This window comes from Lampetra fluviatilis, chromosome 28, assembly GCF_964198595.1.
Source record: "Lampetra fluviatilis chromosome 28, kcLamFluv1.1, whole genome shotgun sequence".
Lineage (NCBI taxonomy): Eukaryota > Metazoa > Chordata > Hyperoartia > Petromyzontiformes > Petromyzontidae > Lampetra > Lampetra fluviatilis.
The window spans coordinates 5,176,997-5,249,085 of NC_136302.1; the positions used below are offsets into that span (position 1 = coordinate 5,176,997).

Genomic DNA, 72,089 nt, shown 5'->3' on the forward strand with positions numbered 1-72,089 from the left:
GCCAACATCACTCATCACAACCTCCCCCATCACCAAACTCACAGAGCCAACATCACTCATCACAACCTCCCCCATCACCAAACTCACAGAGCCAACATCACTCATCACAACCTCCCCCATCACTAAACTCACAGAGCCAACATCACTCATCACAACCTCCCCCATCACCAAACTCACAGAGCCAACATCACTCATCACAACCTCCCCCATCACCAAACTCACAGAGCCAACATCACTCATCACAACCTCCCCCATCACCAAACTCACAGAGCCAACATCACTCATCACAACCTCCCCCATCACCAAACTCACAGAGCCAACATCACTCATCACAGCGTCTCCATCACCAACATCACAGAGCCAACATCACTCATCACAACCTCCCCCATCACCAAACTCACAGAGCCAACATCACTCATCACAACCTCCCCCATCACCAAACTCACAGAGCCAACATCACTCATCACAACCTCCCCCATCACCAAACTCACAGAGCCAACATCACTCATCACAACCTCCCCCATCACCAAACTCACAGAGCCAACATTACTCATCACAACCTCCCCCATCACCAACATCACAGAGCCAACATCACTCAGCACGACCTCCCCCATCACCAAACTCACAGAGCCAACATCACTCATCACAGCGTCTCCATCACCAACATCACAGAGCCAACATCACTCATCACAACCTCCCCCATCACCAAACTCACAGACCCAACATCACTCATCACAACCTCCCCCATCACCAAACTCACAAAGCCAACATCACTCATCACAACTTCCCCCATCACCAAACTCAGAGCCAACATCACTCATCACAACCTCCCCCATCACCAAACTCACAGAGCCAACATCACTCATCACAACCTCCCCCATCACCAAACTCACAGAGCCAACATCACTCATCACAACCTCCCCCATCACCAAACTCACAGAGCCAACATCACTCATCACAACCTCCCCCATCACCAAACTCACAGAGCCAACATCACTCATCACAACCTCCCCCATCACCAAACTCACAGAGCCAACATCACTCATCACAGCGTCTCCATCACCAAACTCACAGAGCCAACATCACTCATCACAACCTCCCCCATCACCAAACTCACAGAGCCAACATCACTCATCACAACCTCCCCCATCACCAAACTCACAGAGCCAACATCACTCATCACAACTTCCCCCATCACCAAACTCACAGAGCCAACATCACTCATCACAACCTCCCCCATCACCAAACTCACAGAGCCAACATCACTCATCACAACTTCCCCCATCACCAAACTCACAGAGCCAACATCACTCATCACAACCTCCCCCATCACCAAACTCACAGAGCCAACATCACTCATCACAACCTCCCCCATCACCAAACTCACAGAGCCAACATCACTCATCACAACCTCCCCCATCACCAAACTCACAGAGCCAACATCACTCATCACAACCTCCCCCATCACTAAACTCACAGAGCCAACATCACTCATCACAACCTCCCCCATCACCAAACTCACAAAGCCAACATCACTCATCACAACCTCCCCCATCACCAAACTCACAGAGCCAACATCACTCATCACAACCTCCCCCATCACCAAACTCACAGAGCCAACATCACTCATCACAACCTCCCCCATCACCAAACTCACAGAGCCAACATCACTCATCACAGCGTCTCCATCACCAACATCACAGAGCCAACATCACTCATCACAACCTCCCCCATCACCAAACTCACAGAGCCAACATCACTCATCACAACCTCCCCCATCACCAAACTCACAGAGCCAACATCACTCATCACAGCGTCTCCATCACCAACATCACAGAGCCAACATCACTCATCACAACCTCCCCCATCACCAAACTCACAGAGCCAACATCACTCATCACAACCTCCCCCATCACCAAACTCACAGAGCCAACATCACTCATCACAGCGTCTCCATCACCAAACTCACAGAGCCAACATCACTCATCACAACCTCCCCCATCACCAAACTCACAGAGCCAACATCACTCATCACAACCTCCCCCATCACCAAACTCACAGAGCCAACATCACTCATCACAACTTCCCCCATCACCAAACTCACAGAGCCAACATCACTCATCACAACCTCCCCCATCACCAAACTCACAGAGCCAACATCACTCATCACAATTTCCCCCATCACCAAACTCACAGAGCCAACATCACTCATCACAACCTCCCCCATCACCAAACTCACAGAGCCAACATCACTCATCACAACCTCCCCCATCACCAAACTCACAGAGCCAACATCACTCATCACAACCTCCCCCATCACCAAACTCACAGAGCCAACATCACTCATCACAACCTCCCCCATCACTAAACTCACAGAGCCAACATCACTCATCACAACCTCCCCCATCACCAAACTCACAGAGCCAACATCACTCATCACAACCTCCCCCATCACCAAACTCACAGAGCCAACATCACTCATCACAACCTCCCCCATCACCAAACTCACAGAGCCAACATCACTCATCACAACCTCCCCCATCACCAAACTCACAGAGCCAACATCACTCATCACAGCGTCTCCATCACCAACATCACAGAGCCAACATCACTCATCACAACCTCCCCCATCACCAAACTCACAGAGCCAACATCACTCATCACAACCTCCCCCATCACCAAACTCACAGAGCCAACATCACTCATCACAACCTCCCCCATCACCAAACTCACAGAGCCAACATCACTCATCACAACCTCCCCCATCACCAAACTCACAGAGCCAACATTACTCATCACAACCTCCCCCATCACCAACATCACAGAGCCAACATCACTCAGCACGACCTCCCCCATCACCAAACTCACAGAGCCAACATCACTCATCACAGCGTCTCCATCACCAACATCACAGAGCCAACATCACTCATCACAACCTCCCCCATCACCAAACTCACAGACCCAACATCACTCATCACAACCTCCCCCATCACCAAACTCACAAAGCCAACATCACTCATCACAACTTCCCCCATCACCAAACTCAGAGCCAACATCACTCATCACAACCTCCCCCATCACCAAACTCACAGAGCCAACATCACTCATCACAACCTCCCCCATCACCAAACTCACAGAGCCAACATCACTCATCACAACCTCCCCCATCACCAAACTCACAGAGCCAACATCACTCATCACAACCTCCCCCATCACCAAACTCACAGAGCCAACATCACTCATCACAACCTCCCCCATCACCAAACTCACAGAGCCAACATCACTCATCACAGCGTCTCCATCACCAAACTCACAGAGCCAACATCACTCATCACAACCTCCCCCATCACCAAACTCACAGAGCCAACATCACTCATCACAACCTCCCCCATCACCAAACTCACAGAGCCAACATCACTCATCACAACTTCCCCCATCACCAAACTCACAGAGCCAACATCACTCATCACAACCTCCCCCATCACCAAACTCACAGAGCCAACATCACTCATCACAACTTCCCCCATCACCAAACTCACAGAGCCAACATCACTCATCACAACCTCCCCCATCACCAAACTCACAGAGCCAACATCACTCATCACAACCTCCCCCATCACCAAACTCACAGAGCCAACATCACTCATCACAACCTCCCCCATCACCAAACTCACAGAGCCAACATCACTCATCACAACCTCCCCCATCACTAAACTCACAGAGCCAACATCACTCATCACAACCTCCCCCATCACCAAACTCACAAAGCCAACATCACTCATCACAACCTCCCCCATCACCAAACTCACAGAGCCAACATCACTCATCACAACCTCCCCCATCACCAAACTCACAGAGCCAACATCACTCATCACAACCTCCCCCATCACCAAACTCACAGAGCCAACATCACTCATCACAGCGTCTCCATCACCAACATCACAGAGCCAACATCACTCATCACAACCTCCCCCATCACCAAACTCACAGAGCCAACATCACTCATCACAACCTCCCCCATCACCAAACTCACAGAGCCAACATCACTCATCACAGCGTCTCCATCACCAACATCACAGAGCCAACATCACTCATCACAACCTCCCCCATCACCAAACTCACAGAGCCAACATCACTCATCACAACCTCCCCCATCACCAAACTCACAGAGCCAACATCACTCATCACAACCTCCCCCATCACCAAACTCACAGAGCCAACATCACTCATCACAGCGTCTCCATCACCAACATCACAGAGCCAACATCACTCATCACAACCTCCCCCATCACCAAACTCACAGAGCCAACATCACTCATCACAACCTCCCCCATCACCAAACTCACAGAGCCAACATCACTCATCACAACCTCCCCCATCACCAACATCACAGAGCCAACATCACTCATCACAACCTCCCCCATCACCAAACTCACAGAGCCAACATCACTCATCACAACCTCCCCCATCACCAAACTCACAGAGCCAACATCACTCATCACAACCTCCCCCATCACCAACATCACAGAGCCAACATCACTCAGCACGACCTCCTTCATCACCAAACTCACAGAGCCAACATCACACATCACATCTTCAACACCACTAAACTCACACTAACAGCCAACAATCACAACCTCCTCATTACCAAACTCACACGAACAGCTAACATCACACATCACAGCCTCCCAATCAGTAGCATGCACAACTGTAAGTGTGACGAGTGACAGATCGAACAGAAACCCATTTGAATGGTGTTAGGTTTGTTCTACCTCGTTTAACTCGCCTACTCACGATCGTAACAATATGAATTCATTTCCATAAAGCCCAGTAACCAAGTACAGAACCTGCATAACGAGTGAATTAATGAACTGTGGGTGACTAAAAGTTGCGTAAGTCACACCAGAGAATGTTTAGCATCATTAACGTTCAGTGTTAATGCCAGTGGCTCCACTGCGCCAAAACTAAAGCGAAAGATGCTTCCCAAGGGTAGCGGAAGAAATATCCCAATCCGTCCTAGCTAGTTGACTCGCCACCTCGTGGTAGTGTATATAGTACTAGCCACGCATCGGAGTAGAACAAGTGGCGTGGCAAAGACATTTTTCAACATTGAATATCAAGAGGCTGATAATGTGGGCAAAACTATTTTTTAATATACCTCCAAAAATAGCGCAGCACGTCCTTCTGGTATTGTCCATTATCTGCCGGGGTGGCTGAAACGAAATAATGTTGGATGCTTTGAAAGAATGTGGCCACCAAATTTGTGGGAGCATTTGTGTCCAGTTAATTATGTGTTCATCCGAACTTTTGTTGGATAAATGTTTGTCCGATCGGATTAATCTGATGGTGTGCATAAAATGCTTAATAATGGCCTAACCCAACAATGCATTCTTTCAGATGCATGTTTTTGTGCTAACACGACAAGCGTGTGGCACGCACAATGAGACCTTTAAACAGTGCACTTGTCACACTTCCAGTTATGCATTCCACTGTCGCAGTGCTATGAGCACAGATTGCACAAACCTGTCTGAGTCTAACCCTTTTGAAATCATGGACGTCGACAAAATGAGCACACTTGTTTTGCTGCCGTAACAAATGCAAACCTACGGATGTCACAAACTGTGACCTAATGTGATAACTGCGAAATAAGCTGAATATTGTGTGGTGTGTATGTTAATATATCAATTGTCAAATGATAGTATTTTATGCTGAATGCAGATCAGTAGTGAATATGATCCATTAGCATTGGCAACGGCTGTTCACTGTACGTTTAAGATCGTATTATTATGAAACATAACCGTTCTAAAACACACGCATAACGAATGAATAAAACATACATGAATGCACGATCACCTAAGTCGTGATGTAATCGAACGTAAATGGTTTGGTAGATTGTTTTAGCTCTTAATTGTGAAACGTGGCCCGTGGCTTTGAGAGACAATCATCTGCCAGGCGATAACAGAATGTGGAGTCTCATTGTAAAAGTGTGTTATTCTACGCTCTATAACCTACCTAGTGTTTGTTTCAAGGCCGTAATTATAATATATATTGGGGGGGGGGCACATCCCCACACATCCCCCCCAATATTCAAATATGCTCAAAATGTCCCCCCCAATATATTGCTATAAAATAGATTTCTGTTTATATGATTGTGGTTATGGTTGTACTTTATAAATCCATAATCTCTGCCAATACATACAATGAAACAAGCAAAGGTAATAAAAAAACAGATCAAAGGAATACAATACACTATTAGACATTATTGTTAAAAATAAATAAAAAGTCAATCTTATGTGTTCGTGAATTTTTTAATATTTTAGGCAAGAAATGGCAGGAAATTTGTTTTCAAATTCAGATATATTTTTTTCTGGGGGGGGGGACACCCCCAGACCCTCTGGAAGATTTGGTCCCCCCCAATGCTGACTCCATGGCTACGGCCTTGGTTTGTTTTATCAATAGCGTTACGTATCAACACAGAAACAGAATACTACTTTCTTGTTGTGTACGAAGCCTCTTGCACACAAGGTGGCACTCACGCGTCTGTTTCTTATTCCACATGGGCGTTGCAGTGATTAAATAAAAAAGCCACTGGTCTTTTTGGAAAAAGAACATCACGCTAGACTGCACATGTATGCCTAGGGTGTGTCTGCCATTCCTTCACACTAAAGTCGAGTCGTGTAATTCTACCTAGCTTGCCTTAAAACATGCCTCCCAGACACTGCTTGCACACGCGGATTTTGAAAGGTGAATTGCAATTCATACTCTCAATAGCCTTCGTTGCCATGGCTTGGCATATTGCCTGGCTCAAGTGATGACACAGACAGACTATTTATAAAAAAACCCCGACAGATGTCTGAAATTTTAGATAGCAGCTGCCTGTACCCAATGCATAACCTCAGATGCCCATTACAGAAATGAGGTGTTCTGGCAACTGTAAAGTTGGCTAAGGTGCCAGTTAAGGTAAATCAACTGCAGGCAAGACATTGAATAATCAAATTCATTAAAAGGCCGTGCAATAGAATTGCAAGTGCTCGCTTGGCTCAATATGAGTAAAAGCCGTTTGTGTAAAGGGCATGTCTACTGCTTTGCTACAAGCGACAGCAGCGTAATGAGATTTTCACGGTTGTCTACAGGAGGTAAGGTTTACACAAGGAATAAAGACAATGCATTTGCACGAGTTATATGACACTTCCCAACATTCGTTTGTTCTCAGGAATATATATTTATTTTTTCAATGCGTACTACCTGCTGACATAGATCAGAAACGTGGACTTCATCTAATAAAATGGAATTAAAAACGGAAAATTGCACAAAAATAAGCATGTGGAGGCGCATGCTTGGCATCACACGAAGAGACAGAAAGAAGAACACATGGGTTCGTGAACATTTGCAGGATAGAGACAACATATGGACTTTTAAGAAAAGTAAGCGGGCTTCGGCAGAACACGTCGCTATGGATTGAATGATGGCCGGTGGTCAAGACTAATGATGGAGTGGCTGTCAAGGGAGGGAATGTATCCAAGAGAACGTCCACAGTGGAACGCGGCAATAAAATGTTGGATTGTCATATTGCGGTACTGTGGAGGATGGTGGCAGCTTGCAGAGGTCCTCATCCAGCAGTTGATTGATCACGGATGATGTTGATGATGATGAATATAACCTTATTGTCCAAACCGCAAAAGTTGTCACTTGCCACACGACTTGATGTTGCTAGATGTGACGTCACAGGTACAGATGTCATCGGGAGGCACTCACATGTTGTGTGACATCATCGCCTCGGCCGACAAGTCTTTAAAAACATTTTTTAATCTAGAACTATGTTTTATTATCACCAAGTTTTGGACAATAAGCTGCAACTTAACATCTGATAAAATTGTCATAAGAGAGCGCCATCTCCTGCATTATTGTGGGGGTTAAAGTTACATATCATACAGTCCACGTATTATCGATAGTCGGGATTCTATCTGGGGGGAAGGTGAAGGGGCGGATCCAGCTGAGAAGTCTCTGGAACGATCTCGAAGGTTCCAGGAGGGGCGCGGCCAGAGGCAGGGTTTAGACTCCGGTGAGCGAATATAAGCAGGGGGCACAGGAACGTTAGGGGTCAGTGTTTGAAGATCGAAGAGGAGCTCTCTGTCGCTACTGCCCCGCCATCTTCATCTGCCACGTGGCGGCTCGACCTCCAGCCGCTCAGCCGCTCCCTAGTGCCACCAGCCAGCGGTGCGTTAGCGAGCGGGGTGAGCGGCACGTGGCACGGGGCAGCGCGGCCACGAGAGCGGGGCGACATCCGCGGGAAGAGACGTGGCTGTCTGAAGATTTAATAAATAATACCTTGAAGTTACTTACCGTGTCGGAGCCACTTATTATAAAATTATGAGCAGCTACCCAAATGCGTTCCCAGGTTGTGTTTTGACAGATATCGGCCTTTGTGAGCCAGCTGGTTACCTCCATATTCAAACATTGATTAAGACCCCTTGTGCAAGTTCTTCTCATTTTATGTAAAGTAATCTGATAGTACAACGGTTGTCCTGCGGAGTTTCTGTCTTCCACCATAGAATTGTGCACTTTTCACCATTTGCTCAGGGCTGCTGCGACAGCTCCTGCTTCATGCTTCCTTGATAAGAGAGGCACTTGCACGTCCGCTTCTCCTGGTGAGGGTCGCGGTGGCAGCATGTTAAGTAGGGCGGTCCAGACCTCCCTTTCCCTGGCGAAAGACTCTAGCTCTTCATGGGGAATTCGCACGCGAGTGACATAGTCCCACCAGCGTGTCCTTGAGTTCTCGGGGGAGTCTACCGGGGGGCATCCTTACCAGGTGCCCGAACCATCTCAAACTGGCTCCTGTCGATCCGGAGGAGCAGCGATTCGACTTTGAGGCTCTCCCGGATTACTGAGCTCCGGTCACGGAGAGTGAACCCGGCAACCCTGCGGAGTAACCTCCACAGGGCTGTTATTTGTTTATTATACTCGCCACTGAGGAGTCTCGCGTCGGCACAACATATGAGGTCAGCTACAGAGTCAGAGGAGTCAAAGGGTCAGCGAGTGAGAGAGAAGTCCACTCCTCGTAGACGTCCAGGAGCAAGCACTGGCGATACCAACTGAAGTGGCTGCCTTTCAGTTGGGTGACCTAGTTCAAATCCCTCTAAGTTCAAGTCACAGCAGTACTGTATACAACAATTAATATGCCATTGATACTAACAAGAATGTAATTGTATAATGATTTTAATATGGGGGCCGTCCATAAATGACGTCACGCACCTGGGGAGGGGGGGGGTCAGACATTTGTGACTTTGTTTGACGAGGGGGGGGTTTGAGAAATGTGACGTCACATCAAAATGCGCAACTTTAAATAAATATAGAAAACACGTTCTACTTATTTATATAGACTTTTTAATAAATGTTTTCTCCTATAACATCAGTGCAGCGCCACATTAAATACGCACTACAATGATAATAGTTTAAAGCGATTTGAAGCATGTTTTTTTTGGGGGGGGGGAGGCAGAGCTTTGTGACGTCATTTATGGACGGCCCCATGCAATCGCAATGCGTTGCAAGATTGTATTTCCCCCAAATTACGTGTGTAAAGTTATTACGAGTATCTAACTTGAACCTAATGCGAGAAGTTTAAACAGTTTGGATTTTCACCCAGAAGTGTTATTCACTTATTTTTGTGATGCATGCAATGAGTTGAGATATCTTTCCCATTTGTAGCACATTCATACATTACTGTACTGTATTTTTTATATGTCAAATTATATTTCATCGGATATAATTTCAATAGAAGTTTGAATCTTCAAAAAGTAGTTGTTTCAGTTCACATAAAATTTTTTGGTTGTTTAAATTTTGGCTAACTTTCACAATTTTTTGTTATTTAAAATTGTTTACATTCACACTGGCAGTTGCAGTTCCAGAACGTATGAAAAATGTACCTTCACTCTAATATTTTCCAAATATTCTGATAACCACCAACTTAATTTCTCTCAATAAAATTTAGTTTTTAAAACCGCATTTTCGTTACGCAAATTCTATTCACGTATTTCATCATGTAAATGCGTGCGCTCAATTAATTTTAAGTATGCCAATGTGACTCTTTTGCCAAATTCGAGTTGTCCATAAACTTGGTGGCCATCAAAGCTGTCCTTCAAATGGAGTGCTGGGATACATTAGTCCAGGGTACCAAGGTGTTAGTGAACCATAGTAAGATTACATCATGGCTAGATATTGCTATTTATTTTGAAATACATTGAAGTTTTGATTTTGGCTGTTGCAAGACCACACGGTAGCACACTGTTGAAAACTGTGTTGCAGGGAATTTAACATCCAAATTTAGCAATGTTGTGAAGGGATTGTAGATATGGAATAGCTGAGTCAGTGTTGATCCACTGTGCATGCCATGGCTCAAATTTGTTGCAATGGTGGGCCATTCTGTGGCAGTGACATGGTAGGAATCGTCAACAAGCCATGATCTCTCCGCTGCTAGATATAGGCCTCCCAAATCGGTCACTATCTGTCACAGTTTCATGATGCAACGCTCCATCTTGTTCATGCACACGGAGCTGATTCATAGCTCTGAAGACCATAGCTTGGACTGCCCTCATGTGCATGGTTTCATGTCACCTGCCATCAATTAAGTGCACTACATGTAAAACTTACGGACGATTACCATTTTTTTGCATGTGTGTGCTTTCTTCACAGAAAGTAATATAGCAACGATATTGGAATTACAGGGGGTCTAAAATGCTTCATTTTTTTGAAGTGATTGGCAAGCAAGCTATAAACCTTGCGATGAGCTATGTTTAATATGAGCCAAAAATGTGTTACCAAAAACACATTTTGAAACGTATGACTGAAATTACACATATCGACCTCCTCTTATCCGTGGTGACGGCGAGCCAAAATCACCGATTCGCGATTTCCTCCACTGGTCTTCGGGGTTATAATTGTGGATAATCGGATACATTTGCCATGCGGCTCCATTGATTTGTGAAAAATATACAAAGCAGGATGGAAAAACTTGCGGATAATCGTGGCTAATAAGAGTAGGGGTGTGGACAATAGGTTTTGCGGACCCTATAGCTCTCATGGAAAATAGCAGCTGTGAGTAAGAGGGTTGCGGATTAAAATAAATTCTGTAGAGCTTTATAAAAATGTCTGAGAGTAGATACGATATACTTTGAGAGACGTAACGATGGGCATCTACTTGAAGAGCAAAACGTGTAGTTGACTTAATATATCTTTGTTCATGTGCTTTCTGCTGGTATTACGCACCACTATGCCTAAGCTTTTGTTGAATATGAAAGGACGCTTGAGTCAGTGGAAAATTATATCAGCCTTCCGTGGTCTCACAAAGCAAGGCCTTATTGGTGCAAATACCACGTTGAGTTTCATCAACATATTAAGGGGTCTCCTTCATTGCGCCAGCTATCCAGGTCAAATCCATTGCATCTCCAGCTGAAGCCGTCGCTTGCATCATCACCATCGCTGTTATACAACCAAAAACTCAATGCATTTATTGAAAAAAGCCCCTGAACCCAACCCTACACACACACACATGCACGCACTTACACACACACACCGCATACATAATCCCCCCCCTCCACTCCTTACGGGGGGGGGGGCATGCTGAACAATCGTTGCACGCGGCCCGCGGAGAGACGTCACTCGACCTCGGGCCAATCGCAGCGCGGCGTGGGCAAGGCTTGTGTGGGGCGAGGGGGGGGGCTTGTGGCCGGGGGGGGCCTATGGGGGGGAATTTGTGAGTGGGGGGTGGGAATTGTGGGGTAGGGCTTGTGGGCGGCGGGGGGGGCTTGTGACCAGGGGGGGGGGGGGAAGTTTGTGGGGGGGGGGGGGTAGGTGGGCGGGGCTAGTGGGGAGGGGCGTTTCCCGCCAATTTGCCTTTAAAAGGAAGCGGAGCGTTCTGAGTGTCCCGCCAGCCCCCTCGCTCTTCCACAGCGCAGCAGTAGCCGCAGCAACTTCACAAGCCTCTCCCTCAACGCCTCAGGTGAGAGGATGATGATACGCCGTCTGTAGAAATAGAGACTCTTAGAATAATAATATTACCGTGATAATAACCGCAGGTTGCAACGGAGACGTGGCATGTCATGTTCGCTCGCTGCGTTTGAATCGATGTACGTGCGCGCTATGCACGTACGCACACTGCCATTGCACGGGTTATACCGCGGGAGATGTTGGAAGGAGAGTCACAGGAGATGGGTGCATCAGCGGCGTCGCTACACCTGTAAAGATCGACGTTGTTACGACTTTTAAGTTGTGTAATAGATGGTGAACTTCTTTTGCACCGTACGTAGCCAACCGTGCGAATCAAAGGTGTGTTTTTTGCATTTATGTATGTATATTTGCATACACACATACATGTAAATATGTCTATATATACATGTATATATACATGCAAATATGTCTACATGCATACATGTTAACATGGTTACATGCAGATATGTATGTATGCATGCTTGTGTGCATACATGTAAATATGTATGCATACATATATGCATGTGCACTTAAAAAAAGAAAATGCATATTTATACGAGAGTGTCGTCACTTTGGACTCGGCACTTGACAGCTCTGAGTCGTGGGTAAAAATGCAAAACTCATCGTTGACTAAGGTTCATCCATGACTCCTTGTTAAAAAAGGTATCAGTTTTGTTGCCAGATTAAAGGGTAAAAAAACAATTATCATATTTTGCTACTGGCAAAGGAGATTCCAATGGTGTAAATGCTTACCCCGAGCTCTCATACTCTGATGGTGCATTGTATCTGAGTTGTGCGCCTTTTGGTGTCATCTGGTCCAACACCATGTGAGACGAGGCTCTAAGGAAAGCTGTCTCAGGTGTGGACCAATCAACTTCAAGGACAATGCATATCATTTTCAGAGTTGTGTTTTTTGTTTGCATTCTGACTGCAGGTATTGTGGTCTATGCCAACATGGCTCCTTGTAAAAAAAAAATCAGTTTTGTTGCCAGATAGAAGGGTAAAAAAACTTATCATATTTTTCTACTGGCAAATGAGGTTCCAATGGTAGGTTCATCTACTCTTTATATATAATTCGCTGTGAAATAAATGGTGAGGAGGGGGAGACGGGACGTAACATTGCTTCAGTTTGGTTCATTAGTTGTTGTTGGGGGGGGGGGATATAAAATGAGGTAGGGAATGTTTGATACCAACTCGTGATGCACCTGCCCCCAGCAACTCGGTTGCAGAGGTAGTAAATCAAGTCCGTAAGTAACTTGACACGGTGGTGCATGCTTCGAGAATGTTCTAATTTCTCTGCAAGAAGCAACTCGTGTGGGCGTTAAGTGTTTCCCGTAATTCCAAATGGTGCGTTTGAGGCAAATGTCCACCCAGTTTGTGTTAATCTTCAACGCTGTTGGCAGTAGCAGCGGCAATGTTAACTTGAGCACGGCTTTTAAGGCACGAGTAATGTGCTTGAAAGCTGCAGAACGTATTGGTGTTTTTAAAAAGTAAGACGCAACATCGATACGTTGATGCTCTTGTCAATTGCACCGCTGTGTATATATGGAGCTCGCAATGGCACGCAGCAAGAATTTTTTTCCGTTAAGAAATAATAAATGAATGGGTGGCACACCTTGATTCCAACAAGTGCAAAACCAACACGTTATTAACTGTGTCAGTTAATAATAACTAATGAAAGAGCAATGATGACAGACCAAGCAAGACTTTGCACTGTCCAGGATGTAGACTGAACTTTGAACTGTGTGAGCTAGTTTGTAGCAACGGGTGGCTGATTGGAATGCTAAACACACCCACAGACCATGCACAGCAATACGATTATATTATCTCTCTCGTAGTAAACCTTCACCCGAGCACACTCACGGCTAAAAGAAAAAGCCTGCACTGCCGCACTCACAAGCACAACATTGCCTTTGGCTTCCTACCAAGATTGTGTGGTGTGTGCCGGTCTGCACGTAGTAATAATGGTGTACAGTGCACGAGAAGTGTCCCTTCAGTGCAGTGAATGGTGTCATTGGAGTGACCTTGTGGGTACAACGCATGGCGAGCCGAGCCCATTACACACAGTCGAGGGAAGGACGGCTGGCTGGTGGTGTGTAATTCAATACTGCATTGTCATTCATCCTCTGAGCTCACGCACACACACACGTGTCCGTTTGCGTTTGGGTAATGTATGGCTTAGCCCCATGCAAAAATTGCAATGCGGTTTCTTAATATTTTCGTGGTAAACAGGATAGCGTGTTTATGGGTTTTACCCCAAATGCAAAAAAACACAACCGGGATTTTTTTTCCAGCATCCTAATTAGACTCCTGGAAAGGAGTGTTACCTCCCATGTAACCTTTTCCGGACTAAAGGGCATAATTTTAATAACTCACACCTTTTTCGTGGCATACACGATACAAAAAATGTTCCCGTGTAATTAATACCAGAGTCTGTGTACCAATAAAAGCATTTGGACCACAGTAGGTACTCCTGTAAAATTGTGCTTTTATAATTTGACCACTATAAATATACTGTGTTACAGCACTGTAATAATTTTCTTTAGGAAATGGGCGTGCAGTGCCGAGAAATAGGAAGTTTAATGGCGCACTGCAGTTTTTGTGTGCTGCATACAAATGTGCAACATGTTATCCACTGCATGAAGCTTGCTGCTCGCTCAAACAGGTCATCACCTGTATTCCAAGTTCACAAATGAAGTGGTTCCCAATTCATCCCAGTTCACGTTCACACTGTATATCGTTCATCACGTGGCATTAGGTTTCGCCGTTCTATTTTAAAACTGTGGGGGGGTGTGGGGCACATTGGAAAGAGCCATCGTGCGGTGAGTGTTGCGAGCCGTGCATGAGGACGTGCGAGCCGGAAGGCACGTACTCGTGACGTGGGCAGCGTGAGTCATGCTCCCCAGTGGAGATTTTGAGCACGAGGGGGTTGGGTTTTTTTGGTGGCTGCTGTTGCTGCTAAAGACAGCTCCCTTGTGCTCCCCGCCCCCTCAGTGCCCCTTAGCCTCAGGATTTTGTGGGTGGGCATGAACTTTGAGAGACTGTCACTTGAGTGGACCTGTCACGACACTTACAGCCGCAATGTGGTCCTTTATAAAAGGCCAGGGCTGGCTCGGTCGTCCCTCTGCGGCCTTGCCTGAGGTGACCTCATTGTAATCATGGTCTCTTATTAACTACTGCACTGTGAAATTGCTTGATTATGCCTTGCGAGCAATTTCCACGTCAACCCGCTGAGCTGTGTCGCCTAGCTGCAGGGAATATAGAGTGGGTTTATTGATTAATTTAAACATTCACGGGGGGGCCTAGATGGGTAAGCAATGGCTCATTTGACCAAAAAACAAGATCTACCCTTCGTTTAGAAATGCTAATGCATATGGTGACCGGCAGATAACAAAAATTGCGAATTATAAAAAAAAATCCTTCCCCTAAATATGAACCTGACAACGATGCAATAATTTATGGGCAGTGAATTGCAGTACAGTGGCTTCTGCAGTGCCTGATTTAAATATAGGCTACACTTGACCAGAATAAACCATTTGCCTGGACTAATGGCTTTGGTTTTCAGCAAATGAAGAATCTCACAAACCACACGATGTAGAGAATATATGGGAATAGAGTACTACATACTGTATAGTATGGCATTTCCATTCTTGTGTTGCATTAGTCTAATCCCACAATCATTCACACCTTTCGTGCTGCTAAGTGTTTCAAATGCAAGTACGTGATAACATTTTATATGAACCGTGATCGTTTGAGTTTCTATTCAAAATAACATTGGCCACTCTTGCGAGTAATAATCACAGGGTCTGTTATGTCCATATAATTTTACTGTTTGCTTTAAAGTGAGCACAGTTTTATTTGTATTGATACGCTGCTCAAGGATTTAATAATTATCCCAGAGATGAATTGCTACTTATAATATTTGTTGGGTGCTTCTACTGTATATGCAGCACATATTTTGAATGGTTTGAGTAAAGAGGACCTTAAATTGGCGTTTTGAGGTCGTATACTTTTAAAGCCAAAAATCTTATTTCTTTGGCACCAGTCTACGGTGCAGTTTGATGTAATCATCAGCCATGGTCACGCTACTGCTGGATGAAGTCCTGCCCAACCCTCTGCTACCACCTCACGATCCTGCGATGCAAAACTCCACCAAACCTGTGCACGCGCTGACGTTTTTATGTACTGTAATAAAGAACCGCATTTGGAAAAAAAATGTGTCCTTTGTGTCCGGTAGGGTATACTCCCTGAGCTGGAAACTGGTTGAGCAACATCGATTTCTACGGACGTTTTGTGTGAATAATACTTTTTTTGCAATGTCGTATCATTCAAACCGCCGCATGGCAATGTGTAGACTGGAAGCAAAAAAAAGTGTTTTTAGATTTTTATTGCACCATGGACACCATTTGGAACCATTTTATTACTACAATTCTCAAGGATTATTTTACATATAAAAATATATATTTAACCTTACCTTACAAGCTCGTCCTCCATGCACTTGCAAAGGACAACCCTTTGCTTGTTTGTCGATCAGATTTCAGCTCTCAATTTCAGCTCTCAATTTCAGTTCTCATATGTCCCGTTCCTAGTCGATGATTTCAACTGCATTGTTTTCATAGCGATCAACTGTGGAACATGTGTTTTGCTGTTTCTCTGTTGTGTAAGTCTTCTGTCGATGAGCGTTGCACAGTTGTTTTCACCCTACACAATGACCTGTTTGTGTAAACATCTGTAGATGGGTTCAGATAACCCTGGAATTTGGGTCACATTGATTTTTATGGTTATGGCAAAACAGCATCAGCGCTTCAGCAATTAAAAGGTTTCGAAGGTTTTGTTGATGGTTAATTTAATTGGTCTTGTGTAATGGTCCGTGGGTGAGACAAAATAATGACGTTCTTTTGACATTCAAAGGTTCTAAGTTTACAAATGCCTGTGAACATGTACACAGTCCTTGGTCAATCTACTGCTGAATGAGGGCCACCCCCCATAAATCCCTGTGCTCGTCATTGCAGGCTGGTGAAGCTATGAATGCCGATGTGTGTCCAACAACAATTTGTGATGAATCTTAACATATTTATCTTGTATTAAAACAAAAAAAAATCTACTTGTCAGGCGTATTAGTATTGAATGTCACTTAATTCAACAATCTACGTCCTTATTGCAAATTTCATTAACTTCTCTGTGTGTTGTGCATTTAGTTAAATTGTCGTTAGTTGCAGTGTAAATGCAAATGTGTACAGTTGGACATGCAAATACCCTTTTTGGAATGGGTGCAAAGTTGCATTTTTTACTTGGCCTTTTCACTTGGGATTTACTGTCGCCTGAACGCTACCTGGTGTAAAAAAAAAAGTTCGACTGACTCTCTCAGACAGAAACTGTACGCCAGTTGGCACACTCTTCCGATGACCTTTTTTGGTCGGTAAATTTGGCTCGTGGTCCCATTGCAAGGAGACGCAATTCGATCCTGGATTGACCCCAGTAGAATGTGTCTGAAGTTAGGGGGTGGGGGGGGTGGTCCGTGTATTTTTAGTTGGGCATCCAGCAAAAGGGGTGGCTGGTAGGTGGGGGTTGCCGGGGATGCTGGGTCGATTCCAAGGTTACAAACGTGACGGTAATTTTTTACATGCAAAGTGTTTCACGTTTCATTTGGCACAGTGGCCTCAGAGTTATGTGCCTCTGCTAATGAACAACAAATAAAGCCATATTCCGCTCTTGCAAAGAATGTATGCGAATGCAGACTCGTTCTTGGTCAAGTCCCGTGACCTTGTAAAACCAATCCTCTGCTGCGATAAAGCAGATCGGTCCCTTTCTGTCTGGCTTATTGCCTTACCTGTGCCCAGAGTACATTTTGAGCAATCGATCTGCAAAGCAATTGTGCATATGTTTAAGTGCATTCCAAAGCGCCAATTTCATGTTCTCGTTGTTGGCCATTACCTGGGATTTTGAGGTTTTGTTGAAGACGGGGAGTTTTGGCAACAAATAATGAAATAAAGCCCCGTGCATTCTTTGATGGCACACCCTGTAAGAGGAGAACCGGCCATGAAAAGCAACCTGTTCTTTTATAACTTATTTTGTCACGTGAGCACACTGATTCCGTTAATTCACACGTACGTGTATTTGCATTCATTACGTATTCACTACATTGCAGTAATGTTTCTTAGCAAGGTTTAATAGTAATTTGCCCTGGAGCATTTATCACGCTTACAGACGTTTTTGTTGGGTCAAGCTGGCATGCAAAAGCGAAATTACTTTTTACACCGCATCAGAGGTGATGTGGGGGGTGGTGAACAAAGCGGATATTATTTTCTTTGATGGTTCTTTTTCAATCTATAGCACTCGTCCATTAAATAATTCTGTAGCTACGAGGAAGTAATTCCACAATGCTGCAACGTTGGGGATAACCTACGGTTTCGGTTAAGGACTGTGTCCCTGAATTATCCTTTGAAAGTCTCCTTAATGTATAAACCTGGCAGGGCATGTAGTCTGCATTGCAGCTGCTGCTTCTTTCAAATGCACCACCGTGCATTAGAGAGCACTCTACGGCAGGGTAATACCGCTTGCCGATTTTAACGATGTTAAATCTTGTCCTTCGCAGAGCCACCATGTCGATCAGCAAGATCCACGCTCGGGAAATCCTGGACTCCCGTGGGAACCCCACGGTCGAAGTTGACCTCTACACCGGCAAGGGTAAGCGCCATGTTGCTGCGCCTCGCTCGCAGACGTAGCTTGGGGTGGGTGGGGAGGAGAAGGGGTAGAAGCAGGTGGGGGTGGGTCAGCCTGTGGGTGGGGTTCTATTCGGGAGTGGTAATGCACAAGGGTGAGCATGCTGTGCTACGAACCCGGCGCCTCGAGTTCAGATTCCCACTCAGGACCACCCAACAGCAGTGACGATTTTATCCGAATCGGTTCTGGCCCTTGCCTTGGTCGACTGCTTCAAATTAGTAGCTGGGGCGATGTGTGAACATTGCTACTGGGGAGACAAAGGCGGCTGAGCGTGATGCTGGCCACCCACCCCCTCGTGTTGTGCCGGCCTTCATGGGTGCTACTTAGCAAACAGCACTTGCCACAACATTCTCTAAAGGCTATACGGGAGATCTTTGTCTTTGGAGTTCTTGTCTCCTGCTCCGCCCTCTCCCACCCCCCTTTATCCTCTGTCGTCAATCTGTCTGTCCTGGCAACCTATCGTGTGCATGTGTGCGTGCTGCGGTTTTGTTACCACAGTAATGTTAACGGTATCCATGACCGCAGTTACGCTGCGTTACTGTATGCGGACGTGACCAAATTTGAAAGGGGGAAAAAAATGCACATGGTCTACCTGTATTTATATGCTGCACCATATGTACAGTAAGAGTGTGTTATCTTACGCGTGTAAAATTATGATTTCAATACCATGGTTAATATTACAAATAAATAAGACTCCCATACTTTTGAATAAACCCTGTAATGCAGTATACAGTGTCCGTGCACACAAGACATTTCCAGTGTGCACATACTGTACATAATACATTAATTTGCAGCACTGTAATGTATGTTTCTTCGTTGGAACACATTTTTGTATGCATTGACACGGGGAGGCACTTTTCACAGATCCTGTTATTCAGAAAAATAACTCTTCCACATTGGCCCAATGTAGATTATTTAAATTATCAATCCGCAGACAATAGAAATATTTGCAGACCAGCTTGGGGCCCATGTGTAATAGAGGACTCTGATAAGAAAAGTTCTATTGTAATTGCAGTCTTGTTCTATATAACGCGGTCGTTGCGTTCCTGAGGAACACCGCGTTATGGAAAAATCGCGTTCTAATAAGTAATATATCGGGTAAAGCACAGTCCGCGACAAAACACGTGATGCTTATACAGGCTGAATAGACTGAGGCATGTGGGAAGCATCCAGCAGTATCCAGCCTTGTGCGGTGCGATGCGATGCCGAGGCGGTTGTACAACCGCTTATTCTTACGCGCGTGACGCAGTTTTCTTCACGCATCCACGTTATAGAAAACGTTTTTCCCCGATTATATTAATCGCGTTATATCAAATTAGCGTTTTAAAAACACGTGTTTTATAGAACATACTATGAGTGTACTTTCTCATCTTTATAACTGTTTATTTTAATTTCATTTTATTTATTTGAATTTTATTTTATTTCTACATACGTGACTCTACCGAAAAAACCAATGAGTATAATTTCAGCAGTTACGAAAGGTTCAATCCTAAACTATTCAGTAATCTAAATCGCAGCGAGTCATGCCTAGGAACTTTAAGGAAGGGGCATCTCACTCTTTGTCAGTGGATTTTATGTTTCACGTAGGAAAAACAGCCATTGCGGTTAAACCATATTAATCACCCCTCCATCTGTGCTGTGGAAAACCCAGTAGATTCCTCATGTATTTCAGCAAAGAGTTATTTATGAAAAAATAAAATTGAATAATCCTTGGTAGGCTGTGTCACTCTTTCAACTATAAATGTAGCATGGACGACATACACTTATTAAATTACATATTGCTATTGTTCCTAGTCTAATTTGGTATATTCACTTACCCGGTTTAAAGAAAATTTCAAAAATGTCTAAAAACTACTTTTTATGCTCTCTTTGTATCTGCCAAAGAGAGTTATTGGCTCGAGTTTAAGTCCCTGCTATCTGATCTTGCATCTTCCCTTCTCCATTCTTAAAATTGCCAAGCAGGGGCTTCCTTTTCCTATCAAATAACCTTTCTTCCAGACGACGAGTCTTTCGCAACTGAAGGGTTGGCAACTCCCCGCAAATTACCCTTTTGGTGATTACCAATCTTATCTATTCTTATACAATTTAAGCCACTGCAAGCAGCTAACCCCCCAACCCCTTGTCATGGAAAGCTGTACGATGATGAGTCGCAAGAACTGGGGTTGAGAGACCCTGCCTTGGAGATTCAGAATGTCAAAACCTTTACCTTTAATCATTCTTGTCATGATATGAAACCCATCAAATAGTAAAACGGAAAACAAATGCATAACTTTCAATAGAGATTTCAGCTGTGTTAGTACCATCCACTTGCGCTGCATTACTGCCTCTGGCATCAGATTGGAATTCAAATGAGAAAAACAAAATTGTTATTAAAAAAGTGTGTAATTTTCTCCATAAAGCTTTGTGCACCCATACCTGGATCTTGAATACCCACCTACAAAAACAGTATTACATTCGACCTCCTATCACCAAAACAGTCCTCCATAAATCTGTCTGTGGTTTCCATATTAATATGTAATGCAGTGATGGTGGCCAATTTCATATGACTTGCAGACGTCTCTTGCGTTTGCCAAGGAAGCTTATTTGTAACACGTGCAGCCCAGCTTTGAAGAATGGATGCAAGTTTATTGTGCTTGCTATGTTTGTCTTTATGCAGCTTACATTTCATATATGCCATTGAAAGCACATGGCTTCTGGGCTACGCCACGCAAAAGCAAAGCCTGAGCCTTGTGATGTAATAATGCATGCTGTGGTCTTGAGCTTCAGAGTGAACACCAAGCGAATGAATATTAGCGGCAGTGCTGCCAATCCAATTGCAGTATCTGGGTCACTGGGCTTTGCCTAGGATAGACGGGAGGCTAAAGCTCGGCTCGGGAGATGGATCCTTATTTGAAAGTGCGCTTAACATCGAGCATGGTGTATTGTAATTTTTTTGTTAGCATGAATCCAATCAAATAATGCTTAACGTTTGTAGTTTATAAATAAGAGTTATATGATCATGCAAATAATAACACTTATACTAGGTGTTACTGAGTAGAATTCATATAAAAGAACAATTATAGGAATAGTTGGAGCATAATCAGAATTGGTGTACTTTGTCGAGGGGAGAAAAACATGGACTCAAAAATACCACGATTTTGAGTCCACTTTTTTTTAAATGACACAATACCACGATGTCTGGCTGTAATAATATTGGGTGGTGTTCTGACACCCACAGTGGGCTGCGCCCCTGGTTGTGAGACTAGGCGAGGTGAGTGACCTTGCCACGCTTTCCTCTTGTCCTGCAGGTCGTTTCCGTGCTGCCGTGCCCAGCGGTGCCTCCACTGGCATCTATGAGGCCCTGGAGCTGCGCGATGGGGACAAGTCCCGTTACCTGGGAAAGGGTGCGTCCTTTGTGTGTGTGTGCTTGCAATGGAGTGTGAGTGAGTATGAAGAGGGAAATGGTGGTTAGTGTGCTCTACTATGTATGTATGTTGAACTTCTTTCACACCACACGTAGACAGCTGTGCTAATCGGTGCTACGAACCTGCCGACCCAACTTCAATTCCCGGCCTCGGGTAATGGTGGCGAGTGATATCAAAATTGTTGCTGGGCCTCCCCTAGTTTGACTTGGCCTGCCAGCCATAATGGGTGCTCTCTAACAGCATTTGCTCCAGCAGTCTGTTCAAGGCTATATGGGGTGATCTTTGAGTGTGCGTGATTGTAGCGAGTTATACAGTTATCATCAGAGTGACCCAGGCTCAATAACACAACAGCCACACAATTTAAACGGTTTGTTATATGCTTATTTTAATATTGAATATTACCTTTTATCAACGGCATGCATAGCTCTGAAAATAGTTCAGTCCTCTTACCCCCCACACGCGGTCTCTTGCCAGATGTACTGGCTTACATTGGCAGTGCTTCTGAGAGCTGCACGGGCATCTTTTATGAAGTAGCACATGGCTACTGGATTCTTTAATAAGGACATAAGCCTCATTGACTAACTTGATACGATAAGTAAAAACCCTGCAGAAATCCTGCCAATAGCAATGCAGTCTTGGTCATGTGACTTTGGAAAACCAATTATGAGCTGCAATAAAAAACTGGTATTTTTTAATTCTCTTTTGCTTAACGTTTTTTAGTGGATTATAAAACTTTGCTTAAAGAGCACTGGTTGTGTTGCTCAGCTTTTCGGTAAAAAGATATTGAGGTTCATCAACTGTAATAAAAACTGGTGTTGAAAGTAAATTATTATAATTAGTAGCACTGGAAAAATTACAACATACATATATTTTTTTATGCATATACTACTACGGTATTTTTATTTGCGTCATTTTAGTTTTATGTATCTGGCCTAAATGAGCTAAATTGTATTGCCTAATATCGCTATTAATGAAAAACGAATTGGTAGCATAAACTCTGGAAAGTAAAATGGCGCTTAACTCATGGCCAGTGTCAAAGATATACAAATCTAGAAACACACACCTCGTAGATTAATAAATTGCACCCCTGCTCTTTAAATCCTGGGGAAAATGTGCTTCTTATCTCCAGAAAACGCTATTTTATTCTTTACTAGCGGGAAGTACCCGGCATTGCCCAGGGGAAAAATATATATTTCAAAACTTCTCTTTAAAACATTACATAAACATACACAAGTACTAAGCTATTGTGAAAGCCCGGCGTTCCGTTTGTCTGTCCATTTGTCCGTCAACAACTATAAGAGGCTTTAAGAAGTCCAAAATGTTATAGAAAGTGGGGGGTAAATAGTTGATCTAAAAGGTTTCCGAAAATTGTCGACCCACCCCCCCCCTCAAAAAACATTTTTACCTCCGTATAGGCATATATACCTACACATCTTACATACAATAGAGTGAGTAATATCTAGTGACTACAGAAGTATCTACTGATTCTATAGTAGTATCTACTGACTATCGTAGTATCTGCTGACTGTAGTTGTAGTTACTGACTGTATAGTAGTATCTACTGAGCCCAGTCGTAACGACTGACTATAGTAGTATCTAGTGACCCTACAATAGTATCTACCGACTCTGCAGCAGTATATACTGACTATAGTAGTAATTACTGACTCTTGAGCAGTATCTATTTACTATACAGGAGTATCTACTGACTATAGTCGTAACTACTATCTCAATAGTAGTATATGCTGACTCGATAGCAACTACTAACTTAACAGAGTGCCATGGTGAGGCCTAGTCCCGTGCAGAGACCCTAGCCTCGCCTAGATTGCCCAGCCGGCCGAGGTGGCACCTTGGCAGGCTGGGACTGGACTGCTACCCCCCCACCATCCCCCCCGCCCGCTCTACAGTAGTATCTACAGACTCTATTATTAGTAACTGCACATTTTGGGGGGGGGGGGGGAGGGGGAGAAGAAGACATCACACTGTGAAGAATTTACCTCGGTGTTGTGTATTTTTGTTGCGTTTTTAACGCGAATGTTAATTTTTCCGTTCCCACCGATCACGTGTGTGCGTTGCTAGGGCAACCACGGGTCAGCGTTTCGCATGCGCAGATGCGTGCTTTGGTGCGTGCTCAGCGGAGTAATATAATAATAGTAATAAATGGTTAATTTAACTACTCAAAAGTTTACGGATGGGAAATCTAAATAGCGCTGGCTCGCCCCCGGGCTTATCGTGTGATATCTGGGTACTTTTTAAAAACGTAAACCCCACAGTTTTTCGAGGTAAAAGCGTCGCAAGGTTCGTCTACACACGGACAGACAAAAAATTAATTTTATAAGTAAGAATGGTAAATTGAAAATTTCAAAAGTGCTATTTGAGGTTGCCAGTGTTTTTTTTAGCCGCACAGTTTGTGGTTCTGGTGAAGTAAAAATGTGGCCGCCTTAAAGTGCTGGATGGAATTAGGTTTTGCTATTTGTAATGAATTATAAAACAGCTCGTGTGTGTAGCCTATGCTTGCGTAGCTTGGCAGCTTGAGTAAATATTTAATGTTTATTAGTCCATTATCTATTGGTGGAAAAAGTTTCAGGTTTTAACATTTGCTCTCATCACACAGGGAGTACAGACTGAAATATTAATGTGTTTTTCATTTGCCAATGATCCAGCTGGGAAACACTCTGCTAGTGCTTGACTCACAATTGGAAGGCTGCAGTTTCAGATCCTGATTGGGGATTTCACTTTGTCCATTGGCTCTACTGGGTCGATTAATGGTCCCAGTCAAAGGGATGTGGAATTTTCATCGCTGATTTGGAGGCCATCGGAGGAGGATTGGTTCTACCGCAAAAGTTTGTTTTTGGGAATGGAGAAAGTTGACTTGGATATATTATTCCAGGAAATTTGGAAGTAAACACATTTATTGTATTTCCTGTACTCTTGTCTTAGGTGTGCTCAAGGCCGTGAACCACATCAACAAGGAGATTGCCCCAGCCCTCATTGCTAAGGTAAGCACTTTATCACAACTGGATTTTCACACTTCTTGCACAATTGAGCATCTGAACTTGCCTTAAGACAAGTGAATGTCGGTGTAATGAATAGTGATAATTCTACTTCAACTTACTTTTTTCCAAGACTAGCCATCTTACTGTGTGGTGGAAACTGCTTTTTAAATGGACTAGTATAAATATAAAATATACCGAACTGCCAGTGGTAGTCGGCAGCTTATTTAGACACTCAAAGTGGCTGATAATAACTCTTGTTTCAAACTACCGTGTTTGTGTATTCATTACATTATGTATTTTGTATGCATGATCCCAGTGCTGTGATTAAAAGGGATTTTTAGAGTGATTTTTATTTTTTACCTTTGTGCAGAACTTCAGTGTGGTCGATCAGGAGAAGATTGACAACTTCATGCTGGAACTGGACGGAACTGAGAACAAGTGTACGTACTGCAAAGTCGCACGTGTCTGCTGTGCTTTCTGACCATGCTCTGGGACTATGCCTCTGCACATGTGCGTGTGGTTGGAATGTATAGAGGAGCACATTGCAATACAAACCCAGTGATCGGAGTGCATTGTTTGCCAGATAACATTGGTTGAAAAGTGGTGTCTGATAGGCATGTAAAAATGCATTAATTGATTAAAAATGGATTCTCATGCTGGTAATAAATCTGTCGAATTGTGCATGTGTTTACATGTTGATGAAATTGTTATGTTAATGTTGCGTTTAGCATAATGAAGGAAACGGAGCAATCGAAATTAAGAAATGATAGACAAACACTTCAATAACAAACTGCACTTGAGACGGTTCATCATCATTGTTGGCATGTTTTTGAAATGCTTGGTATCTGAACTTCAATTGGGTCACTCGTCTCTGACTTGGCCTTAAATGATTGCCACAGCCAAGTAAAGTGCTGCTGGTGTGAACATCAACACTGGGGAGATGAAGGAGATTGCCAATTATTTGTCACCACCTCAGTGGCCTGCTTGTGCCATGCTGGTTTTAATGTTGGATTTTTTTTATGGCCAAAATTTGTAAAGACATTGTTTTTCGCAGTGTATTATAAATGATGGCACCAAAATTTCCTTCCCGCATACTGATATCAGTTGAACTGTTACCACTTAATAATTGTCAAGACCGTCTCAAAGTCTCATTATGCATGTGGCTGCACTTGGTAAACCACTTCTCGATGTAGTGTCTCGCCAAATTCTAAGAAAATCTTGGATTTGCGCCTTGCCCCCTGGCACCTCACCTGTTGGTGGTGGGGGGGGGGGAATCTCACGAAATTAAATTCCTATAACGTCTCCAGCCGATTGATGTTAATTGAAGCCGTGTGCTTGGGCCCGGCTAACAGGAGGAATGCGACTACTATTGAGGTATCTGTCTCTGCGCATCTGTGGTGTGTGCAGCCAAGTTTGGAGCCAACGCCATCCTCGGTGTGTCCCTGGCCGTGTGCAAGGCCGCGGCGGCTGAGAAGGGCGTGCCCCTCTACCGCCACATCGCCGACCTCGCTGGACACAAGGAAGTCATCCTGCCCGTGCCGGTAAGAGCTCTAGCTCTCTGTGCCTCTGGCTAGGCCATTGGGTGGTCTTCTCTAGCTGGCCCTGGTTTGGCTGAGGTATGCATTGGATAAGTCTGGCTGTGATCTCACTTTGGGGGGCAGACTACACGCTGATCTGCATATGTTGTTTTGTGCTCGGCAGTTTGTGTGCATTTGTGTTAGGTTGGCTGGGGTCTGCATAGGTTTGGATATTTTTTGCGGTGTGTATCTGGGTCTGCATTGAGCCTGGCTCTGTTTTTCATCGTCTGTCTTCGGAGGTTTGATTGATTGTGTTCAGTAGTGTCTGCTGGTGCTCTGTCTTGGTTTCTCAGTGGGAGACTTTGGGTCTGCATACGCTTAGCTGAGGTCTACACATGCCTGGTGTTAAGATTACTTTCAGTTCTACTATTCAGCTATTTTTGTGTGTCCATGTAGTAACGCCGATGTATGGATACACAACCCCTTACCACATTCCTCCCTGATGCACTGTGCTGGTAACACCCAGGCCTTCAACGTCATCAATGGCGGCTCCCACGCCGGGAACAAGCTGGCCATGCAGGAGTTCATGATCCTGCCGGTCGGGGCCTCCAGCTTCCACGAGGCGTTGCGCATTGGCGCCGAGGTCTACCACAACCTCAAGGGAGTCATCAAGGAGAAGTACGGCAAGGATGCCACCAACGTGGGTGATGAGGGTGGCTTTGCCCCCAACATCCTGGAAAACAAGGAAGGTGAGTGGTCAGTCGGTGAGCCGGTGGCTGGGTGTGGTTACTTGGAGGAGGGAGCATATGTTTGTCTCGGAGCACCGAGACGGCACTGCTGAGATTCTGGGCTGGAATCTTCAGATTTCACAATTATAAATCCACGTGTCTGCTCGCTATATTTATGCAGGAGAGCTTTCGAAAGTTCTCAGGATTCCATTGCAAGATAATTCTGCGTCGGGATGTTTGGCCAATTCCTAAACGAGTGTTTTGCATGTCAAGGGAAACAGGAGTACCTGTTAATAACATTGAGTAACCCACTTGCTGTACAGCCTTGCAGGTTGGAATTCTCAATGATAATCTTACAAAATGTGGATAAAAGGCATGTGCCACTTTGCCCAGTACACAAATATTATTTTTTACTTTCAGCAAGTTCCCAGATGTGTTTTTTTTTTATATGAACCTAACAACCCTGTCTCATATTCTGCCTCAAATCAGTTGTTACGCTTGTGTTTCCACATAATGCGTAATTAAAATAAAGGTTTACGGAACTCTAAGTCCATGATTACTATCATCATCGCAGATATATCTAATGAAGGTTGTAGATATATGCAAGTGGAATGACTGACTCGGAGACACTAAGAGTAGGAGGCACTCTGTTTATTAACAGCCTTAATAGTTCACACTTAGTAACTACGGCTCCCAGTCAGGACAGCTGGCAGACTGCCTGACTGACGACGCCGAGATGGTGGAGACGGCGACAAAGACTCCAGCAGCGCGACGGGATCCCGCTCCAAACGACAGCCCCGAGCTCTCACTCAGGGCCTCCTTTTATATTCCCAGCGTGGCCTCGCTCCGCCCCGGTCACGCCCCCTCTCTAGAACCTACTAGCGGGTTCCTGGGCTTCCCACCACATGCCCCTTCTCTAACCTGCTGTCAGTCAGGGCTGCTGTAACTGCAGATCCCATTCCCTGCCAGCAACAAGCGCTATGGTGCTAAGTGACCGATTCTATGTCACTACACAAGTATATTTTGCTTCCGGCCAGACAAGTTATGCAACAGCTTTTGGTAATTATCCTAAGCAGCCCACCCTTTTTATAATAAAATCTACAAGGCGTTAGCTCTGCACTTGTTTTCGGGGGGGGGGGAACCTTAAGTGTTTTATTTCTGCTGACATCCGATCAACTACCTTCTGTTCTACAGATGTTTCTTTAAAAAAAAAATGACAGCCCTTTTTTGTTCTGCGATGGCCAACCACAGATATCTCTAAAAAATATATTGGCACAAAATAAATACATTTGTTTATTCTCTGTTGCTTTAAAACACATGGTGTGGTGCCACACTGCAGATACTGTGCCCACAAGTCCACTTGCCACAGTATGATAATTATTAAGGCATCTGGGTGAATGGCATTGCCAGAAATTCCAGCGGCTTTTTGTTTCATAATAATAACATTACAAAAAGAACGAAATAGTACCCACATGCTAAGGAAGCTTAAAGCAGACAGGTGGTCGATAAAGGACCAGTTTTGCCAGTTGCAAGAGTTGTGCAAGTAAATATATATTTTTTCCATGTCTGCACTTTGTAAGATTCCCTCTGTGGCAAAGTCACACTTTGTTTCTATATATTAATTATCAGCTGTCCCTAGTTCGTTTTTAAATATTGAGGCAACCAGCAGTTCCACATGGTTGGATGGCACGTGAAAAAATATTTAAAGCAAAGTATGCGAATAATGAGCCTGCTTCTCTAATCAGAACACAAGCGATTTGTGTTATGCAAACGAACATTTAAAGATGGAAAAATAACAGTGCAGGACGGACATATTTGCACAGTTTTCATAAAAATAATGCATTAATTCCAATTTACACAAATTTAAGTTGGCACTACTCCTGAGTGTATAGCTGTTTCCATCTGCTCAGGCTGTCTCGCCACTTCTCAATGTTTAACATTTTAATAGGATTTACATCGTCGACCAAAGTGCACACCTTTTTTGAGTTAATGTTCTCAGACCCGTTAACTACATGCACACCACACATAATTAGAATGCAAAACCCTCTGCTGCCAGTTACGTTCATTTGTTCAGTGTAGTTCGCACACATTTAGTACTGTATTCGCATTTAAGCATTCTGTCCCATGTGAGTGTAAGTGATTTATATTGTAAAAATCGGTGAATGTGTAGTTGCTTAAGTAATTTTAGTTATGGCAGGGAGACCTGGAGAGTTTGTCATGGGTTCCTATAGGAATAAATAACATGTGTGTTATTCTAATTCCCTTACCATTCTTCTGGTATCGCCAGTACTTTCTCTAATGCGTGCATATCAACTTATGAGTTTGCATAGACAATTACAATTTTGCAACACTTTGGTGTGTATAACATATTAAAGGTTGGGCAATCACTTATTAGGAGTTGTAAGTTGTCAAATAATTGCTGTACTTTAACCATTTTTTATGACATGGTAAACTTTTTCACATTTTTCAATTGTTTATTATTGAAAGTTAATCATTTCTGAGTTGGTTGAAAAAGAACCTTCAACCCAGCGTGGTATTGCCCGTTTTATTACTAATTGCCTATTTTCAGTCTCCACAGTTTACAGTTCCTGCACCCACACTCAAGCCTTGTGAGCAGGAACGCACTCTGGAAGCCAATGAATGCTCATAAAATGTTAGGGAGCACATTTTCTAAGTAGCCCAGTAGCCTAGGGCGAGAGCTCTATTTATCCCGCGGAAAGCTGTGGCTTAAGACTTTCATTAGATGTTTTTATTATTATTTCACCTATCGAAATCGGCACGCAACTGGTTTTTTAATCAAATCCTCGTTTTGCTCCATACAAAAGAGGTGAGCCCTTGGCTGCCGGTTTGTGGCCAATTTGTCCGTTTTGCAATGAACATTTCGTCTAACCCTCCAAATCAAACGCCTCAGTCTTGTGGCAAATGAGCAATCTTTGGCCTAATGAGGCTTCCGTTCTTACAAATTCCACCCGTAAAATATATTTGCGTAAAAAAATGTTAATGTGTGCTAGCCTGTGGCTAGACAGCAGGTGACATTGATATAGTGATGCCAGAGTGGAGCCGAACAGGCGATTGCTGATCATGAATGTATTAATTATCATTCCCATGCCTGCCTCCGCCCCAGAACTCGAATGGGCGCACTAATACATGCTAGAATAAATAACCAGAAAAAAGATATTTGAAATCGCAGTAGCTGGTCTTAGACGAACGCCAACGGGCCCTCTATTTTATTATTGGGGTTGGTGTTTTTGCTGTATTTACACAGCAGCACTTGTTTTCGTAACGATCCGTTGCGTGCAATTGAAATGATTAGCTTTTGGGCAAAAGTGTAGCAAAGGCACCTTGGGAGTGGATGCCATTTTTGTGTCCAATAGTGCACATTTAAATGCATTATTCATCAGTATAGTCCAGTTTTTCATCACCAGCCATGGTCGGTCCACTGCTGGATGAAGGCCTCCCCAGGTTTGGCAAGTTATATCTAAAACTCTTTTGCCCCCCCCCCCTACCCTTCACTAACCTGTACGGAGTAACGTGGTGAAGTATGGTCAAACATCCCCCACAACTGACACTGCCTGGGGGGAGACCTTCATTCAGCAGTGGATTGACAAATGGCTGTACGTTAAATGTCTTAGCAAGCATATTTCACTGCAGTGTTGCTCATCTACACTGCTTGAACAGATGTCCAAGCCTACTGCTGTATAATATACAGACACACCATTCACATTTGAAATATCTTCATATTTGTGCCAATCGTATTAGCCAGTAGCGTAATGAAAGAAACAATTATCATGCTACGTATGAATGCATTGATGCTCAGAATGTTACTTAAATATTCATTGTCAGGTATTAGAACAGCTGGAGAGAGAGACGTTTTATAACATAGAAAGGTGTTACTAGAACCCTTGTAAACCGGAAACATTAAGCGTTTTTTTCTCTTGCAGCTGTTAAACAGACATGAGCTTGTGACATAAGACATTGTCTTTAGTGCCTCCAAGGGCAAATATATAATTTTTCTCTGAAGCTTCATCTTCAAAGCTACTTGTTTCGAATGCTTATAATGGCATGACTGTTCACTGAATTTATGTAACATCCAGTAAATACAAAATCTTTACTCCTATGTTTAAAACACTTTGACAAAGGCGCTGTACGTTATTATTTTATTTGTTATCAATCAAATGATGGATGAAGCTATTCCCATGTCAGTCATTGGAGTTGTTAGACCACACTACACAGTGGGTTGACGCTTTAAATGGAACATATACTGCAAGCGGCCATTAAAAGTAAGTTTCAACATTGAAAGACTGGCCACATCACAATAATGTGGAAAATCCCTTCATGGATTGTCTGGGAGCAGTATAAATTTAATGTCGCCGTGTCTCTTTGCTTTTGCAGGGATACCGTGACTTAAGATGTAGTCTGCATACTATGCTGAACTAACATTATTTTGGTTCATGCAACATTGGTTATATAGTACACATGGAGGTATTCTAGTAGGCCATTCAGGCGGTAAATGCACGATACAGATTATGTTGCTTTTAGATGTTGCGTGTTCATTTACCCATAGCACTTTAGTTTATAGGGCGTGTATGCGGCGGCGTGTCTGCCTTCTTGTAGAACATTGCCTTTGTGCTTGGCATTCACCCATATGCAAAGCCTTGCCAGGCTGCAACCCCCGAAGCTTCTTCTCTTGTTTGGGTGGCAGCCAAGGGGCATTTTGCGACCACCTGCTCTCTTTCGCTTTAGAGGAATTCCTCTTGTGTTTGTATAATGAATAATTCTCCACCGAGCAAAAAGTGCTGCTCTGCTTATGTCAAATTGTCTACCCGCCCTCCAACCGTGCGTGCTGCACCATATAAAATGGCATGGACACTGGCAGAAGTGGCAAAACAAGCACCGGCATTCGTTCAGTTCACCTAGCCTATGATGGCTCGACATTCCGAAATAATTGTTGGGTGCAGCGGCGCACCCAATGGAATTTGCGCATAGGCTGGGTGGCTTAGTTCACTGGCCAGTTGGCTTGAGTGTGAATGCATGTATCTTGTGTGTAGAGCCAGAATCTTAAGTGGTCAAGCCATGGTTGTAAATTAGAATAGAAATATGTTTATCAAGTTAAGTGATTTTATGTTCTCAGTCTTCATTGACAACTACGTTAAATACATAAATTACCCGATGTTTCCATTGGTGATTACTGTGGTTTGGACGAGAATCAATTGGAGCGTACGAGAAAATCTTTGCGTCGGTTTAAAGAAGCCCAAGCTTGCCTTTCCAGAAAAAAACGGCTCTTAAGGGCAGATAAGATTAAGTCATTGCAAGAGATTGAGAGGATCAATTATAAAAACCCGTTTTTCCCTTCTGAGAAGAAAATCTCATTGGGAGACTATTGAGTTGTACTTGAATAACACTTTCTTCTGCAATTGCCATTGGCTTAAATACCATTTTCATAAGTAACTTTTTAAGCAATTATCTGAACTTAAGTCCCTTTTTTGTGTCTGTCTTGGCCAAACAATGTGCAAGTCATTGGCAGGGCATGCCCATACTCCACAATGCACTGCACATCCATTTTGCTCCACATCCCAGAGTGCATGGTCCTCCATTGACCGTAACAGAACCACAATGGGGGAAAATGTCCTCTGGTCCCAGTAATGAATGTAATAATGATCACATCAGTCATCAATTGTCCCGTAATCATGATGACATGCAGTGGTGGCCATTACGATGTTGGCCATACTGCCAAATTTTGCAGGCAACGTGAGAATTTGTATTCAAAGTTGCTTTTGCCAAGTGTTGCATTATGAAATTGGATGCAGCTTTATAAACGCATCCAAGCAATTTCAGTTAGATTGCAATTCTGGTTTTGTAAGTAGAAAAGGAAGGTTTGTACATAAAAGTGGAGTTATCGTTGGAGACTGCAAGCTCCTTTTCCAGTGACTGTAACCATTTATGTTTTGGTCCAGATGTGCATTGCTGCCATTAAACCAATTTTATGGTTTGCCACTTTCACTAATTTTTCCAAATTAGTTCGGCTTTTTTTAAAAATAGACAAGAGAGGTACGATACTGCACTTTGCACTTCGGTCTAAGATTTCCCCGGTGCGTCAAGGTAACTGAAAACGGTCGTGTCTGTGCACGTCTGTCTACACGCCCTCGAGCTTTTGTAGCGCAGTGGAGGTTTGCGGTCAAATTGGTAGCAACGGAGGAGGGTTGTCGAGCACATGTCTTGGGCCCAGCCTAATCTTCCCAAGCCCCTCCTTTCGAAACGCGAGAATGTGATCCGGCGTTAATTAACAGGTGCGAGGTCACGTCGCGTTCACGTTGCTAGATTGTGTTCCATTAAACCTTTTCACTTTTTAGGCTGCTTTATAATTAAATAGCTGTGTTTGTGCGCTTGGAACAAAACCGGCGACTTTGTCCATTTAAAATAAATAAATACTAGAGTACAGTACATTGTAAATACGTATCTGGTGATGGCCATTGTGGTGACACTCCCAATAGACGCTGTACATCCTGAAGAGTAGTTGCTCAGACTTTCTACAATAATATTCTTTTTGAGGGGAAAAAAAATCCGACAATACTACAGATAACATTGGCAGTATATTGTCTGCGTTTGCTGTATCCAAGCTCAAATGGATCCTGGGCAATGTTATTCTCCATTGGTTTTTCCGAGCCACTGATTGATACTCCACTTTGCTATCCTTTGCAATTCACATAAATGTGTGGATATGTGAATTAACACTCGAGGCTGTCCAAATGGATAGATTATTATATTATTCCTACTGTCATCAAAAATACACGAGGTGGTTATTTCCACATTACTACTATAATAACCATCATTTATCACTGTCTGAGCTCGCATTTGTGTTTTTAGTTTGTTGACTTTCCCCCACCTCTGGTTAGCACAGTTACCTACATTGATATGAAAGAAGTTCTGCATACATCCATTGATAGACCTGATGTACATTCTAATGGGGGAGTCTTAAGCATGGCTGTTGTAACCGTCACGTTTCCTCTTTTGTTCCCCCACCTCCCCGTTTCATAACCAGCCTTGGAGCTGCTCAAGACCGCCATCAACAAGGCGGGCTACTCAGACAAGATCGTCATCGGCATGGACGTGGCAGCCTCCGAGTTCTACCGCAAGGGCATGTACGACCTGGACTTCAAGTCACCCGACGATCCCAAGCGCTACATCACCCCTGACAAGCTGGCCGAACTGTACCATGGCTTCACCAAGGACTACCCAGGTAGGCAAAGACAAAGATAAAGATCCCCCGTATAGCCTTAACAGACTGTAGGGGCAAGTGCTGTTAGTGAGCACCTATAAAGGCCGTAATACACGCTGTGCCACACGCGTGTGTGTGTACTCGTGCACGCACGCACGCAATGTGGAGGAGTGATGCAGGTACTTATCCGTGTGAATATCGCGCTGCACCAAGATACCTGGACGCCTAGGATCAATGGCTGACCGTGCAGAACATCGTTGGCAAGAAACCTCTGAACTCGTCCTGGGCCCCAACGCAAAATTGATTCCGTTTTTTAAACGAGTACCTGGGGGGATGTTGTAACGTCATGGCTGGGCTTTGTGCTTGCTGGCTGTCCAACACCACCCTCTAGTGTGTTGTCCTGCCATTTTTATTAGATTCCCACTTGTGGCACTTGTCGTTTACCAGCGTGTGTTTGGATATATTCTGTATTCCTGCCTTTGTTTTCTCTTTGTGACCACTCCATCCTGTTACATATGATGGCAGAAACCACCCTGACCATTGTCAAAATTAGTCCTGCCTTCATAATAAAAGTAATACAAATTAATACAGAGGGTTGGTGTGGTCTCTCTCATTATCAAAGGTGGTTAGGCGTACCACTGCCCCCACCACCCATTCATTCACCATGCCGAGTCTAATGGGTGTTTGCTAAACCGAGCCTTGCTGAGACTAAAGAAATAACTCTTGTCTCCCGTATGTGTGCAGTGGTGTCCATTGAGGATCCCTTTGACCAGGATGACTGGGAAGCCTGGACCAAGATCACGGCCAACACCAAAATCCAGATCGTTGGCGACGACTTGACCGTCACCAACCCCAAGCGCATCCAGAAGGCTGTGGATGTCAAGGCCTGCAACTGCCTGCTGCTCAAAGTGAACCAGATCGGCTCTGTCACCGAGTCCATCAAGGCGTGAGTGTCCCTCCTTCTCCGTTGTCCTCCTGCGCCCTCTTGTGTACATCATTGTCCGTTGTCATTAATCATTGACAAAAATAATCATAAATCGCCGTAGTTATTGTCCATCTTGCCAGCATGGGATGGTTGACAATATTCTCTCTTAAAGAACTCAACAGAGCTCGCTGTAGTGGAGATTCTTCTGCCAGCAGTGGCGTGGGCTAGTAATTACAAGGCTGCCCCTTTACTTCCATATTTTTCTACTTGTGCAATCTGCATCGTAGCACAGTGTTGTGTTACATTGTTTAGGAGAATAATTAAGACTGCAGAGTTATGTAGGTGGTCTGTGAATGACTCTGGGTTGACTGGTGATCTCTGCTTGATCATTTTAAAGGGCCTATCTCTTGCCACAATATGCGCACCGTAGTACACTCTTTAGCTGTTCATAGTGTTGTCCCTGTTTTGATTGATTCACAAAGGCCACCGTGTTATTGAGTGAATGGTTATAACTTTTTAAAAGGGGCTGTACTTCAGGGCATAATTTAGAAATGCACTTTACAGGAGGACACTTTTGTCCGTGCTGTAAAATTAGGCCATGACCTCCTGCGGACCAGACTGGGGATATCGATGATCGAGCTCAATGCTTGTGGAGTCACCTTGCTAAATTTGGAGTCTGTGCAACACCCTCGTATCGGTTTCTCCCATGGGAAGGCTCGTGGTGTGACTGTTGGCGACAAGCCAGCTGACACTCAGCCAGCTGTTTTTTGCAGTGCTGTTTGGGTTGGGTTGGATAAAGTGCCGAAACACTCGTATCTGAAGACACAGAAGTAAATAAACATTGCTTTTAAACACGTTATGATGGGGGCGTGCAAATAAAGAGTATTGCACAAACAATTTTTTTAACCTTTTTTGTTTAAGGAACATTTGGCTTTTTAATGGTCACTTTACATGGCAATAACCCCCCAAAAAGTAGATTTTCCTCAAGGAAGGCGCCATTTTTTTGCATTTTGCCGAATGTTATCTCTGGTATATTGTGTAATGATGGTGAGATTAGTAATATCAATCACTCGCTGGCAAGGACTATATGCATTGCATTTCTATATACATGCAGTGCGTCCTAACTAGAGGTGGCGGCAGATAGGGTTAAAATAATGTAGTCCTAAGTGTTTGCTGTAAGCAGGAGGGGATTTCAGGATGGGGAGCTGCAGAGGAATCTGAGCATAACCATCCAATGAGCACGGACAGGAGTATATGATTTGTGCAGCAGCTCACCGTTGCAGTGGCCTTAAAGACACGAAGGCAGTCGCACAAATGTAGCACCCATATACGCAAAGTACACGGTAGGGTAGAATGATTCGGGCATTCGATGATTAGATGGCATGATGTGAACTCCATTAAATACCGCATATTTAAATTTGATAACATATTTTTTTTCTTAACTATTAAATGCGTGTATCATCATGAGCTGAAATAATGGATGGCAATCGATGCATCGTTGCACCCTCCTCTCCCGGCCGCCGCACCTTTTTAACACGGCGCCTATTGTCGTCTCCTGCGTGGATTGTGTTCTCCACGTGACCAACAGCTGCAAGCTGGCCCAGAACAACGGCTGGGGCGTCATGGTGAGCCACCGCTCCGGTGAGACCGAGGACACCTTCATCGCTGACCTCGTCGTTGGGCTGTGCACCGGCCAGGTGCGTTGTCCGAGCAGCGGCGCATCGTCACCTTGTCGCGGTTAAAATTCAAGCGCACGTGCTTTCGCAAGGCTACGTGGAGGGCAATGCCGCAAACTCCATGGGTCCAACTGTTGCTCTCTGCTCCCCTGCCTTCGTTAACCCACACTGACCAGCGTAGTGAAGTGTGGTCAAACAGCTTCCACGACCAACATGGCATGGCCCTCATTCACCATTGGATTGACAAAGTGCTGCAGATGCATATTTATATATATTGAAATGGTGGGGTTTGTGGTTAGTGTTGGGTTATCATTAGTAGTACTGGCATTGGTTACTATGAGTGTTGGGACCACTGGCGTACCATTGCTGGCACGGTAATGGTAGGCTTGTGGCCAATGGTAAAGAGGGACTCGTGCGTGTGTGAATGCACGAGCGTCAATGGACTAGGAGGCAAATTAATTTTGTAAACCCTGCCCTTTGATTGGCTCTTCTGGGGATGTGTATATTGTGGACTTTGGTGTTAAACCTCGGCTTGCCATGTGTTCAGCTTTGGGTGTAACAAGTGTCACTGCATTGTATTTTTGGTTTAGCGTTTTTACTTGATTTATTAGATTTTGATATCGTGAACAATATCATTGGTGTAAAATTTGTACTTTAGCATTATTATTAGTTGTTTTATGTTCAAAGTCAATAGTTGATGATTCCATTGTATTATGTAGAACTGGCAAGTAGCCATGTTGCATCTTTATTGGACAATATAATGTAAAGGTAAGCAGAAGGTTTAAGGTGAATCAATATTTTGTCTTTCTTTTTTCAGATCAAGACTGGTGCCCCCTGCAGATCCGAGCGTCTGTCCAAGTACAACCAGATCATGAGGTAAGCCCAAACAAAGTTGCACAGCAGGTGTCCATTCGCAAAGATTCTCAGTCTCATAATGAATAACTCTGTGACGTTCACTCCGACATTGTTGGATGTACATGCATTCATGCGCTTTTTCACCATTGTTACATCTGTGGGATGTTGTAATGTAAATAGCAAAAACAATGGATTTGCAATAGAGAGGTCGCTGGTTCGATCTCCTCCGATCTTGCCAGTTGAAACAATGGTCCAGCTGTGAAAAAGCGCTTCATAGCTCATCGGATTCCTCCAGTCTAAAAAAATATTCTAAAGTAATCCCTCCCCTGCCTCTGTCCACCCAGCAGTGTAAATGTGTTCACCACAGTCGATCGGCGGCGGGGTAAAGCGTGGGTACTGCCACCTCCAAATCTGCAAGCGTGGAAGAGTAGAGCAAAAATTCCCTCGTGAGGGGCTCTTTAGAGCTGCCTCGAGTGGGAGGCCCTTCCGCCAGCAGTGGCGTGGAGCAAGCACTTACAGGGCTGCACATTTTTAACGCTGCCTTTTTTTTTTACTCCGCAGGATTGAGGAGGAGCTTGGGGACAAGGCCAAGTTTGCTGGCCGCAGCTTCCGCAACCCCCAGATCAAGTAAAGAAAGCAAGGCCATCGTAACCAAGGCTTGATCGGGCGGCCAGTTTGCTTCAAGAAACCTAAGGCTGAATATGGCAGCTACGCTAGCAGAAATACAAAAAGAAAAAACCCTATAAACAAGCCGTGACACACTACGGTTGCTTCAGTAACAGTGCGGTCGGTGTTGTGATGGTTTATGTTGTCATTGTCATCGTGATTTATCTAAAGTGTGTACTTGCTCCAGAGAAAGTACTTTTAGTTGCGGTCTCCTTTGCCGTTCCTGTCCGTGTGCTGTTACTGCGTGCGCTAAGTCTGCAACCGCACCAGCTGATTTGTAGCTGCATATTCAGCTGTGCAAAATAAAATCATTGAAATGACATTTTTTTTCGTGAGATTCTTTCTTATTGTGCTTTGTCAAATGCGCTCTCCACCATCGTGTTGTGAGATGAGCTGTCGCGTTCGGAACGCTCGGAGTACACTTCCGCATCTCCACCTGGTCACATCGCTAAATTCTGAGATGCCCCTTCTCACCTGGGGAGCTGCACTCTTCCACACTCCCAGCTTACAGAGATGTATGTTGCTCGGCCATCGAACCAACATGTCATTTATTTTTCAGGGCTGGAATTTTGTCCATTTGTCAGAAAATTATTGTTTATGTGCAAGGTGGTACCTCCATTTCTGTTCACAATAATACATGCAAATGATGGCCAATGGACGAAACTGGTCACAATGTTAGCCGAAGCAAGGTAAATGTCCCAGAGTCAAATCGCCGTGGAGATGGAGCAATGGACATCGGCTTGTGCAGCATTGAGATGGATTCTGACAATACCATAGAAAGATGACAATGGTGTGGGAAGGCCTTCATCTATCGGTGGATAGACCATGGAATATGAATACACAATAGCCACTGACATATTTTTTTACATGGTTGCAATATATTCGCAGCAAATTTCCAATGTTATGGGTATAGTATTCCCCATTGTATAGGTTGAGACCAAGAACTCCGATTTAAGTTGAGTGATGGGAATGGGCCAAAATGTTGTAGTGGGAGTGAAAGTTTTTACACCGAATGCAATCCGGAAGGAGTCTAGAATGAATATTTTTTTGTTATTTATTTGACTGATAGACCACGAGACTAATGGGGAGACTCACAGATACGCATAGAAACCTGCAGATGCTGAGAAACCCACACGCTTATAGACCCACAAGCAAGCGGAGGCCCATGGACGATCAAGAGATTCGTGCACAAACCCAGACGCTCAGACCCACGGGCATGCACAGAAAGGCAGACGCTCAGACCCACAGACACGCACAGAAGCCACAGGTGTTCAGAGACGCACAGACAGGCACATAAACCCATTGAAGCTCAGACACCGGCAGATATACACAAACCCAGACGCTCAAAAACCTGTACGTGTTTATATTGAACTTCTTTCGCACCGATTGTAGCCACCCGTGCGAATACAGCACGTAGCCAACTACAACAATGCAAGTCATATTTTTGAGCTCGACAGTTGAAACAATGGGGAAAGTTTCTTTAATTCCCCCCCCCCCCCACGGTTCTGTCAACCCAGAAATATAAATGGATTACACAGCAACAGTTGGTTGATCGTGGAGCTCCGCGGTGGCGAGATGTTATATCCCTCGCCTGGTATGCAGGAGGTCGTGGGTTAGATCCCAACTCTGGCGCCTGTAAATTTGGAGTTTGCATGTTCTCCCCGTGGTCTCGTGGATTTTTCTCTGGGTCTATTGCTGTGATAGCTATAGACTCAGCGCAGCCTGGAAGCGTAGTATTAAGTAACTAGCGGGAAGTACCCGGCGTTGCCTGGGCGAAAAAGACAGACACACATCGACTTATACGCAGACATTGACCCACACACATAGAAACACATCGACTTACACGCACACACACACACACGTATGGTTAAACCCAGGATGGATCGTTAGCAGGCCAGCCTAAATGTTTCTAACCGGCGAAGATGTTCCATTAGGGGGGTGCACTTTTCGTAAGCGTAGAGAAGGGAGGGAATTACCGTGGCCGAGAAGACCTGGAGCTTCATGCGGAGCGAGAGACCAGGTAGCTTCCACACAGCGTAACGCAGCCAATGACTGATTTGGAGTGAGACTTCTGCTGTTAAACCGGAGCTGGTCATGAGCACACTGGCGAGGTATGGAAATCTCTCCAATCTCTGCACAATTGGCGCATCACCAATTGTGAGTAGTGGGGGTGGATTGCCCAATGGTACAAAATACGCAGGCAGTTTTGGTGGGGCTGATGGTAAGGCCCCACCTCTTGGTGGCAAGCTCCAGGTTCAGCAGCAATCACCAGCAGCAATCACCAGAGCATCGGGATACATAACATGGTTGAGCAGGGAGTCATCCCTTGACCGCACCCGGGCATCGATCAGCCTCACATTGTATCTGTACCCCTATGGTAATTCCTCTGGTACAGCCATTGAAGGCTTCACGAACTACGTGGTCAAAATATATGTTAAACAATGTGGGAGCCAGAGGACATCCCTGTCACACCCCAAGGTGTAGAGGGAATGGCTCTGACTGACGGCCACGTAGTTTGACGCGGGGCCGCTCACCATCATGAAGGTCCTCAAGGATCGTGAGCAAAGGGTGAGGGACTCCGAAAGCATCAAGAACAACCCAGAGGCCAGGCCTACTGATGGTATCCTAGGCCTTGACCAGGTCAATAAAGCACACACATTCACTCACAGGCACACATGGACCAACAGACACGCAAAGAAATGGACTTACACTGACTCACATGGAGCCACGCACACAAAGTCACTAACACACACGCCCATGGACTGACACACACAGACATATCGACTCGCACACACAAACACATGGACTTACACACACACACATATGGACTCACACACGCATAGACATCCACTTTAGATACACACACATGGAGTTACACACATATATCGACATACACACATACAGCGACACACACACACACATCGATCCACACACAGACATACGTGGACTCACACACATTGATGTAAACACACATATGCACTTATACACACATCGACTAAGACACACACACATGGACTTACACACACATACATAGACTGACACACATTGTCCTACACACACATACACATATGGACTGTCACACACAGACATCTACTTTAGATACACACACATGGATTAACACACACATATCGACTCACACACACGCATTGACTTACACACACATCGAGTAACACACACATGTATGGATTTACACACACATGTGGACTAACACACACATATAGACTGACACACACATACACATCGACGTACACACACATATCGACTGACACGCATAGACACACAAACGCACATTGACTTACACACTCAGATGGAGCCATGCACACACCATGGACTAACACACACACATGGACTAACACACACAGCGACTGATACGCACACAAATTGACTGACACGCACACTTCGACGTACACACACACATCGGGCGTTGTCCGTTCGAAAAAGACAGAAACACATGGACTTAAACACACACATGGACCTACACGCACACACATATGGACTCAAACACACACACATCGACTCACACACACACATCGACGTGCACAGCAATCCCCGATGATGGCACAGCTATCAGTATCGCAGTACTACGTATGAGTAAATAGCGTGACGTGAGCAATCGAAACAATAGAAATGCATTGAAGAAATAAGTGTAAATTAAAGAGCAGCAGTGCGTACAGGTAAGTTGAGAAGCAGGCTACAGTCTAGATTATATTGGTAGGAACTTCCTGGTTACACCAGCCCACAGGGGATTATTGTGTCCGTCCGTCGTGCAGGGAGGGGCTGGGTGGGGAGGGAGGAGCTGGGTGGGGAGGGGGGGGAGGGTGGGCCTGGGTGGGGAGGGGCTGGGTGGGGAGGGTGGGGCTGAGTAGGGGGTGGGAGGGGTGGGGCTGGGTGGGGAGCTCCTGGTCACCCCGTGGTGCCCTTATAAAACTCAACGTTTAACCTATTCACGCCGGCTTGTGCCCGCCCTCACAGTCGGGCATATTTGCGGAATACACCACGCCGCCGTTGACCCTGGCCATTGACCGAGCAACCCAACGTTCCTACCAGCTCCCTCCACTCAGTGGGAGGTGCGATGGCACCTCCCACCGAGTGGAGGCCCAGGGCCGATGTAGATAATCGTCAGTGATGGGAATCGAACTCGGGTGGTCGGGTTCATAGAGCGGCGCGTTAACGGCTACGACCGCTCCCCACATTCCACATCGTACACACACGCACACTCACACGTTGACACACACAGTGTGCAAGCACGTGCCGACTGAATGCACATCACAGCCAGTGCCTGATTAAGCTAGTGCGGGGCCTGTAGCATATGTTATGAAGGGGCCCTAAATATAAAAAAAACATACATATTAAACCACAAATGTTTTACTTGCATAGTAAAGTAAATGCATTTTTTCATTTGCTATACAGCCAGATAATACGACAAATCGCTCACCTTAAATGCCCAGTCGTTCATAAAAGTTGAAGGCGGTATAGTACTATAGTAATAGAGCAAGTGCATCATCACTGAACCGGAATTGATAGCTTGAAAGCATTTGGCGCGGGGCCCTTCAAAGTGCGGTGCCCGTCGCTACTGCATCTGTAGTAGCTACTTTTGCTGCGAGGATAATCCGGCACTGGCCTGGCCGCTCAGCCACTCGCTGGCTTGGGTGACGATGCCCTCACTCCATCTCCTTCCTCCGTTCCCGTGGTGTACGAGCACAGCGCCGGGCGGATAAAACGCAGAAAGTCGGCACGGTGGGGGTGCATCTCAGTCAGTCATCTTAGGAAGCCACTGGAGCTATGCACTTTGAAATCTAGAATTAAAATGTATTTCTTTAGAACTACTTTTTGTGTTTATTTTGTTTGTTCAATTGGCTACGTAAGGGATAAATGCAAGTGTACCACTGCAGTTGTTGTCAGACACTAACTTCCCACTGATGGGCAGATGTCTCTCCAACGTCCTCCATCGCTTCCTTTCCTCGGTCTGAACTCTCTCTTTCTCGTTGTGTTCTGAACTCTTTCACGTATCTCTTCCACTCTGGCTTCCTCTGTCTCTGTCGCCTGCAAGTTACAATGTTGTACGCCTTCTCGTCAAAGTAAAGTCGTGTACGGAGCAATATCTGGTATGAACGTGGTCATGATGCAGTTTGTGAAAAAAATATTATACGGGTGCGATACATAATAGCGTTTTCGCTTAAATTGTGCGTTAACGTTGGTAACAATTTTGCACGATGAATACATGTTCCATAAACATGTTATGCAATGCAGCATCGTAAATTTGAATTCTATAACAAAAACAATATTGTTCCGTGTGTTTGAAGGGAAACCACAGATGAGGATTTACTTATGATTCGTGACAGTAACACATGAGACAACAATTACAATATTTTCAATTTCAAATAGGATTTCAAAGAGCCTGTTGGCATGGATAGTCAGAGCCCCAAAATTTGCCCGTTTCTTCATTTCCGCCGGTGATGGATAATCTCAAATTTCAAGTGAAATCAAAGTGTTGTCTCGGCACAGAGAGCCTATCGGGCAGCATCCTTCTCAATGGGTAGCTCTGCACGGTGCTGGAGATTCCACATCTTCATGGTTAAACCTCTCAAGGATTTCAAATATTTTTGTTATGATGAAAGAGCATTGCATGAATCGGCGCTCATCATAGAAGTTTTCCATTTAAAGCCACAGTGTTTCTGACGAATGCGTTTAGCTTCAGTTGTTAATTGCGCTCAAGAATATATGTTAGCTTTGGTGGCCAGACGTTAAAAAAACTCTTTGTAATACAACTTTGCTATTACGAATGTGTGCAGCCACTGAGAGCGTATTTTATTTTGGTTGTTTTCTTATGTAACACTTGCACTGCCATGAGCTGGATTGTGCTTGGATTGACAGGAAGGTAACCAGCACAGCTTTGCAGTGCCCAGGATGGATGGAACACTGCCACCGAGACACTCCAGACACGCAACGATGACAGATCATCCCCATTATCTCCAATGTCAAAGTAAAGTAGTTCCACGTGCCTCAACTGGACCAAGCCACAGAGAGGCATGACAAAATTGCGTGTGGGGGGTTCACTATAAATCACCGCTAAGGAGAATTGAACATGGATGGGGGGGGGGGCCAAAGGCACACGTGATGGTGCAGGATTCACCCCAGCGTCACTCTTGCACTGGCCTTGCACATTGGTAAGCCACTGGGAGCCATGCAAAAATGTGTGTTTTTATTGAGGCCATACGCGGGACCCCTGTTACATCACGTTGTATCGCGTGCACGAACCGTTAATATTAAGCTAAACCGGTTTATGGAAAGCAGGGGAGTAGAATGATTGGGAGCAGGCCCGCTGTCCCATACAAGGCAGGGCACAACAGCGGGTGGCGCATTTAAGTAAGGGAGAGGGGGGGTGACAAGTGAGGAGCTATGCACTTTGAAAACTTTATTGAAAACGAATTTAATCATAACTGCTTTTTGTGTTTAGTTTGTTGACCTCCCCCGGTTGGCTACGTACGGTGCGAAAGAAGTTTCAACATACATACATGCGGGAAAGCTACTTGACACTTCCCAATCCAAGCAAACTCGCGGCTTGAATAACATTGCCCAAAATCAATGTTGTGCACCCGGCACCAATTTGTACTCACTGAAGTCTCTATTGTAATTGATACAAAAAAAAACAGATGAAAGTGCATGATATAAAACTGAAAAGAAATAAAACAGGTTGCTTGTAGCATTACGCAATAATCCAGTCAGTGTTTCCAGCAAGCATCGGAATGTTAGATTCTGTCCACCAAGAAGAAACAAGTAAATATATATTCAAGTCCATACTCAGGTGAAGGTGCAGCACTGCAATTGCTTGCTAACACCACTGCTGGTGGAAGGGCCTCCACGAGAGCGGTGGTTCTCAAACTTGCGGACCGCTCAGCCGATGTAAACATTTCCGCAGACACCACTCAGCCAGCCCCCCCCACGCCCAGACTTGGTGACAAATTGCAATCGCTTCTCTCTATCTACATACCACTCATACAAAATCATTAATATTACCAAAACATGTATTTTTTACGCAACTGTCATGCTTTTTTTTTAGTGGGGGGGGGGGGGAATTAGATCTTAGAGTTTAGGGTAGTTTAATCAGGGTAGTTTACCCTGAAATTTGTTTTCATTAAGTATCATACGTAAAAAATGAATTCATGTCGAATACTAATCTTACCTATAAAAGTAAATTTTTACTTAAAACTTTTGTGACTGCAGGAATTACGTACACCAAGCTCTCAAGGCGAATGGATATTTTGACTACACAATCCGCAAAGCCATCACCCCGACCGAGAGGAAGGAGCCATCTGAGGGTCCAGTCAAAACCATCACCCTGCCATACATAGCAGGGGTAACCAAAAAGATTTCCAAAATCATGAACAAACACAAGATCCAGGTCAGATTTAACACAGTACATAAAATTAGTGATCTGCAATATCCCAGCTTAGTTAGTAGATGCAATATCCCGGCATCTACTAACTAAGCTGTATCTGCGCAGCAGTTACATTGGGGAAACTAAGCGACATGTCTCTGGCCGTGTTCGTGAGCACAAGGCAGATTTGAAACACGGTAGGTCCAATACTTCTGCCGATGGTACTTTACAAGCCTACTGGCTATCAACAACGATTCGTTCACGAAGCCATCCATATATACAGACACAGACACAATTTTAACCAAGCGGATGGTTATCGACTCAGCAATCATTGTAAAGATGTTATCAACCACTTTGGGTCATGACTTGACTTGTGTTTTCTTGTCAACCAACCTCCACCGTCAGCAGTGTGGTGTGTGGAGCGGGGTGCAGTGATTTCCTGGTGGCCCTTTGCTGCATTGGCATTGCTGCTGCATTGGCATTGCTGCTGCATTGGCATTGCTGCTGCATTGGCATTGCTGCTGCATTGGCATTGCTGCTGCATTGCCATTGCTGCTGCATTGCCATTGCTGCTGCATTGCCATTGCTGCTGCATTGCCATTGCTGCTGCATTGCCATTGCTGCTGCATTGCCATTGCTGCTGCATTGCCATTGCTGCTGCATTGCCATTGCTGCTGCATTGCCATTGCTGCTGCATTGCCATTGCTGCCCCACACATGCTGCTGGTGCTGCTGATACACTTGGGCTACGCCCATCTCCAAACCTTTATAAACAGTTTGCCTATAGAGGCTAACCCCTTTTCCTGATGACAACTGCTTGTGTTGCGATCGAAACGTCGTGGTATTTTTATTCACTTTATTTTTTATAAAAAATGTTTCTACGTACATGACTTTACCGAAAGAACCAATGAATTAAGTCATTTTTGTCTGTCCTTCCGTGTGTCTGCATGTCTGTCTGTGCGGGTACCTTGAGAGGTTTTTAACTGACAAACTGTGGGGTTTACATATCAAAAAAGTACACGGATACCACGCCGTATGCCCCAGGACGAAAAAACGCTATTCGTATTTGGCATCTGTCAACTTTCAAGTAGTTAAATTAACAACTTTTCACTTTCATAAGCACAGGGTGGTGCCAGAGCTCGTATCTGTGCATGCACAAGAAAGCCGGCTCCGTGGCGGTGGTCGCCATAGCAACGCACACACGCAATCGGTGGGTGGGAATTATCATTCGCGTTAAAAACGTCAAAAAAAATACAGAACGCTGAGATAAATTCTTCACAGTGTGGTGTCCTCTTCTCCCCCAATGTGTGCACTTACTACTATAGGGTCGGTAGATACAACTATTATCATCCTTATATAATATTATTGTAGAGCGGCCGGGGGGGTGGTGGGGGGGGGTAGCAGCCCAGCCCCAGCCTGCAAAGGTGCCACCTTGGCTGGCTGGGCAATCTAGGTGAGGCCGGGGACTCTGCACGGGACTAGGCCTCACCACTACACTCTGTGAAGTTAGTATTATAGAGTCGATATATACTATTATAGAGTCGGTTTATACGACTGCAGAGTATGTAGATACTACTGTAGAGTTAGTAGTTACTGCTACTGTAGAGCGGGCGTTGGGGGGGAGGGGGGTATAGCAGCCCAGCCCCAGCCTGCTAGGGTGCCATCTCGGCTGGCTGGGAAATCTAGGCAAGGCCGGGAGCTCTCCACAGGACTAGGCCTCACCACGGCAATTTGTATAGTTACTAGATACTATTATAGAGTCGATAGATACTATTATACGACTATAGAGTCGGTATATACTACTGTAAAGTCGGGAGATACTACTATAGAGTCAATAAATATGACTATAGATTCAGTAAATACTACTATAGATTCAGTAGATACTAATGTAGAGTCAGTAGTTACGACTATAGTCAGTAGATACTGCTATAGAGTCAGCAGATACTGCTATAGTCAGCAGATACTACTATAAAGTTAATGGTTACTACAATAGTCAGTTGATACTACTTTAGAGTCAATAGATACGACTATAGAATCAGTAGATACTACTAAAGTCATTAGATACTACTTTAAAGTCAGTATTCACTGTTATAGAGTTGGTTGATACTACTATAGAGTCAGCAGATACTACTATAGAGTCAGAAGTTACTACCTTAAAGTCACAAGTTAATACTATAGAGTTAGTTACTACTATAGTCAGTATCTACTGACTGTATAGTAGTATCTACTGACTAGCAGTATTTACTGACCGTGGTGGTATCTACTGACTGCAGTAATATCTACTGACTCAATATTAGTATCTGCCGACTCTATAGTAGTAGCAACCAACTCTATAATAGTAAATACTCATTTGACAGTAGTATCTAATGACTATAGTAGTATCTACTGAATCTATAGACGTATCTATTGACTGTGTAAGTGTAGTGTGTTTAATTTAAGGCGCACACTTGAACTTGGATGCAACAGGTTTATTTAACACAACAGGTAACTCTAACAGGATAACAACATAGGGTGGTGACCACCACGGCTATCTTAACTAACACTCGGAGGGATAACTATATACAGTAAAACCTTGGATTGCGAGCATAATTCATTCCGGAAACGTGTTTTTCATCCAAAGCACTCGTATATCAAAGCACTCGTATATCAGTTGTGATCACGTGACGCTCGGCAGACAAAGCGTCGACACGTACTACTCGTATTGCAAGACCTCGCTCGTTTATCAAATATAATATTTATTTTAAAAAATTGCTCGTCTTGCAAAACACTCGCAGACGAAGTTACTCGCAATCCAAGGTTTTACTGCAGTCGGACCAGGACAGCTAACAGGCTGCCTGGTCCACACGTGAAGATCGGAGACCGAGGATAGAGGATTGAGGATGGCGACTTCATTCCCAGAGTTGAACCCCCCGAGATCCCTCTCGGGACCCTGCTGAGAACTGCTCCGGTGTGGCCGGGCCCCGCCCTTTGCCACGCCCCTTTCCAGAACCCTCGTGGGGACTCTGGGTCCCCGTCACGTGATCCTCTCACCCCCAACTGGGGGTCCCCCTGCCCCTCTCGTCCGGTCACGTGTCCTCTCGAGTTCACCTGGCTGTCACGTTCTCACGCGACCTCTCGCTCAGTGACACCCGCGCTCCGCCCTGACTACCACTCCTCATTCGGCGCTGTCGCTACACCATAGTGACACCCTCGAGGCCATTACTCTACTATAGAGTCACTAGATACTATTCACGCTATTGTATGTAGGGTGTGTAGGTATATATGCCTACGCACGGGTAAAAAGATTCTTTGAGGGGGGGTGGGTCGACAATTTTCCGAAACCTTTTAGATCAACTATTTACCCCCCACTTTCCATAACTTTTTGGACTTCTGAAAGTCTCTTATACTTTTGTTGACGGACAAATGGACAGTCAAAGGCCACGCCGGGATTTCACAATAGCTTAGTATTTGTGTATGTATATGTTATGTTTTTAATAAAAGTTTTGAAAAAAAATTTCACACCCGGGCAACGCCGGGTACTTCCCGCTAGTGTATAATAAACGTCTGGATCAAGCTGCGTTTGCATCACAGCCACAGCTGACCACCTGGAGGAGCGTCGCGGACCCACCGGTGGTACCGGGATCCACCACTGCTCTTGAGGGAACTCCAGAGAGCCCCTCTGGAGGGTGTTTGGCCTACTCTTCCATGCCAGCCAGACATCATGGGAGAGGTGGAAGAACCCACACTTTGGCGCACCACACACACAGCCTGCCGATCGACTGTGGTTCATTCTTTTCGATTTAAAGCTTTCGTGACTGCAGGGATTCATCTTCTTGGTTCTTTAGGTAAAGTCACGTAGAAGGGAAATAATAAAAATAATAAAATAATTCTCACGACGCGCTGTCTTCCCGACAGACATGTTCTTCACCTGAGGACGGCTGCTTGCGTTGTGGCCGAAACGTCGTCAGAATTATTTTATTATGTTTTTATTATTATTATTTTATTATTATTATTTCTACGTGACTTTACCGAAAGAACCAAGAAGATGTGGTTCATTCCTTTCTTACTTGTGGGTGCAGAGAGGTGGAGGTATTATGGAAACCCGCGCATTGTGTCAAGTCCCTCCTCACATGACTGGCAATAAAAAAACATCCTAGCATATGTGCATTACAGACATGAAGATTGTGGCCTCAGCAGCTTTCCCCTTCTTTTTTAAATCCTTTATATTAAGTTCGCTTGCTTGCGTGCTTGCTTGCTTACGACCGTGCAAATCTTTCAATCGTTTTTTAACACACTTCCCGTGATCCAATCGAGCTGACATTTTCCACACAGACTCGTTGTGCGTGACAATTAATTTTCGTGAAAATTTTTTTCCAAAATTTTACACTGTTTAGGGAATTTTTTACAAATATTTAATTACCTTAATGCTGGCAGACAATCATCTGACCCATAGGTGGCAGCCATCTCAAGCCAGCGGACGAGAGGACTCTAGCCGCCACGCATATAAAGGATTTAGAGTGAAAAACTTTGTTTTTATGGGTTAATTTTTCTTCCTGATGACGAACGCTTGTGTTGCGATCGAAACGTCGTAGTTTTTTGTTCTTTTCTTTGAACCTATTTACGTGACTTTACCGAAAGACCCAAAGAATAGTTATATAGAACTCATTGAGCCTTACCTGTTAAAATAAAAAAAAATTGGTTTTAGTTTAGTTTAGTTGCATTGTTATATTTTACAATGAACTCTCCGTTACAGTGGGATGCAGCAAGATATTTGTAGGGGGCAGTCAAGCGGACGTTGAGATGTCTTCTCGTGTGTATGTGGCGTCTCTCTGGGTAGACCGGTTTCCTTTTGTGTGTCCGAACACGAATGCAGAGAAAAGTATCCAAACATCCTGAACAACATTTTGTGTCTTCCAATAATCTGCAGTCCTTTCGAATAAATACAGGACAATGGAAAACACCGCGCCGCGATGTGTGCTGACCAGTAGATGCGCATAGAACTTGCGTTTATACTGGTAGGAACCACCTGGTTCCACCAGCCCACAGGGGATTATTGTGTCCGTCCGTCCGTCGTGTATCCAAAAATGGGAGGAGTGGGGCTGGGTGGAGAGGGGAGGGTGGGGAGGGGCTGGGTGGGGAGGGTGGGTGGGTGGGGCTGGGTGGGGGGTGGGAGGTGTGGGGCTGGGTGGGGAGGGGCTGGTCACCCCGTGGTGCCCTTATAAAACTCAACGTTTAACCTACTCACGCCGGCTTGTGCCCGCCCTCACAGTCGGGCATATTTGCGGAATACACCACGCCGCCGTTGACCCTGGCCATTGACCGAGCAATCCAACGTTCCTACCAGCTCCCTCCGCAGGAATGTGTTTAAAGTGGCCTTTGCAAGGATGGATTAATAAGTATTGATGCAGGCCTGCAAGATATTAAATACAAAGGGGGCTTTGTTCTGATAATCGAGCTATATCGTACACTTGCTTTTATTAAAGTCTGGCCGCAACCACTTTTCTTTTGCGTACATTCCTCTGGCAGTGACCCTGGGTGGCGTTATGATTTACACACTAGTAAGATATCTCATCTGGAAGAGACTGGAAAAGTGCCATCGTAGTCCCGTGCGCGCATCCACCCCGCAAATGCACCTTTTCAAGCATCGTAAAACACCTGCTGAAAATACACCTACCCCGGCCAGCATGGCGCATTCCTAAGACCCAGCCTGCTCTGCAAATCGATTAAGCACTCCACCCCTCTAAGCTTGACAGCGCTCGGCGCAGGCGCGTGCATGCACGCCGTCATTTGGCCTTAATCAAACGAGTTGAATCAACAATGCTGCTTTCTCGAATGCGGTGATGGGTGGAATGTGACATTAGCCACAAGTCACATTAGCAGCGTTCGCACTGGGTTCCATCTGTGCGTATTAGGATGATCATTTAGCTGTAACGGTGGCCTTAGATTTAAATGTGAAAGTTAATATGCGAGGAAGATACCGTGTTCTTCTGTCCGGCTGGGCTAATGTCGGACACGTTGGAATGCCAGCCTTCTTTATTCTGGGCAGTGACCTTTTGAAAGTGCTGCGTGGACATATCTCGGCAACAAAAATAGAGGGAGGGTTCCTTCATCTGTCTGCTGCCTTGCCGAGTGGCTGAGCAGCTTGAACCCATCACCGTGCGGTCACAATGAAGCAATGTCCGCTCACAATTGCAGAAATGGTCGTTTCATCAAGCAGTGGATTAGTCGTTCAGCCATGCAGTGACTATACACCCATTGAAAAGGGCTATCATTACAAGGGTTGAAGAGCTGACTAGCTTTATTGCAAAGTCATTCGCTCTCCGCTGTTTATTCATGAAGAACCCGCATTTGCGCTCATCAGGTTAATCGTAAGCACATATAAAGTGGGCTGACGTGTCAGGCAATGGCTCTTCTTCAGATCAGAGACAGAGAGAAATGGCACGGGGATTGACTTATAGTTGGAGATCGCACTTTACACCCTGGGACCCTGAGAAGATTGAATTTTAAAGACAAACAGTTTTGTATCACATGTTTATATGAATCAATTACACATATACAGTGCATATTTGACTTACTAAGAGTTTTTTTTAAGTTAAATACTCGATGGTACTCAAAATAAACTACTGTCCTAATGTCAAATGAGCGCCTTTCGTCAACTTTCTTTATATGCCTTAGCTTTGCAGGGCCCCGCAGTGTAAAGTAGTACCACCACCCAACTACGTTAGTGGAAGGGCAGCTTCTAGAAATGTCAGTCTACTCCAGGGGTTCCCGTTAAAAGGCTGAGTTAATGACGAACAACTATCGCTCAACTATTGGCGCCGTTTTCTCACATTGCTTTTGCTTTCCGAATAACGTAATAATTATGATAATGTGATGCTCATTATACAATTAATTACCTGTTATTTATTAATTTGTTGAAGCAAAAAAAATGCTCATTATGTGCCGTTGGTGTGGATTATGGGTCATAAACAGACGATGCAGCTAAACATAACAAGAAGCTAAAAACTAATTTGCTCAACGGGCCTACCGTGGCCTTTTTAACAATTTTTTTTTACAGGAGCACTTCTTTTTTAAGTGGACAAACTCTGAACCGGTCTCCACTCTCAGTCCAATCGGCAGTCGCAGGCCTGTTAGACAAACACCGCTGAGGTTAGCCAATGTCATAAGCGCGAGCCTTTCACGAACAGTGTTGTGGTCCGCTCGGCGCGAAAAATCAGGATTGAACAAAACTGAGTGGGTGCAGTCACGGGTGAAGGGCTCCCTGTTGGCGATGCCATCATTGCCAGTGGCCCCATTAAGAAGTTTTCACCGCTCGGCGTGGGTCTCTGTTCCCAGTGTTGTGCGCAACAACTTGCCACCAAACATTGGGTAATGACGATGGGGACACACTGGAACTGGTCCAGGCTCGTTACGTATACACGTGTAATGACGACTTGACACATCTCTTGAGATGCACTTTATTGAAGACACGTTGACACTTAACATCAGGCGGAGATCCCCACTGCAACAGCCCCGAGTCTCCCGCGCATCTCCCTCTTATATACCGACACGAGGCCACGCCCCCCTTCTCGATCATTCTCGTTGACTCTGGATGCTCGCTCCACCGGCAGACTCCACCGTCCTCTTTCGTCGCCTAACCACGCCCCCTTCTCGAACATTCCCGTAGCCACCAGTCCCTTCGCACTCACAGCTGACACCCCCTGTCATTACCTCCCGTGGCCACTAGTCCCCTCACACCATATGCAGGCTCTATTGTCATTACACATGTTGAACTTCTTTTGCACCGTACGTAGCCAACCGTGACAATCGGAGGTGCGGGGGAAGGACAACCAACTAAACGCAAAAAAGCAGTTTTAAAGAAATTATTTTTAAATCTAGATGATTTAAAAGTGCACAGCTCCAGTGAATTCCTAATATCCTAATATCAGGGAGAGTGTTTGCTGCAGATCAGAGTTTCTCAACTGCAGTCCTCGCCACGAGCCACGGATCAGCTTGCTGTGTTTATCAATCATCGGGGTGCACGTAGTGTGCCCTTGCTTGATTTGCAAGTGCATATTTGGATTGGCAATGGTGAAAAGGCGGAGGTGGAGGAAAGTCATGGGGACTGGAGTTTGCAGAAACGCTGCTGTAGATGACACGGCCACTGATTGGTATACTCAACACATCCATGTGTGATTCATAATCAGCTTATTTCGGGTTATAAGTAAATAAAACGACATTATACATTCACGAGGCAATTCAAAAAGAAAATAATCTTGAATCATGTTATAGGTGGTAAAAGAATACACGTAAAATTACATCCATGGGTATGGCCTTGACATGTCCTCAATTGCATCCAGGCATGTTCCTGGTGTTTGGCTCGGAGCAGGAAGAAGACTGCAATTGACTATTGTGTAAAAAATAAACGCGCCACTGAATAATTACTCTGACAAGGGCGAAGCAGGAGCATTGTGATAACCGCCCATTCACACGCCATGACCCCTGTTTACGTGTTTACCGGTCGATACATCAGTCTGGCCGCGTAACGCCGCTACCCCGTTAGAGCGTTTGACTCAATCAGACGATTGAAGTTCAAATTCGGGCGGAGGGTCACGACGTTGCTACCGTTCGACCCCAGTCGATGCAACGACCACAACTTTGTGTGGAAGTCAACGGCGGTTCTCCAATAGGGAGACTGACTCTTGTCATGGGAACGTGGAATTTCCATCTCTTGCTCAGGACAGACAATAGACAAGCAATCTGTATTGTTTATTTCAATCAAAAGTTATAGCTTCGGTTTTTATAAAATCCCAAGCACTTTTAAAGTATACAAATGAAAGGAAAAGGCGCACATTGTCTCGCTTAATTCAGCATTAATGACGGCACTGCTGGATTTCCACGTTTGTCTATGCAATGCACAGTAGATTGTTTTCTTGGAGTACTTCCATATATTACTGGACTGTGATAAAAAACACAACAAGCACCACAAGTGGACAGATTGGAGGGGGTGGCATTTCCCACCGAGGGAGCAATGCGTATATTTGATGTGGTTCTCCCGTATTCAGGGTTTATTGAACAAGGCCACGGGGTGCGTGATTTAATTCACAAACGGTTACAGATTTAATAATTGCCATTCTGTCTTCACAGCTAGTGAGGTTTAATGGCTTGAGCACAACGTAATGTCTGCATTTGTGGCTTTGTGGTGCACTTATGGGGGCAGAAAATTGTTCTACCAAAAGGCCCTTCATTTTACGTGCGTAAAATTGTACGTTAATGTATGGTTTTATTTGTTGAATATTGGAGACGTTCGTGTGGATACGTGGTACGAATGGGATGGGATAAGATCTGCATGTTAACCACATTGTAGTGAGGCACTGTACTGGACATCTGTGAAGAAGAGCGTCATCGCTCATCGGATTTCTCCAGTAATAAATGAAGATTCTGATTCTAAAATATGCTGTCGAAGTGGAATTTGTAGACCATTATCTAAGCACAAAGTATTCCACCAGCATACTTCCAGCTATGGGATACCTGCGTTTGAATTCTCAACCAGAGCTGACATCAATAGCGTGCGCTATGTGAACCGGTTCTGGTGTACAATGCGATGCTAGTTCGTGGACTCACATTACCGCGCCAGGATGTCATAGCTCCAACTAAGGATAGGGACAATACACGGAATAGCAGGTGAGCATCTACCTGCTGCTCAGCATGTGGTACAAGTGGCTCTATGAGGTCGACTGAGGGATTTGACGTCCGCGGATTACGCAACGTGGGTACGTACGGGATCGCGTGCACTCGTGTTTTTTTGGATGATGAAGACAACCTTTGGAGCACCGTACAACGACACAGCATGCAAGAGCTTGGCACGAAAGGTGTCGCGCGGCATTTAATAACTAAAAGACCACGTAACGTACGGTGAAATTGGTATCTGTTTGCGCGTACGTAATGATGCGCTTTAAAATGGGAATGTTGGTGTTATGACAACAATTTCTGTAAAGGAGACGCATTTAAACGTTGCTATGACCTGCAGACCTGAACTCCAGAAAAATTGAAGAGCAAACCAAAAGTTACGGCTCGGCAAGTTTGATAACAAAACAAAACATTGTTGGAAGGACACGGCATGAAAACAAAGCAGAATATACTGGCGGTAGATATTGTATCAAACGTGGATCTGGATGAAGACGATTGGAGGAGGCAGGATTGGTGATTCCGGTACAATGACTTTTAAAGCGACGTATCGAACGTGCCTCGCTCAGTAAGACCTAATTTAATGAATGCGTCCTTGTCAGCCACGACACGGATCAGAGAGGCATGGACAATGCAGCAAGACTGGATGGTGTATATGGAAGCGTTGAGGAGGTTGCGTGCCGGAGAAATTGCAGTTTACCGATGGGGAGGAAAGCGCGGATCATGGAAACAAATGCAGATGGAGCAATCTTCATATATATAAAAGGCAAAGTTGTGATTAAGTGTGTCTGCTCAAAATGTTTAGCGTACTTCCCGACATGCAACAAACTTGAAATTTGCCATGTGGGTACTTTCCAGACTGTACACCATGCAAAAATTATAAAAATAGAGTTTAGTATTTTTATGGCGGAGGGGCTCAAATAATGCATATTTTTGCACGGCAAGTGAGCTGTGACGTCACATCTGTCACGTGACCCGCGCACGTGGAAGCGCAACGCATTGTAGTGTAGAGCTTAGCCACCACCGGTGACGATGATTTGAACCGGCCCTGGGCCTCCCCTAGGTCGACTCAGCCTCAAACGAGTAACTGGTGCGGTGTGTGAACATCGCCACTGGGGAGACAAAGGCGGCCGGGCGTGGTGAATCCAAGTCCCGGGCGAAGCCGGGTAGTTAAAGCTAGTGAGTTCTAAGAGTCCACTGGGCGTGTAAAATAGTCAGACGGTAACACATTGCCACCCAGTGGCGGATCGGGCACTGCATTTCACGAAATTTGGCGTTGCCCGTCACTGTCGGTCTGTGTGTGTGTCAGGGGAGCAGTAGCGGAGCGCTACGAACCCCGAGGTCCTGAGTTCGATTCCTGCTCACGGCCAACAATACCGGTGACGATTATCTGAACCGGTAACCTCCTCCCCTAGGTCGACTCAGCCTCGAATGAGTCATTGGTGCGGTGTGTGAACATCGCCACTGGGGAGACAAAGGCGGCCGGGCGTGGTGTGTTGGCCACCCTCCCCCCCCTCGTGTGTCGTGCCGGCCTTCATAGGTGCTACTCGCTAACAGCATTTGCCCCTACAGTCTGTTCGCGATATAGGGGGGATCTTTGTTCTTTATTGCAAGGCCCGCGACAATACACAAGTGATCCTTATGGCGGTACCCCGGAGTACCAAATAACACAAAATGGGCCGAGGCAATTAAATATTTTATTTCTGGGACACGATTTTTTCCAGGGGTCTACTTAACGAAATCAGTGCCACACTCCGCGATGTCGAAACGCAGCGAGGACGATTGCGCTGAAACCCTGAACGCTCGCGGTACGCACCGTAGTGGTGCATCGTGTACAGCTCGTCGAGATGATTCGATTGCCGCATCGCCGACCATCAACAGACTAACAGTGACTGCATCACGGACATTGTGCGAGAACCGGGGTACTATGGTACCCCCAGGGACGTGCGGTCACGAAAAGTAAAAAAAAAGAATAATCAAATAAAATAAATATTAAGATTTTTCCACTTATCTGTGTTATAAATGTCATGTCTGTACGATTCCAATCATTTTTTTCTAGTCAAAATCGCCAAATTTGCGGAGCTTCGTTGCAGATACAGGAAGAGACGAGAGGTGAGGCAGCGACGTGCTCAGCCTCCCCTCTGATTGCGCAACCCCTCAGAAACTTGATGGAGCGCGGGCAATAAGCGTGTGCCTGTTACTATCTCAGTATGTCACCAATGTAATGTTTGTAGACCCCATCATTTCATGTCCTCGCCTTCCATAGGCCAGGTAACTTATTTCACGTATGTGTATAAACTATAAAGATATTTAGGCTCGCTGGTCTCGTCATAAAACTGTAATGAAAAAGTACCAGGGGAGGCAGCTATCACATTTGCCTCACCGAGGAGGGCGTGTTAGACACGCCTCCCTCAGTGAAGACACGTCCCCTCAGTGAGGACACGCCCCCTTAGTGAAGACGCCCCCTCAGTGAGGACACGCCCCCTCAGTGAAGACACGCCCCCCTCAGTGAGGACACGCCCCCTCAGTGAAGACACGCTCCCCTCAGTGAGGACACGCCCACCTCAGTGAGGCAGCTATCACATCTGCCTCTTGAGCCCACGTAATTGACGCTCGCTCTTCCTCCACGTTAGCCAGCTCTAGCAAAAACATTCCAGCGGCTGCAAAAATCGAAAACGTTATATCTAACCTTAAACATTTCTCAAAATTGGACTTTCAATTTAAACAGGGAGTGATAAACAATGGAAGACCAATGCCTGAGCTTAAGGACCTACTTTAAACGAAGGGACAGAAAATAACACGGTCGTTTAAAATGCAGTGGTACCAACGAAAGCACTGGCTGTGTGGGCTGTGCTACGAAGTAAACCGCCTCTACTGCTTCCCCTGCCTTCTGTTCTCCACTACCGACAACGTTTGGACTAACGCGGGATTTTGTGACTTGAAAAAAATCTACCAAGGAGCCTCAACAAACATGAAAAATCGACAACTCACATTCAAAGCCAAATTACTTTTAAAACTTTTGGAGCTTCAATGATAGATCTGGCTTTGAATGAACAGCGGAGATTAAATATCAGCATTCACAATGCTAAGGTAAAGGAAAACCGTGAGGTTTTAAAAGACCTTATTAATGCGACCTGCTTTTCTAGCCAAACAGGAATTAGCATTTCGTGGTGACGACGAGAGTGCAATCTCTGCTAATCGTGGCAACTATGTGGAGCTATTACACGCTTTTGCTGAGAAAGATTAAAAGTTAGCTAGACATTTGGAGACATCCACTGTGTTTTCTGGCTTATCAAACAGAATACAGAACGATTTAATCGAAGCAGTCGGTGATGTTACTAGAAATGATATCAAAGAGGAGATTAATGCAGCCCCATTTGTTGCAGTCGAAGTCGACGAGACAAAAGATGTCACAAACAAAGCCCAGGTCTCTGTAATTTTGCGTTATGTGGCTAAAAGTGAGGTGACTTGTGAGGTGAGGGAGGCGTTCTTGGGATTAGATGATTGTCAGTGATGACAGACAAGCACCGGTCATTGCTGATTATGTTTTGGGAGTGTTGGGCAATTGCGTTGAAAAGCTGGTAGCTCATACTTATGACGGAGCCTCTGTGATGGCATCAGATCTTAGTGGGGTGCAGGCCAAGATTAAAGAAAAGGTACCTAAAGCCACGTTTTTCTCATTGTTATGCACACACATTTAACCTGGTGCTCTCGCATTCAGCAAAATGTATGCCTGAGTGTGAAGCGTTTTTTTTAAACAGTTGAGGGACTTTTTTTTTTAAAGCTTTCGTGACTGCAGGGATTCATCTTCTTGGTTCTTTCGGTAAAGTCACGTAGAAGGAAAATAATAAAATAATAAAAATAAAACATAATGAAATAATTCTCACGACGTTTCGGGCACAACGCAAGCAGCCGTCCTCAGGTGGAGAGCAGGTCTGTCGAGAAGGCAGAGTCTGAATGCCTTCTCGACAGACCTGTTCTCCACCTGAAGACGGCTGCTTGCGTTGTGGCCGAAACGTCGTGAGAATTATTTTATTATGTTTTATTTTTATTATTTTATTATTTTCCTTCTACGTGACTTTACCGAAAGAACCAAGAAGTTGAGGGACTTGCGACGTTTTTCAATAAGTCGACCAAGCACACCCACCTACTGGACAATGTTGTGAAGCGACATTTACCAAGAGCAGCGCCCACGAGATGGAGCTCAAATTCTAGACTAGTTCAGACGATCAGCATATACCAATCTGATCTGCGTGCTGTGTTCCGGATTATGAGCGAAAATCCCGATGGTTGGTACACTGACACCCTGGTGATGGCCGCCGGATATGATCTCTGGCTGTCAAAAGCATCAACCTGCTTCTTCATAATGGCATATGAGGGAATGTTCAATGAAACCGGTGCACTCTTTCGTGTGCTGCAGAATAAAGTAACGGACATTGGATTCTGCTGCGGAACGCCAGAGACAAGAGTTTGACAGTTTCTATGATCGATTCGAGCAGAAATGCATCACACTTGGCCTGACAGACAATGCCTGAAGTAAACAGCCGATCAGGGATGAGAGGAAAATAATGTTTTATAACATTCTGGACAATATCAGTGTTCAAATGAAAGCTAGGTTTGATCATTTCGGTGAGCTAACAACATTTCGATGACACCAAACTGCAGAGCCTATCAACATATGCAAGTCACGTAGGTAGAAAAATAATAAAAGAAAAAACTGCTGAAGTAGGCTTACTTCAGCAGTTTTTTCTTGCTGTGGTTGTCCCACCTGATGACGATTGCTTGTGTTGCTATCGAAACGTCGTGATCTATTATTTTTCTACCTACGTAACTTCAACCGAAAGAACCAACAGTATGGATTCCTGCAGTCACGAAAGCTTCAAATCAAGATATGCAAGGTACTTTGACTTTGTTAGACTAAAGGCTGACCTTATCGGATTGTATAGTTCACAAATGGTGAGGAACGCATGCAAATCAGCTCCTCAGTTTTTTTGGCCCAGAATGATTTGATGCCGACGGTTTGCGAGGCGACAAAGTTACTCCAGCTGGTGGTGCTCACTATACCAGCTATAAGTGTCCGTTGAAAGGTCGCTCTCTGCTTTGAAACGACTCAAAACATACATTCGGAATCGGACCGACCAAGGACGACTTTCATCCCTGGCAATCGTCTCTATTGAGATGGAGAGACTTTTAAAACTAAAAGAGAATAAAGATGACTTCTACAACAAAGTCATTGACATATTTGTCCAGAACGATAGGCGAATGGACTTCATTTACAAGTAATATATATTTGCATTTGTGTTGAATGAGTACGAATAGTGGAACTGCATTCGCCTATAAAACGTGAATCAAATACGTGACTTCCCTGTGTGCGTGTGTTGTAAAGAATGCTGATATATGAAATATGAAACATACGGCCGCCGAACCAATAGTCATTGTGCAACCTTCCAATTGAATGGTGAATTTAAGCTACTTCTATCGGGTTCATATGTGTGTAAGTCTGGCTCTGATACTAGCCAGTGCCTCCCCAACCATTGACCTCACCGCACGTCATAAGGTTCAAATGGTGAAAACTCCCCCAATGGATTCAAATGCGTGGGCCACAACCCTCACACACTGACGTCTTATTGGCAATATAGTGCCCTACTCCCCCTCTGAAAATAAGTGAAATGACACTGTACATTGAACTTCTTTCGCACCCTACTCATTGCGAGTAGCAGTTCTAAACAAACGAATAAACGTGCACCATTGCTCCCAGTGGCTTCCCGGCATCGGAAGAACGTTCCAGACGGCCCCAGGAGGGGCATCTGAGAGCCGTTCTTTCGTCCCATTGGTTTGCCCACAGCGGCTGCTGCGAGGATGTTTTCAACTGGGAGCAGTGCAATTCCCCAAACGCGCCACTGTGTGGCAGTTGTGTAAGCCTTGACACACACAACACGTTGTACCACGTGTTCTAAATCTCTGTTCAAACGTGTGTTGGTAATAGAAAGGCTCGGTCATAACTGAGGGATTATAAAAGTGGGTGGCAGCTGCTTCATTTATTGTCATGGGTACTTTGCCCTGGGTCCAATCTGACAATCAGGCCTTTTCACGCCAGTGCGATTTTAAGAGATTTGCTCCACTGTACCACGGCGGGAGATTGAATGGAACTGGCGTTCCTCTGGATTGCAAGTCGTACGTGTATGTTTATACACAGGTCGCACTCATTGCACACAACGTGCTTGCCACGAATGAACCACAATACCTTGCTGATCTCGCCAAGGAGCATAAGGGGCCGTCCATAAATGACGTCACGCGATTTTGGACGATTTTTTACCCCCCCCCCCTCGTCACACGGCGTCACAAAAAGTCAGACCCCCCCTCAAATATGACGTCACAAAGCTCTGCCTCCGCCCCCCAAAAATAAAACATGCGTCAAATCGCTTTAAACTATTGTCATTGTAGTGCATATTTAATGTGGCTGTCTATATTTATTTAAAGTTGCGCATTTTGATGTGACGTCACATTGACAAATGTGACGTCACATCTCAAGGGGAGGGGGGGGGGTCAGACAAATGTCTGACCCTCCCCCCCTTAGGTGTGTGACGCCATTTATGGACGGCCCCTATACCATCATGACGCGAACTCCGGTCACCCTCGCAGCGGCTTTTGGCGAACCACCGAACAAAGGCGGTGGTCGCCGCATCACGCGCTTCCAGATGCGCTTCTGCGGCCGTCTGGAACGCTCTTCCTGCCAATACTGGAAAGCCACTGGAGCTTTGCAATTTTAAATCATCTCGATTGAAAACGTATTTCTTCAGAACTGCTTTGCGTGTTTAGTTCGTTGTCATTCCCCCCCCCCGTACCTCCGATTAGTGCGGTTGGCTATGTATAGTGCAAACGAAGTTCAACATATAAGTTAACGGGGTAATGTAAATCCAAACAACCAACACGCCTGTACCTCGTGTTGTTTTGGGTACCGTAACGATCATCGTCAGCCATGGCCTATCCACTGCTGAATGAAGGCTTCTCCATTGGTGTCACCATCTCACGTGGTCTCGTGATGTCACAATCCACCTCACACCGGCACACCCCGCCCCTCCGATCAGCATGGTTGTCTACGTACGGCGCGAAAGACGTTCAACACACAGTGCACACATTGAGAACGCGATGTTCGCACCTGCTCTGCATGTTATGCACGTGCTATGTCGAGAACTTCTTTCGCGCCGCACGTAGCCAGCCGTGAGGTGCGTTGGAAGGGCAACAAACTAAACACGCACAAAAAGCAGTTCACGATAACTCCATGCGATTGATTTCAAAGTCACGGCTGTGACTTCTCCTCCCACTTCCGTACCCATCGCTTTACTGACCCTTTGACTCCTTCTAAGTCCAATTCTTATCAGGCGCCGTTAGTCCACGAGCCCGGCACATGTTTTTCACTCGTCGGTATACCAACCCTAAGGTGGCGTGGCTTTAGAGGTTACAAATGATAAATGAGACCAATGACAGCAGCGCATTATGTGATGTCCACTTGATATGAGTTGGCGGTTTATCAACATAACTAATTGTCATTATCATGGGGCCTCCTTTGCCAGTACCAAAATATGAGAGTAGGTTTTCCCCTTTTTTCTGGCAACAAAACAGCTGTGTTAAGATGTTAAAACACCAAACTGAAACCTTTTACAAGGAATCGTTTCTGCATTAACCACAATACTTGTGGTCAGGATGCAAATACATTCAGTTTCAAAGACAATGCATATATTATCAGAGTACGTGTTTGTTTGCATTCTGACCACAAGTATTGTGGTTAATGCAGACATGATTCCTTGTAAAAAGTTTCAGTTTGGTGTTTTAACATCTTAACACCTGTTTTGTTGCCAGAAAAAAGGGGAAAACCTATTATAATAAATACGTTTTGCTATCTCAGGTGGTACAAAATTACGTTCTGGCCCAAGATCTACATGGTGTATGGTGCAGTCCCAAACTCCTAATCAACTCTATCTCTGATCTCCGATTAGCACCGCTGGCTACGCACGGTGCGAAAGAAGTTCAACGTACGTACGTACATCCATGAAGAAGGGCCATTGTGTGAAACAAGTTTTATTGGCCAAGAATAAGCCACCAATTAAAATACAAAGCAATGGGAGAATCAATATGGTATAATACATGACGTGAACTTACACTTGTATGTGACAAGAATAGGATAAGAGTTGGCTACAGTATTGTTGCCACATTGCACAAGAAGAAAGTTTAACTTTTCCACAGTATATCGATCTTATCATAAATTGTCTCTTCTGCATACTGAGACCTCTTGTGCTTGCAGACGTGCATCGGTTACTATTTAGTGACATATAGTTGAAGGTGCATTGCATACAGCATTGCGTATGTGGGCTTTGCGACAGACACAACCAATTATGCAGCTGTGTGATGAATTCCAATTCGTTAACATAGACTATTTAACCTTCATTAATTGCCCAATAACACCTTCATATATAGAGGACTGCAGAGCTTTAGGGTGACATTTGATGCTGCGCAGAGCTGAAGTCGCTGTGAGGTGACCATAATTCTAGATTTGAAGCTTTCGTGACTGCAAGGATTCATATTCTTGGGTTTTTTCGGTAAAGTCACGTAGGTAAAAAATTTAAATTAATAAAAGTAAAATAAAATAAAAAATAAAATAAAAGTCAAGACGTTTCGGAGGCAACACTGTTTTCTTGGAATTTCTCTCACTTGATACAGCTGTCGTGCTGTGACGGTTCCACCTGAAGACGGAAGCTTGTGTTGCCTCCGAAACGTCGTGATTTTTATTTAATTTTTATTTATTTTAATTTTTTACTTGATACAGCTATCGTGCTGTGACGGTTCCCCCTGAAAACGGAAGCTTGTGTTGCCTCCGAAACGTCGTGATTTTTATTTTATTTTTATTTATTTAAATTTTTTACTTGATACAGCTATCGTGCTGTGACGGTTCCACCTGAAGACGGAAGCTTGTGTTGCCTCCGAAACGTCGTGATTTTTATTTTATTTTTATTTATTTTAATTTTTTACTTGATACAGCTATCGTGCTGTGACGGTTCCACCTGAAGATGGAAGCTTGTGTTGCCTCCGAAACGTCGTGATTTTTATTTTATTTGTATTTATTTTAATTTTTTACTTGATACAGCAATCGTGCTGTGACGGTTCCACCTGAAGACGGAAGCTTGTGTTGCTTCCGAAACGTCGTGATTTTTATTTTATTTTTATTTATTTTAATTTTTTACTTGATACAGCTATCGTGCTGTGACGGTTCCACCTGAAGCTTGTGTTGCCTCCGAAACGTCGTGATTTTTATTTTATTTTTATTTATTTTAATTTTTTACTTGATACAGCTATCGTGCTGTGACGGTTCCACCTGAAGACGGAAGCTTGTGTTGCCTCCGAAACGTCGTGATTTTTATTTTATTTTTTATTTAACTTTTATTAATTTTAATTTTTTACCTACGTGACTTTACCGAAAAAAAACAAGAATAGGTGACCATAACAACACGCATGAGAAGTGCTCCGCTTTCGATGACGTTCCGATGCTGAGTGAAATGTGAAGCCCGCAGTTTTGAGAAGCAGACATCCATGATAACAGTTGACGTGCTGCTGAGTCCATGCGGAGGATATGGCTTTGTGTTGCACTTGCCTATTTGTCAAAACTAAATAGCTCAAGTGTGTGTGTGTATATATACACACACATATATATAGATATACACACACAAAGACAAATATCTCATGTAAAGCCTTAACAGACTGTTGGGGCAGGTGCTGTTAGCGAGCACCTATGAAGGCAGGCACGGTACACAAGGGGGTGGGTGGCCAACACCACGCCCGGCCGCCTTTGTCTCCCTAGTGGCGATGTTTACACATAGCACCAGGTACTCGGGTCACCGGGTTTGTAGCGCAGCGCGCCAACCACTACACTACCGCTCTCCATAAGCGCGTGCGTGTATCTGGTGTGGTGTGTAAACATCACCACTGGGGAGACAAAGGCGGTCGGGCGTGGTGTTCGCCACCCACTCCCTCGTGTGTTGTACCGGCCTTGATAGGTGCTCACTAACAGCACTTGTGATCATTGTCAGGACATGCTCTATCCACTGCTGAATGAAGGCTTCCCCAAGACGTCACCGTCTCACGTGGTGCCACAATCCACCTCACCCCTCCCTGCACACGAACTGAACCCATCGCTCCATCTCCATGGCGGTTGTCGTCTGGGTTATTAAGATGACGGCTGCTATTCCGTCACCAGTTTTGTCCAATTTTATAAAAATCTATCCCTCAGATCTTGGATAAGCTGACTTAAGTGCAAACCAATTTCAATGTTAGGCCTGTTTTGTGCCGTCATTGATAATAAGGCTGGGACCGTGAACGTCCTACCATTGAGAATCCGGTTTATTCAATGGTGACTGGCCGCATTCAACCTCAGGATCTCAGTGATGCCAGCTCTGTGCCTCGTCAAAGTATTTATTCCCTTGGGACCCCCAGCCGCATGAAAGGAGCTGATGTTAAACAAACTTCGAGTATCCATTGTTTGAAGATCACGTTACCCGGCAAAAGGTTAAGATTAAGTCACTGTAGCAATCCTTATCAGTGTTTTTCAGACAAAGTTTCGCCTTGCTCGCATTTTTACCGGCGTCAATTTTTGCTTCCTTCTGTACCATCCCTCGCAAAGTATTTGGTGGGGAGGGGGGGGGAAATAACCGTTACAGAAATATGTAAACACAATTTATCTTTAAAGAAGAAACATCGAATCTTACTCTCAGGCTGCCAAACACAACTAAGCCGATTGATAGCAGCAGGCGGTGGCTTTTGTACGAGTTTCCAAAACAAACATGTCCCGCCAATAAAAAAAACTGCTGTGCGTGAAACCGATTCGGCGTCAGTTCCTCGAGCTTCGAGGATGACGTCCGTCAGGTTTAGTGGTGGCACTTGAGGTGGCTGAGGAGTCAAATTCTGGATCCGCAGAACTTTGCGCACTGAGGGCACCGCGCCGTCCTGGATGGAAGTGGAATCCGCTGTGCCGGGTTGACTTCCTTTTAGACTAGGCCTCGGTAAGGTAAGGTAAAAGTGTAAAAACAACGAGCCTACCTTTACCCTACCTTTTACCTTACCACAATACAATCACTCTACCATACCTTTTACCCTTTAGCAGGTAAGGTAAAAGGTAAAAAGCAACGAGCCTACCTTTTACCCTTCCCTTTACCCTTACCCCTTGGCATGTCGACACCTTTACCCTTTACCTTTTTACCCTTTTACCCGGTAAAAAGGGCCTATGTTAGACTCCAACCACAAGTGCACATGTCCCAACATAGATAACACTGGTCAACACACTTTTTCTGGCACAAGGTATTCCAACGGTTCTAATGTAATTTTGGGGTGCTGATTCCAAATCTGGCATCAGTTTTTGTCTATCACATCAGGTTTTAGAGATATCAAATATTGCATTTTCAATAAAAGCTGTGGAAGAAAAATATTAAATCGATGTGGATATCTACATAAAATTATATTATAAACACACTATCTTAAAAATACAGCACCATATTTTAATACTAAAGCAGTCACTGACTCGCAACAACTTGCAATCATAAGTGACAGAGTTAATTTCGGGTAAAATCAATGAAAATGGGGTATGCCGATAGCATAAAAATGAGCAAATCTGAGATCAGATTTGGAATCAGCACCCTGAAATTAGTCTAAAACAGCTGCACAAGTCCAGGCCAGAAAAAAATGTTTTTTTGTGTTGACCAGTGTAATTAATAATTGACCACATTACTTAATTTGTTTCTCTCTCTCTCTCTCAGGATAGCCGTGCCATTGAAAACCCAGCACTGCAATAATTCGCCCCCATCTGACGAGTCGAACGTCACGATTCAGGGGTTGCGCTTTTGGTTAATTTTTGTTTTAAACGTTGTGGCCACTGTACTGGCCAAAAGGGTTCATATAGACGTAGAGGTCACCTGAGCACGTTGCATGCAATGCGGTATTCCTCGTTATCCGCGAGGGATACGTTTCGCAGATGCTCGAGCGTAGCAAATTTCGCGGCTAATGATATTTAATGAAATGAATACGCAAATACGGGGTTCTCTCTCATCACTCCATCTCATCACTTTCTCGCTTCACTCTTTCGCATCGCATTCTCTCTCATCACTTTATCCCAGGACTTTCTCTCTCTCTCTCTCTCACTCGGTGCAGTAGTCGTGTAGAGTTCCAGATACGATTCGCGGACATGCCAACATCGCGAATAGCAAGTTCGCGAATGACGAGCGAATACTGTGTACGAGCAAACGTAACTTCACTAAAATACTCTTTCTTACTAATCCGGGGGTCCACACGAAATCCGTATGTGCAACTCAACAACTTACCTCCGCTGAACGGAGTCCAACGTAACTCACAAACACCTCGTGAAAGACCCAAGCGCAGAAGATTTCATCTTCCACGGAGCTCAACGGCCCACCCTAAACCGCATCCGCTGCACAAACCATGGCAGCAGATGCGGGTACCTGATGATGCACAAATGGAAAATCACGAACGCTTTGGTGTGCGACTGTGGGTCGTCCAGAACAGACAACATATAACGACGCAAGGCCCGATCCACAAACATACTGTACGAATGAGACATCATGATAGTGATACACTCCGCTGCTCCTCACGCGGTTATCTGTAGCTTGACCACCTGAATGTGAAATTGCAGTTGCTGCTCTGCCATCTACATCAGCAGCCGTACGAAAGAATGAGATCCTTTTTCACTATAGGGGCCTTTGTTTCTCATACCTCACGCGCGTCATCGCCGTCTTCCTCACCATCACTATCTGCATAGAAATCAACGTCGTCGTCGTCATCATATGCAGCCATCAACATCGCCACCATCCTCTTCCTCAACATCATCTACTGGTGTATGGTCACCACATCGACGCCTCTATATAAGGAACGGAACAGGTGGACTTCTCCACAAATCTGGCTTGATGAAGCTAGTTGTAATTACTGGCGAAACGTCGTACTCAGATTGTAAATGTTGTGGCTTGGCTCTCCAACACACCGGTGTGCTGTACTAGTGACGAATTGGCACGCTCTGTTTACGTGACCAACCTTACTAGTTGGCTGTGTCGGGTGGTGGCGGGTTTAACGACACATTTATATATTTACGCGATCCAACCCCCCCCAAAAAAACCTCTATTATGGATAACATTGTCATCGTCTGCATTGTCATCACAACCATTGTCATCATCTTCATCAACATCACCTGCATTGTCATCACGACCATTGTCATCATCTTCATCAACATCACCTGCATTGTCATCACGACCATTGTCATCATCTTCATCAACATCACCTGCATTGTCATCACAACCATTGTCATCATCTTCCTCAACATTACCTGCATTGTCATCACCACCATTGTCATCATCTTCATCAACATCACATGCATTGTCATCACGACCATTGTCATCATCTTCCTCAACATTACCTGCATTGTCATCACCACCATTGTCATCATCTTCATCAACATCACCTGCATTGTCATCACCACCATTGTCATCATCTTCATCAACATCACCTGCATTGTCATCACCACCATTGTCATCATCTTCATCAACATCACCTGCATTGTCATCACAACCATTGTCATCATCTTCATCAACATCACCTGCATTGTCATCACAACCATTGTTATCATATTCCTCAACATCACCTGCATTGTCATCACCACCATTGTCATCATCTTCATCAACATCACCTGCATTGTCATCACCACCATTGTCATCATCTTCATCAACATCATCTGCATTGTCATCACCACCATTGCCATCATCTTCATCAACATCACCTGCATTGTCATCACTACCATTGTCATCATCTTCATCAACATCACCTGCATTGTCATCACCACCATTGTCATCATCTTCATCAACATCATCTGCATTGTCATCACCATCATTGTCATCATCTTCATCAACATCACCTGCATTGTCATCACCACCATTGTCATCATCTTCATCAACATCATCTGCATTGTCATCACCATCATTGTCATCATCTTCATCAACATCATCTGCATTGTCATCACCATCATTGTCATCATCTTCATCAACATCACCTGCATTGTCATCACTAACATTGTCATCATCTTCATCAACATCACCTGCATTGTCATCATCTTCCTCAACATCACCTCCATTATAATAATAGGGGTTTTCCCCTTTTTTCTGGCAACAAAACGGAAACCTTTTTACAAGGATTCATGTCTGCATTAACCACAATACTTGCAGTCAAAATGCGAACAAAAAAACACACTATAATAATATATGCATTGTCCTTGAAACTGATTGGTGCTGGAAAAGGAGGTCTAATGATGTAGATGATCACCTCCATTGTCATCAACATCGTCGTCGTCTCCCTGAACCATCACCATCTGTCACTCGACGCCGGACATCCTGAATCGGACTCTTTATTGAGACTGGAGCAGGAATCCGATGGGCCATGAAGCTCTTTCTCACAAATGTCCAGCATCCATTCCGCGCGCAGCCCCTCGACAGAAACCGCGTGCCCTGTGCCTGAGTGGCAGGTGCGGTGGGGGAGCGGCGGTGTAGTGGTTAGCGCTACGCTGCACCACGAACCCGGTCACTCGAGTTTGATTCCCGATCACGGCCAACGCCCGGTGACGATTATCTGAACCGGTCCGGGGCGTCCCCTATAGGTCGACTCGGCCTCAACATGAGCACCTGGTGCTGTGTGCGAACATCGCCACCGGGGAGACAAAGGCGGCCGGGCGTGGTGCTGGCCACCCACCCCATCGTAGATAGGTTCATAGAAAATAACAAAAACTACCGTAGTTTTTTTGTTATTTTCACGTAGATAGGTTCATAAAAAATAACAAAAAACTATACCGTAGTTGTTTTGTTATTTTCACGTAGATAGGTTCAAAGAAAATAAACCAAAAACGACTGTAGCTTTTTGTTATTTTCACGTAGATAGGTTCATAGAAAATAACAAAAAACTATACCGTAGTTGTTTTGTTATTTTCACGTAGATAGGTTCATAGAAAATAAACCAAAAACGACTGTAGCTTTTTGTTATTTTCACGTAGATAGGTTCATAGAAAATAACAAAAAAACTACCCGAGTTGTTTTGTTATTTTCTTTGAACCTATCTACGTGACTTTACCGAAAGACCCAAAGAAATATGAATTTCTGCAGTCACGAAAGCTTGAAGTCACAGACTTAGCGCCACGCGTGCATTTTCACCGCCGCTTTGCGGTTTCGATTTCGGGGTTTGTCTGCCACGGTCACAAAGCGGCCGTGTCTACAGCCAAAGAAGCAGGCCAGTTCAACGAATGCCCGAAGCGCTGAAGCCGAAACCCCCCCCCCCCAACAAAGTCACCCACCCAGACCACCCCACCCCAGCAAACACCCACGGCGTGGCTTGTTTAGGAGTCTGTAACGCACATACCACGCCGTCACAAGCACGCACATCGGCTGGCCGGCGCGGTTGTTTTTTTGCTTTGCTGTTTGCAGGGGGGGGGGGGGGGGCTCTCTGCGCCGCTGTGCGGATGGATCTGTCCAAACCTGCCAAACCCGGCTCGCCATAATTTAATCGGAGCCAAAGCGGCATCGTGCACACACTCCCTCGCCCGCCGCGAATCGCAGTATGAATGTTGTAGGTTAAGAACGATCGTGTTTAATTCTAGATTTGAAGCTTTCGTGACTGCAAGGATTCATACTCTTAGTTCTTTCGGTAAAGTCACGTAGGTAAAAAAAATATGAAATAAAAATCAAGTGATGCAGCAAATCTGGCTGTGACGGTCCCACCTGATGACGGAGACTTGTGTTGCCTCCGAAACGTCGTGATTTTTATTTTATTTTTTATGAATTTTTATTTCATATTTTTTTACGATCGTGTTTAAAACAAAAATAAAGAGGGGGTGGGTGGGGTGATTTACTCGCTCAAGCCACTGCTGACAAAAGTGGCTCTTCCCGCTTCTAGAGGGAGCTTCGGAGAGCTCCAGCAAGCTCCCTCAAGAGTGGGAGAGAGAGAGAGATCCTCTAGAGAGGGCATCTCGCCTACTCGTCGACCCTGGCTATACGTCTTGGACGAGGTGGGAGTATCCCCGCTTTACCCCACCGCACACACACACGGTGCGAAATACGTTCAACATACATACGCGGCCTGCCAACCGACTGTAAGTTTCCACAGCTCATGATAACGTTGCTGGATGCACGTACGTATGTTGAACTTCTTTCGCACCTAAAGCTTTCGTGACTGCAGGGATTCATCTTCTTGGTTCTTTCGGTAAAGTCACGTAGAAGGGAAATAAAAAAAATATTAGTATTTTTATTATTTTATTATTTCCCTTCTACGTGACTTTACCGAAATAACCAAGAATA

The 72,089-nt window shown here is 44.8% G+C and overlaps 1 protein-coding gene across 1 annotated transcript; it reads left to right on the top strand.

Moving 5' to 3' along the window:
• Positions 1-11,869: 11,869 nt before the first annotated feature.
• Positions 11,870-39,007, top strand: LOC144942712 (alpha-enolase). The gene is made up of 12 exons (XM_078869571.1): positions 11,870-11,995; positions 18,578-18,669; positions 21,993-22,088; positions 25,047-25,105; positions 25,473-25,542; positions 26,510-26,643; positions 27,146-27,368; positions 34,387-34,584; positions 35,308-35,509; positions 37,077-37,185; positions 37,982-38,040; positions 38,581-39,007. Exons 2-12 carry the CDS (start codon positions 18,585-18,587, stop codon positions 38,648-38,650), a joined length of 1,305 nt encoding a protein of 434 aa, XP_078725697.1. The 5' UTR covers positions 11,870-11,995; positions 18,578-18,584; the 3' UTR covers positions 38,651-39,007.
• The last annotated feature ends 33,082 nt before the right edge of the window (positions 39,008-72,089 follow it).

Bases quoted from the DNA above. Each gene is read 5' to 3' on its own strand.
- LOC144942712 (XM_078869571.1), top strand. From the start codon at position 18,585: ATGTCGATCAGCAAGATCCACGCTCGGGAAATCCTGGACTCCCGTGGG. The intron at 25,543-26,509 runs GTACGTACTGCA...TGGTGTGTGCAG, and splicing joins GGACGGAACTGAGAACAAGT to CCAAGTTTGGAGCCAACGCC. The intron at 35,510-37,076 runs GTGAGTGTCCCT...CGTGACCAACAG, and splicing joins GTCACCGAGTCCATCAAGGC to CTGCAAGCTGGCCCAGAACA.